At 42.3% G+C, this 60,948-nt stretch overlaps 2 protein-coding genes and 1 non-coding gene across 4 annotated transcripts; all 3 read left to right on the forward strand.

Annotated features, from left to right (window-relative positions):
- Nucleotides 1-15,035: 15,035 nt before the first annotated feature.
- On the forward strand, nt 15,036-24,553 carry plin2 (perilipin 2). 2 transcript variants are annotated; one of them, NM_001292455.1, is given in 8 exon segments: nt 15,036-15,097; nt 15,607-15,651; nt 16,540-16,735; nt 18,772-18,854; nt 19,854-20,151; nt 22,557-22,741; nt 23,093-23,221; nt 23,757-24,553. In NM_001292455.1, coding segments are annotated over 7 exon segments (1,461 nt in total). In that variant the 5' UTR covers nt 15,036-15,097; nt 15,607-15,621; the 3' UTR covers nt 24,297-24,553.
- Nucleotides 24,554-35,761: 11,208 nt separating this feature from the next.
- Nucleotides 35,762-60,694, forward strand: haus6 (HAUS augmin-like complex, subunit 6). The gene is made up of 17 exons (XM_042333016.1): nt 35,762-36,008; nt 39,752-39,847; nt 40,289-40,367; nt 41,965-42,097; nt 46,915-47,062; nt 47,526-47,591; nt 49,302-49,350; nt 50,164-50,337; nt 50,641-50,828; nt 52,242-52,371; nt 52,999-53,101; nt 53,847-53,958; nt 55,478-55,532; nt 55,669-55,857; nt 56,425-56,560; nt 57,111-58,430; nt 60,039-60,694. The coding sequence occupies exons 1-17, from the start codon at nt 35,860-35,862 to the stop codon at nt 60,131-60,133; spliced, it is 3,222 nt and encodes a 1,073-aa protein (XP_042188950.1). The 5' UTR covers nt 35,762-35,859; the 3' UTR covers nt 60,134-60,694.
- LOC121850786 lies at nt 54,741-54,872 on the forward strand. Its single transcript, XR_006085759.1, has one exon.
- Nucleotides 60,695-60,948: the final 254 nt, after the last annotated feature.

Genomic DNA, 60,948 nt, shown 5'->3' on the forward strand with positions numbered 1-60,948 from the left:
ACTGTGTATTTTGAGATGAATGCAGTAGCCAATTTGCTCCCAACAGTTTCCCACAAACTGCCATGAAGTGAATGACCGATTTTATCTGGGGGATCAGTTTGGCCTCATCTTCTGCTGTCACAATGCAGCTAAAAATATTGTTCTGGCGTTTTCTCAATCCCATTTTACAATTTGTATATATCATTATAAGGTCCCCTTTGAGACATTCTTTCAAGACCAATGTATACATTTGTGCGCAAACAACTGTATGTTCGAATTTTCAGCGCACACAAGCTCACCTGGTTCGTCGGAGCATCTGAACAGTCAACAATGTACAACATTCACTATCTCAAAAGGAATGATCTTCAGTCTATTGAGGCACACAAATAGTCTCTGCGAGTTGCAAAACCAATCTGTGATTGAAAGTACATTGGTCACCCACTGGCACAATCAAAACAGCATGTAATATTTGAGGCTGTTGCTGTGTAAACAGCCTTGTGCAGAGCAGATGTCAGCCTTGACTAGTTGGTAACATTCTGGCTACTAAGTTAAGGAGGTTCTGTGTTCATTGCCCATGTTGCAACTTGAGCTTGGTTTTGCTGTGCACAAAATGGTTGCAGTCACAAGTGCCTGAACCAAGGTACAATCCTGCCTGTTCAAGTGACCCTTAAAGATCCCAAAGCACTATTCAAAAAGAAAAGAGCGTTTGTACCGCCACTTTGGCCAACAATCCTTCACGTTAATCAATCATTCACTTCACGGCTGTTTGAAGGATCATGCAGAGGGCAAAACAGCTGCCACATATCCTAATAAACAAAAACAATTACTGTACTTGACAATACATACTGGAAAACACTTTGAGACTTTCAATGTTATAATAATCATAATGATCCTTACATTTGAATCAGCACCTTTCAAAACGCTTCACAAGATTTACTGTAAACCAGTGGTGGCTAAATTTTCTGGTCAGCCAACAAAATAAATGTTCTTGATTTAATATTTCTTGATTTATGGCCTAAATAAAGATCCATGGATTGGCCACCACTGCTGTAAACTGTATCTTGCAGGTGAATGTGACAGCCAAATCACTGAACTAACCATTTCAGAGTTCTTGTATATATATACACCCAAAACATTCCTCCACAATTCTCTTTCAGATGTGATTGACCTGTTGTTAATTTCTCGCAATTACCATTATTATTCTCAGATTTTTATTATTCAGTTTCTTTTAAAAGTTTAATAATCTTCTCTGCAGTGTGACAAACAAGACTTTTATAATTACGGTACTCATGTTCCAAGTTTTTCATTTTATGAAGTCTATATAATTAAATCTATAATACGATTACATTGGATTATCCTTTGGGCTTTTTAATATAATTTCACTAAACTGTTTAATATTGCTATATTAATCTGATCTGCATTAACATCCATGACTGTAAGTAACACACAGGAAAATCACAATTACAATTAATTAATTACAAAGAATTAATGAAACAAAAGTCAGTTGACCAGCAATAAGCTTATCTTTTTTTTAGTTTTATTTCTTATGACTATATATATGAATTGTTCAACACAAATACGCCTAAACCACAGACAATTCCTATTTCTTGACAAGTTGAGACAGTGTTCAGTATCAGGAATTTACTGTAATTGATTTTTGATACAATAAATTTAGTATCCTGCTCCTGTACAGTGCTTGAACTCAGTGCTAAAGTCTTCTTTTTTCATCCCTATTATTTTCTATTCTGAGACTTGGAATATATAACATTCTATATCATTCTTGCATTTGATATAGCACCTTATTCTATCATCCCGGCAGGGCGAAACACTGGGCAAGTTTCGTTACTACACACTCCTCTGTTTACCTAGCAATAAGTAGGAACCCAGTTGTAAGGGGGCAAGGATGGATCCTTGGGGTACTCCGCAGGTGACTGGGTGGAAGCGTGAAGAAAAGCCATTTGTAGAAATGTAGTAAGGTAGGACTCAAACCAAGCGAGTGCAGTCCCGCTGAGGTGGATGATGGAGGACAGGCGGTGGAGGAGTATGGAGTGATCGACTGTGTCAAATGCAAGGATTATTATTATCAGACACGACAAAGCACCATTGGATTTACAATAACAACTTCCATTTATATAGCAGCCGTCATGCAGGACAGCACCTCACAGCATTGTACAGTGGTGGGGTTGGACGACGAGCAAGAGAGTAGGGGACATGGTCATTGGTGCAGTCGAAAAGGTATGTCTTCAGATGAGATTTAAAGATAAAGAAGGGGTGAGGCGGAGGGACTGAGGCAGGGAATTCTAAAGTTTAAAGGCGTAGTGACTGAAGGTACAGCGGGCAGAGGAGTGGGTCAGAGTGGTAGAGAGGTCCTAACATGTGAAAGGAATTTTTATGTGAGGATTTTCAAATTGATTCTTTTGGACCCAGGGAGCCAAGTGAAGATTGGGAGTATGGAGTTTGGCATGTGTGATGATATGGGCACCAGAGTTTTGCATTACTTGGATGCGTGGATGGTGGAACTGGGGAGACCAGTGAGGAATGTGTTTGAGAAAGGCCGAGGTGACCGAGGTACGGATGAGGGCTTCGGCAATGTTTTACTATAGGATGGAGTGCCTGTGTATCTGTAGGTGAACACAGCAGACAGTTTAGCCAATTGCAGCATAGATCCCACAAATCGGCGGCCCTATTTTACCTGAAAATCCCGAGCCCTTTCAGGGAGCCAGTACAACACTGATTCCATTGGAAAAGGGCTCAGATGAGTTATCCAGAGTGGCAAGTTAGTCATATGTATGAAAACATAAACAAATGTCACCTGGATATTGACAGCATGAAGATTTAAGTGGGAGTGACAAGTTAAGCCAGGGTCGAGTTATTAGTTTACTGTACTTGATTTTTGTTATTTTGATACAAAAAATTTAGTATCTTGCTCTAACACAGTAAGCTTCTGCAGAGTGTTGAAATATCTGCTAGTTTGCTTGGGTGACATGTGACCACATTAATCCAGTATAATAAAAATAATTGCATGGTGGGAGTGTTCCCCGAGATTGGAAAAGTGTGGCTGACATTTTCATGTGGAACTATGAAGATGGGTCCATATGTGTCTCTTTCCTTTGAGTTGTTTGATCGTATTATTATTATTGGAGACCTGTAGTGTAGTGGTTAGATCACTCGTCTTGCAAGCGAGAGAACCTAGGTTCGATTCCCTTAAGCAAGTTTCCTTACTCCACATGCCTCAGTTTACCAAGCAGTAAGTTGGAACCCAGTTGTTAGTCGTTTGGCAGATCGGTTTTCTGAGGTTAATAATCCCTTCAAAAATACAATTAAAATGCAAGGGTTATTATTATTATTATTATTATTAAATACAGTGCTAGCAGCAGGAACAAAAATGATTATTTATGACTTAAAATAAAAGAAATACAATTGAACTACTGGATTCCTAAACTCCAGGAATAAAGAGTTGCAGAGAAAGATATGACATTTGGTCATAGACGTAAAAGGACATGGAGCACCCTCTATTGTGTGAAGCTGGAACAACAATCAGCAGTTAACTGCTACATTACTGACAGAAGGGAATTTCTTACAATTTTTCCACAGGTTTTGTGAGGAAATTGCTTCAATTTTCCCTTACAAATTATCTGGAATGATGAAGAAAGTATTTTTACCATCAGAAAAATAGACGTCCGGTCAGAATTCATTCACTGAAAATCACTTCTTTGTCTCCTGGAAGTTTGCCACTTAACCATTACAAATACCTATCTCACTCTACATAGGAGATACAATAACAACAACAAGATTCCATTTATAGAGCGCCTTTCACGTCGGGAGCACGTCCCAAGGCACTGGACAGTTGGGTCAGGACCCGAGCAGGGGGGAAATGGTCAGGGTGAGGGGAGGGAAGGGAGGGAGCGAGGAGGGGGTTGAGAGTCGAGAGGGGAGCTGAAGGCACGGTCAAAGAGAAAGGTCTTGAGACCGGCCCTGAAGGAGGAAAAGGAGGAGGCGGCGAAGGCACTGGGGGATAGAGTTCCAGAGCCTCGGGGCTGAGAGGCTGAAGGCCCGACCACCGATGGTAGGCGGTTAGGGCGGGGGATGTGGAGCAGACCGGAGCCAGAGGAATGGAGGATACGGGCAGGTAGGTAGGGGGATAGTAGGTCGGAGAGGTAGGAGGGAGCGAGGCCGTGAATGGCCTTGTAGGTGAGGATGAGGATCTTGAATTCGATCCTCTGGGGGATGGGGAGCCAGTGGAGGCGAGCGAGGGTGGGAGTGATGTGGTCGCGGTGTCTGGTGCGGGACAGTACACGAGCTGCAGAGTTCTGAATGACCTGCAGCTTGTGGAGGGAGGTGGCGGGAAGGCCGACGAGGAGAGAGTTCCCATAGTCCAGCCTTGAAGTGATAAAGGCGTGGACCAGAGTTTCAGCGGCGTGAGGGGTGAGGTAGTACCGTAGTCTGGCGATATTCCGGAGGTGATGGAAGGCGGTGCCAGTTGTGGTGCGGATATGAGGGAGAAAGGACAGCTCAGGGTCGAACAGAACCCGAGGTTCCTGATTGGCTTTGAGAGGTGGAGAGTGCAGCCTTGGATGCTGATGCTGTCAGCGCCTGTGGTGCGGAGGCGCTGACGTGAGCCAATCAGGAGGGCCTCAGTTTTGCGCACGTTGAGCTGAAGAAAGTGGTCTCTCGTCCAGGACTCGATGTTGGACAGGCAGCTGTCAGGACATCGGTGGTCGTGGAGTTGATGGTAGAGGAGGAAAGGTAGAGTTGGGTGTCATCCGCATACATGTGGAAGTTAACTCCATGTCTGCGGATGATGTCACCGAGGGGGAGCATATAGAGGGTGAAGAGGAGGGGACGGAGGACAAAGCCCTGAGGGACACCGCACGAGATAGTGCGGGGGCTGGAGGAAAAGCCATTTGTGGAAACAAAATGAAGACGGTGCGAGAGGTACGACCTAAACCACTCAAGGACAGGGTCTTGAAGGTTGAGGTTGGAGGACAAGCGGTGGAGGAGGATAGCCAGATTTGTCAGTGGACCTTTAAGCCAGATTTGAGGCAGGTGCATTCAGCGGCCCGCACCTGGCTCTTCAGTGAGCGGAGGTGGGTGGTGAACCAGGGGGAGGAGCGAGAGTAGGAGAGAGTACGGGAGGTGATGGGGGTAAGAGTTTTGAGTGTGGAGGAGAGGGTGTTGTGGAGGAGGGTGAGAGGAGAAGAGGGGTCAGTGAGGGTTGAAGGCCAGAGGGAGAGTTGTTCAGAGGACTCCAAGGCAGCGGTTAGGGATTGTGGGGGTAACTTCTTCCAGGGGTGGTAGAAGACGGTGGTGGGTCTGGTGGAGGTGGGGAGGGAGGTGGAGGTGGTGAAGGAGATGAAGTGGTGATCGGAGACGGCCTTGTCGGTAATGGTGACATCCGAGACACTGAGGCCCCGGGTGATCACCAAATCGAGTGGATAGCCGTGACTGTGAGTGGGGGAGTTGATGTGGAGGGAGAGGTTGAGTGAGGAGAGCAGGGAAGAAAAGTCCGAGGAGATGGAGCAGGAGGGGTTGAAGTGCAGGTTGAAGTCGCCCAGGATGATGAGGCGATCAGAGCAGAGGCAGAGAGATGTAAGTTGTGTAGAAATATCGGAGATGAAGGTGGGAGAGGTTTTAGGGGGCCGGTAGAGGAGGAGGATTTTGAGTGAGAGGAAGGAGGGGTGGGAGAGGGTGAGGTGCTCAAAAGAAGGGAAAGAGCCAGAGGAGTAGGGGGATAGGGCAAGTGGTGTCCTTGAGATAAGGGCTACACCACCGCCACGGCGGTTGGGGCGAGGGATGTGGTGGGAGGTGTAGCCGGGTGGTGTGGCCTCCGTGAGGGGGAAGGTGTCGCCTGGGGTGAGCCAGGTTTCTGTTAAGGTCATGATGTCAACGCTCTCATCAAGGATGAGATCGTTGATGACCAGGGCCTTGTTACAGAGTGAGTGGACATTTTGTTGTCCGATGTGGAGGGAGCGGTTGACAGAAGGGTGTGTGGGAGGGGAGTGGGGTCCAGGCTGTGAGGCAGCGGTGGGGAAATGGGGATGAGGGAGGAGAGGTTGGCTCCCCGGGTCTGTGTCCGGGGTGGCTGGCGAGTGTGGTGGGGAATGGGGCAGTCGGTGTGGCTGCTGCTGGACAGCCAACGCCGAGTGCCACGGTGAGCCCGGCGGAGGATTCCCAGGCTGGAACAGAGGGAGGTTGTGGGAGGGACAAATGGGGATAGAAGGCGAGAGGGACGGAGAGAGAGGAGGAGAGAGGGGGAGAGATGCAGAGGGGGGAGGGTTTGGGGGGAGAAAGGAGGGGGGAGGGAGAGAGGGGTGAGGAGGCTCAGGTCAGAGCGGCAGCCACAGTGCGCACGCGGGGACCGGGAGTGAGCGGTCAGGTGGATGGCATTAGCGCTGGGGCTGGGGCAGTCAACCCAACAGGACCATGGTGGGCCCTGATTCGAGCCCCGGGGGTGTGGGGGGGGGGGGGCGCAGAAGGTTGTTTTTTGCCCGCGCACACTCCTGAAACTAAACTATGACGTAATCGGTTCCCCCGCTCCGACCCCCCCGCTCCGCCCCCCCCCCCCCACACCTCCACACCCCCCTAACTGAACTCCCTGCCGCCTCATGCTTTATACTACCTAAGAAGGTAGGCCAGGCTCCTCCCCGCACTGTCCAGGGATAGACAGAATATCCCTGGTCATCCAGGCTGGCTTGGTTGTCGCACATTTCCCTTTTGTGGGAATATATCTATTTAGACCTTGAGCTATCATATCTTTGAAGATCTCCCATTGCTCATGAGTCATTTTACCTGCTAGTCTTACTTGCCAGTCCACCAACTCAAGGTCCCTTTTTAGCCCATCAAAATTAGCCCTTTTCCAGTCAAGCATTTTCACCCTTGACTGTACTTTGACCCGTATATGCTAATGCCTTCCACTACCTTTGATACCAGTATCTGCTTCTGTGCATTTTATCTATTAAGTGTATTTTATCTATCCAGTGCTCAGAGGTAAGGTAATAGGCTTGTTCCATTTATGCATCCCACGAAAGCAGGCTAGCCTTTGACACTTCCGTACACTATACAGTCAATTCTGTGAAAGGTTTTGAAACATCTTGAAGACGTGATAAGGCGCTATATCAAATGTAGAAGTTCAGAAACTTCTGCTGTACAAGTGATAAACAGACCATAAGCTCACTTTGAATTAATGCGCAACATTGACAATGGTACAGCAAAAAAAAGACCCTGAGAAGGCAAGCGAGGATAGGTGGACCGGGAAGAAACATTTTTTAGGAAAATCGGCAGTCTGAAAACAGCTTCTCCCCCAAATTGTTTATTAATGTGTTAGGAGTAGTCTGGGATGTATTAATGGAAATGCTGGAATCTGAAGAGTAACTTCAGACTTTACTTAAACAAGTTTGGAAAAATTTGGCTGGAAGTATTACTATTTCTATCTTGAGGCTATATTGGACTTTTGGAATAATTTTGAATGTACCCCAACATCCGTTGGCTGATCAACCGGACTTGGCACCTATCTCCAGGATGCTACTTTATTTTGACTGACCTTTGAAGTATAAAGATCCCCGGGAGTCAGATGGTAGTTTCCTGTGGGGAAAACAAATCTTCTAATCTCTGGTCTTGCTTCAGGTTTGTTAATATTTTATTTGCTTTTCCAGTTCTGCAATCACAGACTAAGTTAAACAGCTTGTTTACACTGATAATGTCTGTGGCTCTGCATATTTTAAAATCTGGTTTATGTTTTTTTAATGTTCCTTTCTACAACAAAAGTATTAATTTCTCTGAGTTTCACAACATAAATTATTCCTCTATCATATGTACCTGGCAAATACAAGGTAAGTGAATACCATACATAAAGCCATCTCATATGTGTTAGCCAGGCTTCCCTTACACTTGGCAAATTAATGTATTCCTCCAAGACTGGACAAGTCAGAACGTTTTTTTTCTGGAGGTGAGACAATTGAGAGGAGACACGATAGAGATGTTTAAATTTACGCAAGAGTTTGACAAGGTTGACAGAAATAGGTTGTTTGCGAATCCAAAACAAGAAGGGATAAATGTAAGATAGCCACTAACATATCTAAAGGAAAATTTACGAGGAATTTATTTTCGCAGAGGGTGGAATGTGGAAGTTATTGCCAGAAGCTCCGGTTGAAACATGAACTTAAGAGGAATCTTAATTCACACATGAGGAAGAAGGGAATAGAGGTGTTTGGGAAAAGTATGCAAAGAGTGGATTAGAAGAACGGAAACTCGTGTGGAGTATAAACATTGGCATGGACGAGTTGGTCCAAATGACCTGTTTTGGAGCTACACAGTCTATGAATGCAATTCTGCTCATATAAGATTTGGAGCAGTGCACAAGCACATGACATCTATATGCAGACATGGCAAAATCAGTTTGAGTTTTAAAGAAAGGCTAGTGGAGGGAATCTAGTGAAGTCAGCCGAGTCCCAAACACTTCCTTTTTTAACACTTCACCTTGATAAACACAACAAAATCTCCAAAAAGTAATTGTAAAAGTAAAAGTATATAAATAAAATGAAGTGTGCGGATTGTGTCTATTCAAAATATTGATTAAATTGATGGCAGCAACTGGAAATGTGAATTCTTTGATATCTGTTGCTATAGAAACAGGAACATTTATGTTTTTGAACTTTTATACAGTGCAATGACTCATAGCTGGGTCTGAGATCAGTTAGAAATGAATATCAATGACCTCAGTGCTCTTCGAGCATAATAAGTTTGCTCAAAGTGCTTCACAGAATATGCTGTAAAGTGAATTGACTGTATATGTGTGGGCGAAACGCAGCAGCCAATTGCGCACAGCAGTGTCCCACAAACAGTCGTGGATTGAAAAAGACCAATTTGTTTTGGAGGGATTATTATTAGGCGTGTGGAGTAAGGAAACTTGCCCAAGATTTCGCCCTGCCTGGAATTGAACCCAAGTGTCTCGCTTGCAAGGTGAGTGCTCTAACCACTGAGCTATAGGACTCTACAATAGTACCGCTTTGGGTATAATTTCTTTAAAGATAGTACACACATTTTATCTGATAATGCACAGATCAAATACATGCCCGGAAACGGAATATCGGAATCAAATCATCCCTCTGTGGCGGTCTCGGTAGTGGGGTTCTTGAGGCAGGTGGGTCCGCAGTATTCCAGTGCACTGCTGATGACAGCACAGCCAGCCTGGCTCATTGGCAGGACCTGGGAAGGCAGACCATTCAGCTCTTATTATTATTATTATTATTATTATTAACACTGCAAACCAAAGCCCTGACTGGTAGGTTGGTCCTAGCTGGACAAGCAGCAGGAAAGCTTGGCAAACTATGCCGTTTTAGCTGGTTAGCCTCCAGCAGTTACCCTAATGCACACTCTGGGGTCCCCAAGCCTTGGCTCTGCCAACCTGTGCCTAACCCTTTTGGAATTAGGTAAGCAAGATGCGTCTCTCCAGGGAAAAAGTATGCATTCCATTCCAACAATCTATCTCTGGGATTTCCATGTGTAGGTGGGATCCAAGGAAATCTCAGCTTGGTTTGGATATTCTTTAGCATGGTGATGGGTTTCCTCATGTGTCAGACATCTGACTGACCAAAAGTAAACTGATGTGAAGTTAAAATAATTAATGGGAGGGGGATTATTCTCAAAAGCATCCAAAAACTGATACTCTCCTGCAAAGCATTTGAGTTGTTTCTTCTGTTCTTCTGTTTTCAATCGATAGCATTAATCTATTCAGATAATGCCTCATTGAACGAAAAATAAATAAGCCTTGCATTCAATAAATTGCCTATCATGTCCAGAACAACTCAAAAGTGTTTCACTTATGTTTCTGTAAGGTATAATGGCTGTGAATTTTGTAGGTGAATGCAGCAGCCAAATTGTCCCACAAACAGCCATAAAGTAAATTAACAATTCTCACTGGGGATTGTTGTCTGTTATCAGAAGAAACTCCTTTCACTTTTTGAATTGTGCCACGGGATCTTTAATGATCACTTGAATGGACAGATAGGACTTGCATTTAATGTCTTATCCAAAGGACAACAACTCTAACAGTGGAGAGCTATCGCCAGCGCTGCTTTCTAGAGTTTACCTAGACTATTAATTCAAACAATCCTGTGGGCTTGAACCCACAGTCCTCTGACGCAGACGTGAGCTTGCTACCTAACTGAGCCACATTGACTCATAAATAACATTTGGAATCTCAAAGCTAATTTATGTGAAATCATGTAGAGACAATTTTTTTGCAGCAATTCGCTTGTTGATTAGGTTTGGTGTTTTCTACCATGCCAAATAAACAAATGAACTACAACAACTTGTAACTTTGTGCTGCCTCTCAGATAGAATAATATCTCAGAACATTTTAAAAAGATGGTGTAAAAACCCTACACGGTGGGAAGTCACAAGATCACAAGATTGGCCTGGATGAAGAAGGCCGTTCAGTCTATCCAACCTCCAGAACACCCACTCTACCATGCCCCATCACAACAACAAATTGTATTTATATAGCGCCTTTTGCATCGGGAGGACATCACAATATGGGAGACAGTGAACCCGAGATGGGGGTTGGAATCAAGAGGGTGGAGGACAAAGGGGTGGGAGGATGGCTGAAGACATGGACAAAGAGAACGGTCACAGTATTAGCTGCTTTCTAAGTGTCTTGGCCTCTATCAACTGTCCTGGCAACTGTCATTGGGTGGAGTCGGAGGAATTTGAGAGATGAGTTCCAGAGACTGGAGGCATAGTGATTGAAAACTTGACATCAATAGTGGGTGAAGGAGATAAGGGAAGTTTGCACAAGAGGAATTGTTATTTAAAAAATTAGAATGCAAGACTGGAAAAAGTGATTGCTTTTTACAAAGCAGCAAAGTTCAGTGCTTGATACCTGGACTTTTATGAATTAGTTGAACTCATTCAGTAGAGGAATAAGGATGCTCCAATGCACCAAGCTCTGTGACCCCAACATCCCCACCCTCATCCAGCTCCACTGGCTCCCCATCCCCCAGAGAATAGAGTTCAAAATCTTCGTCCTCGCCTTCAAGACCCACCACAGCCTCACCCTTCCCAAACTCTGCGACCCAATGATCCCATATCAACCTGTCCACACTCTTCACTCAGCAGGCTCTGACCTGCTCCATGTCCTCTGCCGGACCTGCCCCACCATTGGCGGCCAGGACTTCAGCCTTTCTGCCCTAACCCTTTGGAACTCCATCCCACATTCCTCACATTTCGTTCCTCGCTTGCCTCCTTCGAGTCACGTCTCAAAACCGTCCTCTTCAACCGAGCCTTCAACCACCCCACTACCATCACTGCCTTCCACCCTCCCTGATCCCAACCCCTAGCTAGAGTCCAAATCCCTGACTGTCCAGAACCTTGGGACATCCTCCCGATGTGAAAGGCCCTATAAAAATGTAATTTTGTATTGTATTGTACAACTGACCACAACAGGAGTACCTGCTCCTGATCATTGTCCAGTGATCCCGGTTCAAAAGTCCAGTTGTGTGAACATCAGATGACGACAAGTAAGGATGTCAAATGATAACGCTATATAGGAGCATTTGTTATCAAAAAGCATTTGGCATATCTTATTTTGTTTGCTTGCCAAAGGATTGGAATGCAACAATGCAATTCACTTTACTACACTAGTAACTCACTACACACCTGGAACCTCTTGCCACTACCCTTTTGCCTCTACCTCTCTCTATTTGTCTTTAAATCCCACCCTAATACTTACTTTTTTGAACATGCCGATGTCAAATGTGTCCGAGACAACTCTTATAAATCCACATTGTTGATATGTCACCAGGCTCTCCCAGCCTTTGCAGCTCTTTTGAGCTCACTGTTTTGGTTCAAATATTGTAATGTTGCGGCCACAATTTGTCAAGTTCCATAAAGATACTGGAATGAAGTTAGTGGCATTTCTTAACGTCATTCACGTGATAATTATGTAATGGCTCTAACTTTATCCCCCCACCCTGTGTAATATTGTAACTCAATGACATAAAAAGAACATTAGTGTAGCAATTGATGGATGTACACTATGCAATGGGGTGCTATTTATAATGTGAATTGTGAAATTTCAATGTCTGACAATTGACCCACTTACACAATATTACTGATGCGCAGAGTTACATGTTAAATGTATTTTGCCATGTTTCATCAAACAAACCAAAGATCAAAGTACAACAATCATGAACAGCAGTTCAAGAGTTTCATCCTCTTAATCATTAATTGGCTTGTGCTTTACTCAAGATAATGTCAAATTGAAAATATATAGTCTGTGTTTGTTCATCTAAAATCTTTAAATCAAAGGATCAATCTTGGTAGATGGCACAGTGATATAGCACAGGGTACCCTAGTCTCCTGTGCCATAGAGTGGTTCTATGGTTGGAATGTGGCCCAGCCCATAATTGAGCCGGAGTCCATCCAATATTTTAAAAGGGATTTGGGTAAAAGAGAAATATTAAAGGGTATGGGAAACAAGCAGGAGAGTGAGGTTAGATAGGGACACTTGGAAAGAAAAAAACAGAGCAAAATAGGTGGGCTGAATATGCTGCAATATTCTATGATTCATTCGACAATTAGAGTTTGCGTATAGTGACCTTAAAGCGCCTGCCTGGTTCTCTCTGAAGCATTCTCTTTTGAAGTCTTTTATACATAAAACTCAGATGGATTGGATATGGTTGCATGAAAGAGTTTTGTGAGGTACAGTAAAGTTATCTCAACTCAGCGTTACCTGAAGCCATCACAGTACCTTGATACCTTTGAAAATCAAACAGCAAGTGTGGATTTATGTGGACCTTTAGCGATTGGTTTAAGAACGGCATTGGCATGGTTTTGGGAACACCTTGTGTGAATTCTTGGGATGGATAGATTGGAGCCCAAGGAGATGGAAGAAATACCCCATTGTTTAGGGAGAAATGTCTTTAAATGTGCTTAATTGGAACTAAGTTCACAGCTAATAAAAGAATCATAGAATCATAGAATCGTACAGCACAAAAGAGGCCATTCGGCCCATCGAGTCTGTGCCGGCTCTTTGAAAAGAGCAATGTAACGTCAATCCCACTCCCCAGCCCTTTCCCCATAACCCTACAGTCCTGTCCTCCTCAAATACCCATCCACCGTGTTTTTAAAAGTTATTATCGAATCGGCCTCCACCACCCTTTCAGGCAATGTATTCCAGATTCGAACAACTCGCTGCGTGAAGAAATTTCTTCTCACCTCCCCTCTGCTTCTTTTAGAGACTATTTTAAATCTGTGACCTTAAGTCACCGACACACCCACCAGTGGAAACAGTTTTTCCCTTTCTAACCTATCAAATCCCCTCATGATTTTGAAGACCTCTATTAGGTCTCCTCGTAACCTTCTCTGCTCCAATGAGAATAATTCCATCCTCTCTAACCTTTCCTCATAATCAAGGTCCCTCATTCCTGGTACCATTCTTGTAAATCTCCTCTGCATCCTTTCCAATGCCTTAACATCCTTCCTATAGTGTGGTGCCCAGAACTGGGCGCAGTATTCTAACTGAGGCCTAACCAGTGTTTTATAGAGGTTAATCATAACCTCCTGACTCTTGTACTCTATGCCCCTATTTATAAAGCCTAGAATCCCATATGCCCTTTTTACAGTTTTATCTACCTGTCCTGCCACCTTCAAGGATTCAGTTACCTGCACCCCCAGGTCTCTCTGTTCTTTTACCCCCTTAAGATTGTATTACCAGCCTGTATTGCCCCCCTCATTCTTTCTACCAAAAATGCATTACCTCGCATTTCTCCACATTGAAATTCATCTGCCATGTGTCTGCCCATTTTACCATTCTGTCTATGTCTTCCTGCAGTTGGCTATTATCCTTCTCACTGTTCACTACCCTACCTAACTTTGTGTCATCCGCAATCTTGGAAATGGTACTTGCTATACCCAAGTCCAGATAATTTATGTATATTAAGAAGAGCAGTGGTCCTAATACCGATTCCTGAGGGAGGTCACTGTACACTTGCCTCCAGTCAGAAAAGCAGCCGTTTACCACCACTTTCTGCTTTCTGTCTCCCAGCCAGTTCTGGATCCATGCTGCCACTGTCCCTTTTATACCATGGGCTTCTATCTTTCTTACAAGTCTTTCATGTGGCACTTTGTCAAATGCCTTTTGAAAGTCCATATAAACTACATCAACTGCACTACCTTTATCCACCCTCTCCGTTACCTCATTGAAAAATTCTATTGGATTTGTTAGACAAGATTTGCCTTTAACAAATCCATACTGGCTGTCCCTAATTAACCCATATTTTTCTAAATGAAGATTTATTCTGTCCCGGATTATAGTCTCCAGGAATGTCCCCACTATTGATGTTAGGCTGACTGACCTGTAGTTCCCAGGTTTGTCCTTCTGTCTCTTTTTGTACAGGGGAGTAACATTGGCCACTCTCCAGTCCTCTGGCACCACCCCTGTATCCAACGAAGATTGAAAAATTGTAGTCAAAGCTTCCGCTTTTTGTACCCGTGCCTCCCAAGGGTAAAAGAATGGGTTAATGAATTGTCATCATGTTGAATCAAAGTACTATACAACAGTAACTTTGATATTTGTGACTCAAATCTGACATGCGCTTAAGATCAACCTTACAGAATATTTACGTTTTATTAAAATCAAGTAAACATAGCAAATAGATATCTGATGCAATAAATCGGGGTGGGGGTGGGGGGGGGCAGGTTCCCATGGAATAGTCCTGAGTTAGATTGAGGTTCAGCTAATATCCAGAGATGGATATCAATGTGCATTTACTTATACACAAAATCTGGATTTCTCTCCCTCCCATCTCCCATTCAGTTCTGCGGGGGGGATAATCCTCTCCCAAAGAGATCGCCTTATAATGTATTGCTTGCCCGGAATGCTGCCTGGCTTGCTTGCTTGCTGTAAAGCAGCTTTCACTTCTGCAGAGTGTCAGAGAGGTCACTTGGTTTGCAGCCTTGGATTGCAGCTCAATGACGTTATGTGGGAGAGGAGGGGAGGAGGAGAGAAGAGGGAGAGGGAGTGGGTGATAAATACAGGCTGGCGCGTCACTCCCAGCACCGACAGAGCAGAGTGAGAGCAATTGACGAGCAAGCCTCAAACACAGCCCAGAGACAACAGGTTAGTGCTCAACGTGAAACCCATTTGTTTTGTTCCACCAGCTGCATCTGGTGTCCGGTGTGCGCAGCCAGGGAGAAAACTTGAAGCTGCTTTAATCCTCCGCTGAATTCAACCCGACATCTTCCAAATGCTTTTTGGGAGCGTTTCCTCACCAGCTTCTTAACAAAAGGCTTCCTTCCCCCCGTGCTGGACTGCGCTGTACTAGACTGGGAGCTGAGCACTGTAGCTCCTTTATGCACAGTTAAATTAACCTGTTTCAACAGGGGAGGGGGGGGTTAACCAGGTAAGGATTAAAAAAATAATAAAAATTATTTTATTATTATAAAATAGGTAGAATTTTCCAGCCAAATGTAAAACATTGGCACAAGTTTTCTCCCCCCATCCCCATATCCTGGCTACTTCATATTGGGTGGAAGGAACAAGAGGGAGAATAAATGTGAAGAAATGTGTTCTCTTTTGTTTCAAAGTTTCTGTTCATGTAAAATCGTGGTTAACCTTTGTGTTCACAGCTCAGGATACAAGTCATGGGCTCGAAGGCAGCAGAAATGCAGCAGGTAAACTTTATGTAGTGTTGTTCCGACTTTAATCTCTCTGTATTTTTAAATATTTCGAAGTATTTTCATTTTAAAAGTATTTTTACTTCATTGACCCGTTGTGAAGTATTTTATAATCTCACTTTTTTCTTTAGGGGTAGCTTTAGATTTGTGTTGCTTAAAGTGACTTAATAATAATAATAATCCTTGCATTTGATATAGCGCTTTTCACGTGTTCTAGACAAAGCGCTTCACAGAATATACTGTAAAGTGAATTGACTGTATATTTGTGGGCGAAATGCAGCAGCCAAATTGCGCACAGCAGTGTACTACAAGCAGTCGTGGATTGAAATGATCAGTTTATTATTGGTTTATTTTCTTGAGGGATTATTATTTGGCGTGTGGAGTAAGGAAACTTGCCCAAGGTTTCGCCCTGCCTTTTGGAATGAATAATTGTATATATTCTGTACTGTCTGATTCCACTTGTGACCTTGGCTGAAATTTGTACATTCCTCAATGACGCCACCCGCTTGCCTCCTTGGTTGAAGACATTGACTTGTTCAGATATGGTTTTATGCTTGTAGACAAGGTACCCTAATACCTTGGCCAAGTAGCCATTCCTGTGAGATGGGGTGCTTTCTCTGTGGAGAGTATCAGTCGGCTTTTTGACTGTACCCAGGGATGCAAAACCAAGTCTGATTTTGATGTCCACGTATGTGAAAACTTTAATTGAAGTCGCTGTACAGTAATCCATTATTTCATGTTTTGTATGGAAAGATTGGTTATTCTTTATGAATAATAATTATTATCAGTATGATTGCACATATTTATTACTTTAATTATTATTATAATTATTACAGATTATTATAGTATTTATGCATTACTGACTTATTTTTGAACCTGTCGCAGAGTGTGGTTGGCAGAGTTGCTAACTTGCCACTTGTGAGTACCGCCTACAATATGGTAATCTCTGTGTACTGCAACACAAAGGAGAATCATCCCTACTTGAAATCGGTTTGTGAAGTTGCAGAGAAAGGAGTGACGGTCATTACGGCTGTAGCGGTCACCAGTGCCATGCCAATCATCCAGAAGCTGGAGCCACAAAGTAAGTGTGGGGAGCTGGGAATGTGACTACTGTAAAAAAGCTTTCCAACTTCTTGGGACGTACTCCCGACTTGAAAGCCGCTATACAAATGTAATTTTGTTGTTTTATTGTGTTCAAATTTAAATCTAATTCTGTCCAATATAAACTTTTGAACCACAAGATCAGTATGATTGCACATAACAACATGGTAGTTTTTAATACTGCTGCATAGATCTATAATTGGATGCTTCTCTGACTACTTCAAAATGATGGCCTACTGACGGTGAAAAACACTTGTGTTATAATTGTTCATTGTAAACCGGAAATGTACTGTAGCACTGTATAAATCTTAAAGGTGTTAATGGTCTGTTAGCTTAGTTACAACATCTCATTTGCGTCACAGCAATATGTATACAACAACAACAACTTAAGTTTGCACAGAATTACCAGAAAAATCTTCATTTTAAACCTGTTTTTCTACCTTTCATAAAACAAACCCTTACAAGTGGAGACAATTTTATACAATTCTGTGCCACCTTAAATTTTTAAGACCGCATAGTCTTGTGAGCTGTGTTGAAAATGTAATGGTGCTGAACAGTTGCCTAGTTCCAAGATGCAGAGTTGTGCATCCTCTTGCCTTTCACCTAGTTCCAGCTATGCAACAGCTGTGTGGCATTGATAACCTATTCGTACACTCATAGCTGTCTCAACCATGTGCGCATTGAATTTTTGTAGCAGCTGCTTGACATTGGGTGCAACAGAAGGGTTTATCTTCCCTGGAGCTGATTTAGTATATTGATTCTATTTGTTACTGCAGGGCTTTGAAGTATCTGCAAACTCCTGATTGGGGGAGAAGTGAGATTCCTGAACTATTAACCCTTGCCTAATAGCAAATCTACAGAAGCTTCTCCCTTCTCTGGGTTGGATTTGCATGTCGATCCTGAAACACTATTGTTAACTGAACTAAATCTTACCTTTTAACTCTCCATTTTACAAATAAACATTGTTTGCTGCATTTCAAAATTAGTTTTTTTTTCAACTCCTGTTGCTCCTATCACAACTTTTTGGAAGTGGGATTACAAAGTGTTTTTTTTAAATTGGATTAAAAACTTGTTTTACAAGTTCTAATGCCAATGGAAGCATGAAGTTTGACAGCACTGGCATAAGTGCAACAATTTCAATCTTTTGATGTGAAATCATATTAAATTACTATAATAATAGTAATCCTTGCATTTGATACAGTGCCTTATCATGTCTTTGAGATATCTCAAAGTGCTTCACAGAGTATACTGTATAGTGAATTGACTGTATATTTTTTGGGCGAAATGCAGCAGCCAATTGCACACAGCAGTGTCCCATAATTAGTTGTGGATTGAGTGAGCAAATTATTATTTTTTTAAAACATTTTTGGAAGGAATTATTACCCCCGAAAAAGTGATCCGCTAATCAACTAACAACCGAGTTCCTACTTACTGCTAAGTAAACAGAGGCCTGTGGAGTAAGGAAACTTGCCCAACGTTTCGCCCTGCCGGAAATCAAACCCAGGTCTCTTGCTTGTGAGGTGAATGCTCTAATCACTGAGCTACAGGACTCCATGTCCCAAAAGTACCAAAGGAACGTAGGAATGGGAGTAGCCAGTCAGCCTATCGAGCCTGTCCACCATTTCCCAAGATCATGGCCAATCTGCAATTCAATTCCACCTCTCTCCATACCCCTTAATATCCCTGCATATCAAGTATTTATTTGCCTTTTAAATCTTTCGATTGACTCTGGAGCAGTGAATTCCACACTCGCACCACCCGCTGCATGAAAATATATTCCCTTATTTCACTTTTAAACGGTTTAGCCTCAAGTTTAAGACTATAGCCTCTAGTCCTCAATTCTGTCTGCAGAGGAAATAGTTGCTCACTATTCAGCCTGTTAAATCCGTTTATAATTTTATAAACCAAATTAGGTGTCACATTCTAAACAGCAATTTTAACATCTTAGTTTTGAGCCTAAGTGATGTACTACAGACAAACCTCTGTGCAAACTTAACAACCTAATTCTTTTTGCAGTTACATTTGCCAATGATTATGCCTGCAAAGGACTAGACAGGATTGAAGAGACACTGCCTATTCTCCTTCAACCCACTGACAAGGTATTGTAATTATACAATTCAAATAATTGTCTATCACTTTTACAGTGCTGTTTTGGGGCTTTTGAATCTTCCGTAGCCTATTTGTTTATTTGGAGATAAACAAACCAGATTAATTTGGCCTCAATGAGGCTAGTGACATTGTATTAGCAAGGCAGTGTCCTTTTTATAATGTACATCTATTGCCACAAGGACAGAGTTGCTACAGATTGAATGTTTCAAAATAGAAAAATGTTATCAGAATTTAAAAACTATTGTAACGTCTGATCTTATGACCCAGGTCAAGCAGGATTTGACTGATCACTTTTTTTAAGTGGGTGGTGTGGAGTTGCATAGCACTATTGTGTGCCTGTTCCAATATTGTTTAGAGCAGTAAAATTAAAACTCGTATGGGGCTAAGGAGTAAAAACATTTCACAAAGAATTCCCGAATTTAAGAACCGGAAGGGTTAGTCAGCAGGGCACAGTACGAATCCTTGTATCTTTTCTGTACAGAATGAAATGGTGCAGTGGGTGAGATCTTGTGCAGCTCGACTGCAACCTATATTGGGCTGGGAGATTTTGGCCTGACGCCATTACTTGAATAACAACAAAATTACATTTGTATAGTGCCTTTCACGTCGGAAGAACGTCCCAAGGCTCTGGACAGTCAGTGTTTCCGACCCGAGCTGGGGTTTGGGATCAGGGAGGGTGGAGAGCAGGGGGGGAAAGCAGGGTGATTAAAAGCACGGTCGAGGAGGAGGGTCTTGAGATGGGTCTTGAAGGAGGCAAAGGAGGGGCCAAGGCGGAGGGACTGCAGGATGTAGTTCTAAAGGTTACAAATACAGTTGTGCTTCAACAACACCAGCTTCCGGTTTAGCCTCCTTCATCGTAAGTGGCACCATATACACGGAGAACTCATCTTAAGTGCTTAGAAAGTCAGTCCAAGGGCAGAGTGACCTTGCTGCAATATTTTTGAGGTTTTTGCCCATGGAGTGAAACAAGGTTGTGCATGTTTTTGCAGGTTGTTGCTGATGTAAAGGTTATGGTCAATATAAAAGTGATTGGTGCTAAGGATGCTGTAACTCATACTGTGAGTGGTGCAAAGGAGTCTGTTGCCAGCACTATTACTGGAGTATTTGACCGGACCAAGGAAACTGTCCATGGAAGTGTGAAGATGACCAAGGCAATGGTGAATGGCAGTGTTAATACAGTCTTGGGATCGAGTGTGGCTAAAATGTTCAGTAACGGAATGGATTCTGCCTTGAGCACTTCAGAGGCCCTTTTAGATCACTATCTTCCTCTTACTGATGATGAACAAGGTGGGCCATGTGTAATAGTAATTGCTTTTAAGATTGAGCATCCTGTCTGTCTGTCTCTGTCCCTGGAATTTTAAACTCACTACCTTGATCATGATGGTGGGATGGATGGTCATTGATACGGTTTAACAATGCTCCATTTCCAGGCACTGAAGCTGCATAATTCAATCAAACGTCATATCTCTAAACAACAACACAACAATTTTCACTTAGAATGAAAGTCTTAAAGTACTTTGGGGGCGGGGGGGGGGGGGGGGGGGGGGGGGGGGGGGGGGGGATATTAAGGGCCCAACTAGCAAGAATCATGGATCTTGACTAAAATCATGGTTGAAATCCATGTTTTTGAAGGTGGGGAAACAAGGCAATTTTTTTTGTTTAGAATTCCAGAGGATGGATCTTTGTGGTTTTAAGGCTTTGCAACCAACATTGGGACTAAGAGAATGAGTATTAAATAATAGGCCAGAATCAGGAGTAGAAGGTACAGACAGATGAATGGGGTTGGATGAAAATGCATGGATTGGGGGGAGATTGAAGGCATTTGTAAGTTAGAGTGAGAATTGTGAAGTAATTACGCTGTAGTATTGGGAACTAGTGAAGTCTGGTGAGGATGGAAGTAATGGATGTGAGAATTCTGCTTCTGGAGAGAAACACAGGCTGCAGAGTTTTGAATGCACCGGAGAGTGGAACTAAGGCTTGTGGGTAGAGCAGTCTGTACTTAATGTGACTTCAGACATGAATGAGCAAGTGATTTGGGGGGCAGGGAGGAGGCAGTCTACGCCATGGACCAGCTGTCCGTTTTCAAGTTATCAGAGAATCTGTGTGAGGTCAAACTTGATACCAAGATTGTGAACAAAATGTAGCTTGAGGGTTTTGTCTTCCAGAACAGCATCTGCTTTGTGTTTTATAGCAACCTACTGTGCTATAAATAGCATATTCCTACTAAAGTGGAATATGCAGAGGTAACCCCTGCTACCCCTGGCCACAAGGAGCTGAGTATGTTGCGTCCTGTAACAGGATAATAATATGCTGCGTCTTCTTTTCTGAACCGGGTTTGAAACTACCTGAGATAAGCGTATGTATATATGTGTGTGTCAATATATATATATATATATATCTCAACAAATAAATAAATATATATTTTGTAAAAAAAATGACTTTTTCCCTTGCATTAACATCTAAAACAAATTGAATAGTAATGGTGGTGAAGTTGTGTTGCCAGTTGAAGTCCGTACATATGTTTTTCTTTCTCGTCAACATTTCTTTCCTTAAAACAGAAAATGGAGGTGAGGAACTGGAAATGGGAGATGTACTGAAGGTTTTGAGCCCAAGTTCTTTCAATTCCTCAACCTGGTTGTCTAAATATAGTACTTGCTTGATGGTTTACTTTTTTGTTGGATTACAGCTTGAGTGTGAGGCAGGGATGGGTACAAAGGAAGAGAAATATTGAATATTCTGTGCTAGAAGACTCCAGCTTGACTGTTCTTGTAAAATGCCATGCATATATCATGTCTGGGCTAGTTGCATTTGTTTTATCTGTAGCATTTCAAAATTGCCTGTAAGCCGTATTGAGTTATTATCCTACATGCAGCAAGTAGGTAAGCAATGAGCTCCCTGAAAGAATGTTACAAAACTTTAACATGTGAAAAGTTTATCTGGAACCTAATATATAAAACTACTCTTCTTACCTTGTCACATTAGCTTTTTAAAATCTAATTGATTCACTGATGGCCATGGCTGATGAAGTTAAGTCACATGCTTGTTCAAAACTCTGTGGGAGATCAGGTCCATCAAATTTGAGGGACCATCCATCTCCATTATTAACTGCCCAAAGAGCTACGAAAAAAAAACAAGTGGGTGATCCAGGCTTCTAACCCTCTCCTGTGTATATTGCCTCAACAACAAAAAAATACATTTATTAGCACCTTTTACATCAGGAGGACGTCCCAAGGTGCTGGACAATCAGGGATTTGGACCCAAACAGGGTGTTGGGATCCGGAGGGGTGGAAAACAGGGAGGGTAGGGGTAGGAGGGTGACCAAGGTGTGGTCGAAGAGGAGGGTCTTGAGACATGCCTTGAAGCAGGCAAGGGAGGAAGGAGAATGGAATGTGGGATGGAGTTCCAAAGGGTGGGGGCAAAGAGGCTGAAGGCCTGACTACTGATGGTGGGGCGGGCCGGGTCAAACCTCTTTGAATTCCAAGGTTATTTTCCCCAATTTTACTTTTTTTAAAAAAAAAAGTTCCCTTGTTTATAGAATGCTACTGCTACAAATGTGAATTATTATGAATACATTCACACTCTTACAAGATAATAGAATGAAAATAGTTTTACTCAAGGAAACCAGTTGGCTCTGAAACCAACTTCCATCAACTGCCCAGTAGTTGACTTACTGAAGTGTATTTAACTTACAGCTAAAGAAGTCAAAGATATTGAAGGATTTGACATTGGGACTCCAAAACCAAGCTGTTTTGTCAGACTTGGATCCCTTTCTGTCAAAGTCCCTCAGCGAGCTTATCAGCAAGCTTTGGCTAAAATACGCAATGCTAAACAACGTAGTCAGGAAGCAGTATCTCAGCTCCACTCTACGGTTGACCTGGTAAGTTTCCACCATTTAATGCAAATTATTTTTTTCTAAAACTATTGTGTACAGATTGTAGAATTTTTTTTACTTAAACTAAATTATTGTACTGAACTACTTGTTCTGATTCCATTTAATCCTACTAGCAATTCAATTTTCTGTCTTTAGATGGTGAGCTAATCAGGAAAAATGTATTGTATTGCTAGAAGCCTAGATTTGTAGTGGAGTATGTAAATTCAGTGTATTTAATTTCATTATTTCTTAAATTTTCCTAGTTATACACTAGTAGATTGTTTGAGATCAGTCCTGCAAGCGCCCTGGTCAGGTAGTTTTGCCACTGCCAGTTTAATGTTGAATGTGCTGTTCCAGATCGAGAATGCCAAAGAAAATTTGGGCACAGCAAACCAAAAGATCTACAATACCCAGGAAGTACTTTACCAGAAATGGTGTGAATGGAGACGATATCTGGTTGAAAATGACCAGTCTCAAACAGCAGAGGTATGTGTTTTGAACTTTGAATCCACGTAAAGACAGGACCGCTTCACAGGATAAATTATAAAGTTCAGTGACTGTGTTTTGTGGGTGAACACAACAGCCAATTTGCACAGAGCAATGTCCCACAAACAGCTATGAAGTAACCAACTTTTGGATGGGGTGAAGAGGGGGGAATTTTTGGCCCGGACACTGAGAGAAACTCCTTTCTCTTTTTGAGTAGTGCCATAGGGTCTTTAACATCCACCTGAATGGGCAGTCAGTGCCTCAGTTTAATTAATTCAAAGGAATACACCTACAACAAAGCAGTATTGGAGTGTTGCCTTGACTGTCAATGCAAAGTCCTGACATTGGCTTGAACCCACAACCTGATTCAGACCAAGAACCTACCAACTGAGCCAGGCCGACTAATATATATCTTAGACAATGATCTGGGTGTTCTTTTCTGGGAATTTAAATTGGACGCAGATGATGGTCCACTTGGGAAGTCATAAAATTGTACAATTTTAGTCCCAAACTAAATTGGATGTTTTCTTCATAGCAAATTGAATCCCGTACACTTGCTATTGCTTGGAACCTGAGCCAACAGCTGCAGGCCACCTGCCTCACTCTTAAAAGCAGCATCCAAGATTTACCACAGAATATTCAAGTACAGGTCCAGAATATCAATATTTTGGCCAGGGATGTGTACGCTACATTCAAGTCACCTGCTTCCTTCAAAGAACTGACCGAGCAGATCCTCACCACAAGCAAAGAGCAGCTAACCAAAATGAAGGAGACACTGGATGGAGTAATGGATTACTTGGTCAACAACACGGCCCTGAATTGGCTAGTAGGTCCCTTTTACCCACAACTGGGTGAATCCCAGCACCCTGAGCAGGGGGAAGAGCAGACAAAGTCCACAGAAGGGCAAACAAAGTCCACAGAAGAGGAGATGAAGGCTACGGAAAGGGAGCCTGAGGCCATGGAAAGGAAGACTGAGGCTGTAGAAGGGGAGACTAAGTCCACGGAAGTAGAAGCTGAGGCCACAGAAGGGGACACGGACGCCACTAAGGAAGAAAATGAAATTCATCAGTCTTAAGTTTGTGTGATGCCTGATTCTGTTTCATTTTATAACTGTTCACATCATTGCCTTTGCTCTTGTGTTTAATTTTTTTTACTTTGAAAGATGGGAAGAATGACCATTTAGATTGCTGTAATACAGGAATGGTATTACTCGGATTTGATTACTTTCACGGCTAATTTAGTCCCAGTGTGGTATTCCTCTTGCTTTAGACTGCTTTTTAAGTTTGTATTTCATATTCATATGCACTTAATAAATACTTCAAGAGCAATCTGACCATGTGGATGTCTTGATGTTCAAAACTTCAATCTAACTCTTTTAAATGTTTCTTCTACAATCAGGTAATTTGCATTTAAGTAAAGAACTAGATTGTATTGAAGCATCTGAGGCCTGAAATTCTTCTTGGTCTCTAATATTTTCTAAATTAAAATTGCAAATGCACAAATAAAGGAAATGTCTTAACTTTGGGAGCTAGTTCTTTAAAGTACTACATAAACCTGTCCTGAATTAACACGAAATGAAAGAATTTTACAGAATTCTGCACAATCTTTGGTTAAACCACACACTAAAACTAAGTAGCTGTGAGCCTCTGGAGATGTGGCTACACTTGGAAAGAAATTTGCTACAATTTTGGTTCAACTGCTCTTTGACCATTTTACATCAAATGTTGGAGCATCCTACACAACTTGAGAAAGAAACCAAGCTTTAATAAACTGATCCTGTTATGCACAACACCAGGATTATCAATATGATATGAGCTGTTGGATTTATATCACCAACTTCACATGAATCTCACTCTGATCTCACTTTAGCTTGAGCATCTGTGAATGTCTGTGATAGATACTATGCACATTGCAGAGCAATGCTGCACTGAGCCCTGACTGATCTTGTAAGTGAATCTACTCGATTAATTTCCATGATGCTTTCCTCCTGCCATCATGCTCACTTAGGTAGGTGGAATAAACCTCAGGTGGAGGGATCAAGGTGTCCCCCACATTGGAGCTCTCTAGTTCTAATCCCATGTTGCTTCTCTTTCTACATGCCCTTTAACATCAGTTTTCCTCAACTTTTTGTCCCAATATTGTTTTAAAACCTGCTTCATACTCTGCGGAAGACACATCCGTAGTCAGTTATTCTACATTCTAATAACCCTCAAAGAAAATCTAACCTCTATTTTCCTTATGATTGTGGTCTTAATTTATATCCTGTTACACATTTGTTGATCAGTGGAAAGAGTAGAGTGGGAGTAAAGCTCTAGATAAAAAAATCACTCAAAACAGGAGAAAATTACATATGGACACAGGGGTCACGCGTTAGGATGCCTCAAGAATTGGTTGTGAGAGGACTGTTTATAATATATCTAATGTGGGTGAGTGAGTGGGGGGGGGGGGAGATAACAAGAGCAGGTGAGTGAGGGGGTTGAGCCTGGCAGATGAGCCTGACCCCTCCTCCCCATAGCTTAGTGAGGGTGGGAGGGGGGACCTGGTAGCCTGACACACACATACTCCCAGCAGTGAAACACTGCTGTGCGCAACTGACTGCTGTGGTTCTCCCACAAAATACAGTCACTTTACAGTATATCTTGTGAAGGGTTTTGAGACGCTTGGAAGAAGTAATAAAGTGCTGTATCAAATGCAAGGATTATTATTATTAATACAGTACAGAACCCAGCTCTTGTTGCTGCAGGAAGAGCCTTTGCACCTCCGCAGAGGTGGGAGTCTCGAGATGTCCTTTCCTGGAGGTTCTGCTGCCCTTTACTGGTCCCCACTCCGCCATTCTTTATCTACAGGATGGTGAGCCACCGTCTCACTGTTATGATATTTCAAATCCACGCGACTAAGCAGTTGAAGTTGTATTAAGTTTGAAAAAGTACTTTGGTGAAAAATTTGGCAAGGACACCACCTGTTGGCCACAATAAGCAGTAACTAATAGTTATAGGAACATAGGAATTAGGAGCAAGAATAGGCCATTCAACCTTTCAAGCCTGCCCGCCATTCAATAAGATAATGGCTGATCTGCTAACTTAACTCCATCTGCCCGCCTTATCTCCATATTCCTTAATCCCTCTATCCTTGAGAAATCTATCAATCTCAGTCTTGAATATTTCAAGGACTGAGCATCTACAGCCTTCTGGGGTAGAGCATTCCATAAATTCACTACCCTCTGAGTGAAGAAGTGTTTTTTCAACTCTGTCTGAAAGGGCTGACCCTTAATCTTCAGACTGTAACCCCTAGTTATAGATTCTCCTTCCAGGGGAAACAGTCTCACACTGTCTACTCTGTCAAGCCCAATAAGAATCTTATATGTTTCTATAAGATCACTGCTAATTCTTCTATATTCTAGAGAATATAGGCCTAGTTTACTCAACCTATCCTCATAGGTCAACCCCCTCATCCCAAGAACGAACCTAGTGAATCTACACTGCACCCCCTCTAAGGTGAGTATGTTTGTTCTTAAATAAGGAGACCAAAACTGCATACAATATTCTAGGACAAAACACAAAATACTGCAGATGCTGGAATCTGAAACAAAAACAGAGAGCTGGGAAAACTCAGCAGGTCAGGCAGCATCTATGGAGAAAGGAAAGTAAGTCAACGTTTTGGGTCCACGACCCTTCATCAGAACTGGGGCATGTTGGGAGGGAGAGGTTTTTAAGGACAAGTTGAGAGGGGGAGGCAGAACAAGACGACAAAGAATACAAAATAGAAGACAAAGGAGAGAATGTGTTAGTTGATGGGTTAAAGAGGTGATAGTGCCATAAAACAAAACTCTTGTATTCTAACCCTTTTGCAATAAATGCCAACACACCATTAGCCTTCCTAGTTGCTTGCTGTACCTGCATACTAACTTTATGTGACTGGTGTACCAAAATCCCTCTGAACACTAACACTATCTAGTTTCTCCCCTTCTAGAAAATAATCTGATTTTCTACCAAGGTGAATAACTTCACACTTCCCCATATTATATTCCGTCTGCCACCTTCTTGCCCACTCACCTAGCCTATCTATATTCCTTTGCAATCTTTTTGTGTCATCCTCAGAGCTTACTCTCCCACCTAGCTTAGTATCATCTGTGAATTTAGATATTTTAAGTTCCATGTCCTCGTCTAGATCATTGATATAGATTGTAAATAGTTGAGGCCCAAGCACTGATCCTTGTGGCACTCCACTAGTAACATCCTGCCAATGTGAGAAGGACCCGTTTATCCCTACTCTCTGTTTTCTACCCGTTAGCCACTTTTCGATCCATGCTAATATACTGCCTTTAATTCCATGGGCCCTAATCTTGTGTAGCAGCCTTTTATGTGGCACCTTGTCGAATGCCTTCTGAAAATCTAAATATATTACATCTACTGGATTCCCCCCTATCTAACCTACTAGTTACATCCTCAAAAAACTCTAAAAGATTTGTTAAGCATGACTTCCCTTTTGTAAAGCCATGTTGACTCTGCCTAATCATGTTATGGTCTTCTAAGTACCCCACTACGACATCCCTAATTAAGGATTCTGGAATTTTCCCTACCACCGATGACAGACTAACTGGTCTATAGATCTCCATCTTCTCTCTCAAACCCTTCTTAAATAGTGGTGTTACGTTTGCGATCTTCCAATCAATGGGAACCGTTCCAGAATCCAGAGAATTTTGGAAGATCAAATACAAGGCATCCACTATCTCTGCAGCCATCTCTTTTAAAATCCTAGGAAGCAGGCCATCAGGTCCAGGGGATTTGTCATTTTTCATCCCAACAGTTTTACTAGTACTAATTCTTTACTTATGTTAATTTCCCTAGGTTGCTCACTAACATTGGCTTCTTGGTTCCCCCTCTATATTTGGTAAGTTTTCAGTCTTCTAACTTGAAGACAGAAGCTAAGTATTTATTTAATGATTCTGCCATGTCTTTATCCCCCATTATAATTCCTCCTGTCTCTGCCTGTAATGGACCCACATTCACTTTTGCTAGTCTTCCTCTTTATGTAATTGTAAAAACTCTTACAGGCTGTCTTTATGTACCTAGCTAATTTGGCCTCATAATCCATTTTCTCCGTCCTAATCAGTTTCTTAGATTTTCTTTGTTAGTCTCTGAAGCCCTCCCAATCCTCGGATTTACTGCTCTTTTTGGCAGTATTATAGGTCTCTTCGTTTAATTTTATACTTTCCCTAACTGCTCTAGTTAGCCATGTTTGAACCATGGTATTTTTATTCCTCAAGGAAATATGTGACTTCCCCAGTCTATTTTAGCTAAATCCTCTCTCATACCCGCAAAGTTGGCTTTATTTAAATTTAAGACACTGGCTTCGGACTTAACTACATCACTCTCTAACTTAATGCTAAATTCTATCAGGTTATGGTCACTCTGCCCAAGAGGAACCTTAACTTCCAGATTGCTGATTAGCCATATTTCATTACATAAAACAAGATCTAGGATAGCCTGTTCCCTGGTTGGTTCCTCAGCAAACTGATCTAGAAAATTATCTCTAATGCATTCTATAAACTCCTCCTCTAACTTACTTTTGCCAATTCAGTTTTCCCAATCTATATGAAGATTAAAATCACCCACAATTAGTGTATTTCCTTTGCTACATGCTCCTTTCATTTCCTGGTTAAAACTCTGTGCAATACTGTGACTGCTGTTTGGGGGTCTATAAATTACTCCCACTAATGTTTTCTGCTCCTTGTTATTTCGTAATTCCACCCCTACTGGCTCTACATCTTGATTTTTTGATTTAAAATCCTTCCTCTCTACTGTTTTTATCCCATCCTTTATTAGCGGGGCTACGCCCCACCTCATTTTCCATGTTGCCTATCTTTCCTATATGCCGAATACCCCGGAATATTTAGCTCCCACCCTTTTTACTCCTGCTCCTACATGTTATGTTATAGGGATTAAGGGATATGGGGATAAGGCAAGGTTAGGTTATTAGCTGGAGTTAGATTAGAAGATCAACCATGATTGAATGGCGGGCCAGGCTCGAAGGGCCGAATGGCCTACTCCTGCTCCTACATGTTATGTTATGTTATGTTATGTTATGTTATGTTATGTTATGTTATGTTATGTTATGTTATGTTATGTTATGTTATGTTATGTTATGTTATGTTTGATCTCCCAGTAACCATGTCTCAGTAATGGCTACTAGATCATACCTGTTTGTTTCTATTTGTACCATTAATTTGTCTATCTTATTACGAATGCTTCTTGCATTCAGATATAGCACCTTTAATTTTGACTTCTTGCTATTTCCCCTACTCGCTAATGCTCTACTTTCTTTTCTGAACTTCTTGTCCCTCCTTGATACCCTCTCCCTCACTAATCTGCTCTACCACCTTCATCGTTCTTAGTTGTACTAACTGTAACTGTAGCCTTCCCTCTCCCCCCCCCCCCCTTAGTAGTTTAAAGCTCTGTCTACCTCCCTATTTATTCGTTTTGCCAGGACATTGGTCCCAGCCTGGTTTAGATGGAATATGGAATCTCTATGGAATAACTCCCTCTTAGCCCAATACTGGTACCAGTGGCCCATAAAATGAAACCCCTGCCCTCTGCACCACTCTTTCATCCACTCATTTAATTCTTTAATTTGTTTGTGCCTGTACCAATTTGCACATGGCTCAGGCAATAATCCCAATATTATTACCTTGGAAGTTCTACTTTTTCATTTCATTCCCAATTCCTTAAACTCACTCCTCAAGTCGTCCCTATTATTCCTACCAATATCGTTGATACCTATGTGAATTACCACAATTGGATCCTCCCACTCCTGCCACAAATTCTTCTCCAGCCCTGAAAAGACGTCCTCCACCCTGGCCCCAGGAAGGCAACAGAGCCTTTGGGTCTGCAAAGAAGTTTGTCTGTCCTCCTGACTGTCTTGTTCCCAATTACAACTAAATTCCATCTATATCCCCCCACTTGTGTGGCCTCCTATATAGATGTGTTGGAGTCAGTTTGCCCATTCTCCTCACAGGCTTCCTTGTCCACATAAGTTGCAAGTATCTCGTATCTGTTGGACAAGATTGAAGCCTGGGGCTTCTCCGCCATTCTCCCTGGGGTCCCCGTACTTGCTTGATTGTCAGTCACCCTGTCCTGTCCCTGACTAGTAACGTAATCTATATGTTCCCTAAGCCTCAGGGAAGTGACTGGCTCCAGGATGAAACTATCCAGGAAGCTCTCACTTTCCCGAATACTGCGCAATGCCTGCACCTCAGATTCCAGCTCAGCTACTTTGAACTGGAGCTTCCTCAGTTGCAGACATTTGCTGCAGATGAAGTCACCCGTGCTCAGGTTGCCCTCCACCAACTCCCACATACTGAATTTTTTTAAAAAAATTGAATTTTTTTTTGTTTTTTTGTTAATTTTTAATTACTGTTTTTTGACATGTAACTCTGATAAATTGAATCCCTCCTACCAAAATTTGAGGTTTATTGAGGTTTTGTGCAGAGAAAGCATTGGTTGAATATTGACTCTCTAGGGTTTTGTGGCGAGGGTGTTTAGTCCTCAAACCATTCCAATTGTTCACCTCGAGGTAAGGTATTTGAACAGAGACAAAATGCATTAAACTAGATATTATTTATTGTTAACCAAAACGATGGTTATACTAGGTATAAAACACATAAAACTGCGGAAGATGATTCAGGGCGCGGTTTACTTAAGATTCTTACCCTGGGAGACCTTTTCTTGTCCACTGGTTCATTTCCCACCCCTCTAAAAACAGCCGTCATCACGGCTTCACTCAATCTTCGCAGACCTGCCTTGTCTGGTTTGATTTCTATCTCTCTCACCGTTTCCACTTTGTTGCCTCTAACGGTTTCTCCTCCAGTCCCCGCACTGTCACGTCTGGCGTCCCCCAGGGCTCTGTCCTTGGCGCTCTCCTCTTATATGCTCTATATATGCTCCCTCTTGGTGACATCATCCGCAGACATGGGGTCAACTTCCACATGTATGCGGATAACACCCAACTCTATCTTTCTGCCTCGACCCTCAACTCCAGGGCCACTGCTGTCCTGACAGACTGCCTGTTGGACATCAAGTCCTGGATGAGGGCAAATTTCCTACAGTTGAATGTGAACAAGACTGAGGCTCTCCTGATTGGCTCACGCCAGCGCCTCTGCACCTCAGGCTCTGGCAACATCAACCTACATGGTTGCTCACTACAACTCACCAAACCAGTCAGGAACCTCGGTGTCTTGTTTGACCCTCAACTGTCTTTTCTCCCCCACATTCAAGCCATGACCCGGTCGACCTTCCTTCACCTCCGTAACATCGCCCAACTCCGCCACTACCTCACCCCTCAGGCCGCTGAAACTCTTGTTCATGACTTCATCACCTCCAGGTTCGACTATGCAAATGCCCTGCTTGTCAGCCTTCCCAACTCCTCCCTCCACAGGCTGCAGATAATCCAGAACTCTGCAGCCCGCGTCCTCTCCCGCACAAAACTCCGTGACCCCATCTCCCCCACTCTCGCCTGATTCCATTGGCTCCCTAACCTTCAGAGGATTCAGTTCAAGATCCTGGTCCTCACATACAAAGCCCTCCATGGCCTCGCCCCACCCTACCTCTGCAACCTCCTAACCCCCTACCAACCCGCCCGCTCCCTCTGCTCAACCGGCTCTGGCTTGTTCCATGTCCCCCGACCCACCCGCCCCACCATTGGCGGGAGAGCCTTCAGCCACTCTACCCCCAACCTCTGGAAATCCAATCCCCAATCACTCCACCTCGCCCCCTCCTTAGCCTCCTTCAAGTCCCACCTCAAGACCCTCCTCTTCGATCATGCTATTGGCCACCCCCCTTCCCTTCCTCTCCCTTCTCCCCACCCTGACCCCAGCTCAGTTCTGAAATGCTGTACACTGTCCTCCTTGGGACATCCTCCTGACGTGAAAGGCGTTATACAAATGTAATCTTATTGTTGTTGTTGTAGTTCTTAGCTTAGGCATGTCGCTCCTCTTCCACAGCCACGATCTCTGCCTTGCCGTTGCTCACTCAAGCCTTTTTAACCCCTTTTTTCCATCCTACGCTGATTATTTGTGAGTCTTTCATTAACCATATAAGAACTTGTTTTTTCTGCCCAGTTTCAGCCAGTTCATTGTGTTTAATCCAGTTAACACCTTGCCTTTTGTTATGGCAAGTTGACGTTAAACATTGCCTTTGCAAATTGGTGTATGCATGTCTGAGTCATTTGATTTGATGGTTTTCCATTTTGGGGCTTCGGCAGTTTACAAGTCTATGTGACATAATTAAGATGATCAAAAATCTGTATTCTACTCTAAATATATATATAGATATCGATATCGGCCAAATTGTGCCTGTTTAAATTCATAATAGGGTTTAGAAGTAAAACAGGGGAATTCTACCCTATTTTGGACATTGACACCATTCAGATTAGACCTATAGACCTGCTTCTGGGAGTTTTAATACTGAATACGTTTTGCCAATTTTTTTCTTAGAGTTCATCTTGAATATGAAATGTGATTGGCCACAAATGTGCCTCTTTTAAAAATGTTTCTTGTGCACAACACTGCAAATTACATTATGCTGCCATCGAAATGTGGGCAACAGTAATGACAATCAGTAAATTAGAAACATTGCCTTTCTCTTGGCTGGGAGAACTTACACTGAGTGCCACAGAATGAGAGAATGTAGGTCCAGGTTCCCAACACTGCTCAGTTTTGTATCCGAGACGCGACAAATGTGAGACACATTGAGTGGAAGCTGCAGTGGCTCTCAGCATGGGGAGAGAAAGTTAGAGGGAAGTCTAGCCTGAGCAGCAGCAACCAGACAGATTGAGGTTTAGGAAATCATAGGAGATGTTTGTGTAGGTGCACTGCGGAGAATGGGCATTGTGCGCTTAGTGGAGAGGGGCAATAATTGATATTAAACTAGAAAGCATTGTCTTTCACTTATCTTTCTCTTACCTTTCCCCACAAGGTTATCTAAAAAAGGTATGATAGAGGTTGATGATAACTATATCACTAGTAGGATTTGCTTTGCAGCAAGGATAAAATAACAAGGCTTGATTTTTATTCTATTAAACTTTTCATTCCAATGCGACTTTTAGGAACTAGTGAAAAGAAGTCTGGTTCAGTTTAAATGTGCATGTTTTCACCTGTCAAAAAAAGCTTGGCAAAAGTGAACCATCCTGGTTAATAGATCATCTACCCCACATCTGTGCCATGAACTGCTCTGCCTTCCTCCACCTCTGCAACATCGCCCAGCTCTGCCCAGCTCTGCAAATGTCTCACACCACAGGCCGCCGAAAACCTCATACATGCTTTCATTACATCGAGGCTTGACTATGCAAACTCCCTGCTTGTCGGCCTCCCCAACTCCTCCCTCCACAGGCTGCAGATCATCCAGAACTCCGCAGCCCGTATCCTCTCCCGCACTAGGCTCCGTGACTTGTCACCCCCATCCTTGCCCAACTTCACTGGCTTCCCATCACACACAGGATAGAGTTCAAGATCCTGGTCCTCATCTTCAAAGGCCTTGCTACCACCTACCTCAGCGACCTCCTAACCCCCTACCATCCTGTTTGCTCCCTCTGCTCAGAGGGCTCTGGCCTGCTTGATGTCCCCCACCTCACCCCACTATTGTCGGGTGGGCCTTCTTCCACTCTGCCCCCACCCTCTGGAACTCCATTCCGTAGTCCCTCCGCCTCACCCCCTCCCTTGTCTCCTTCAAGACCCATCTCAAGATAATCCTTTTTGACCGTGCTTTTGATCACCCTCCTTCCCCCCCCCATCCTCCACCCTCCCTGACCCCGACCCCCAGCTCGAGAAACACTGACTGTCCAGCGCCTTGGGACGTCTTCCCGACGTGAAAAGCCCTATACAAATTTAATTTTGTTGTTGTAATATTTTAAGAGAATATTGATATATCGACACTTCTTGTCCTTTTGGTTAATATCAAGTTCTTATCAGTTACTGTGCATTTCCTGGTAGTGAGCACTTGGTGATCACCTTCGAGGTCTCAGATAATTATGGCCATCCTCATTCTGAGCCTTGTAATCCAGGATTGAAGAAGAGAGCTTGCGTTTTTTATAGTGACTGATCACATTGAATGCCTCACTGTGCTAATGCAAGTAACTGTTGACATTTTTTGTGTGTGGACATATCAAGTAGGTTACTGGGAAGGGAAGTATCTTATAGGTCATGGGCTTCTTCAAGAAACAACCGCTGGGAATATTGCAGATTGGGCACATGGAAGAAAAAGACAAGATTTTTTTTCCTTTTTTTGTGCAAAAGTGTTTGCAATTGCTTTTCTAATATTAATAATACTAATAGTCTGCTAGTGTTTTACTTCACGCTGGGGGACAGTGCATGAGCATTAATAATAATAATAATCCTTGTATTTGATATAGCGCTTTTCACGTCGGGAGGACGTCCCAAAGAGCTTCACAGAATATACTGTAAAGTGAATTGACTGTATATTTGTGGGCGAACGCGGCAGCCAATTGCGCACAGCAATGTCCCACAAACAGTCGTGGATTGAAAATGACCAATTTATTATTGTTTTTGGTTTTGGAGGGATTATTATTAGGCTCTGTGTGGAGTAAGGAAACTTGCCCAAGGTTTCGCCCTCTGCCTGGAATTGAACTCAGGTCTCTCACTTGCAAAGCGAATGCTCTAACCACTGAGCTACAGGACTCCATTGTATTTTGATGGTGGGGGGTGGGGGCGTTGTAATCATAATAATAATAAATTATAATTATAATAATCCACGACTGTTTGCGGGACATTGCTGTGTGCAATTGGCTGCCGCGTTCGCCCACAAATATACGGTCAATTCACTTTACAGTCTATTCTGTGAAGCGCTTTGAGACGTCTTGAATATGTGATAAGGCGCTGCATCAAATGGAAGTATTATTAATCAAATGCATTATTTTTCCCTCCATTAGGATCTGCCTTCCTGCCCGGGCGTTTATTTATCTCACAGCCAATCAGAAGTAAGAATAACGGCAGCCAACGAGAGGATCAGGGCCATCAGCCAATCACAGACCAATACTCCCCAGCAGCGATGAACCAATCAGAGAGAGAGAGAGAGGGGAGGGGGGAGTCACGCTATCCAATCAGAGAGCGGAGACCGCGGTGGCAGGACTGTCAGCCAATGGGGTGTGGGAGGGAAATCAGGTTGACAGCCAATGGGAGGTGCTGGCGGTGGAGAGGCGAGGTGGGGTGGGGAGTGCGAGGGGTGGGAGCGAGAGAGCAGCCAATGGGTGGAGTTGGCGGGGATCGGCGCGCGCTGCAGTTTAAAACGGCGCGGAGGTCGGGCGCGCGGGGTGGCGGTTGGTAGTGTTTTTTTTCCCCCATAGAAAAGAAAGTGAAATGGCGGCGGCGGACGGCACGAACTGATGTCAGTGGAGGATAAACTTTAGTGCGGATTTCTGTAGATATATATATATATATTAAAAAAAAGGGAGCAACGGCCTGGGTCGGCCTCACCTCACCCTCACACCCCCTCACCCTCACACACACACACACACACACACACGCGCGCAGTGAGAGGAGGAGAGCAGCGGCTTCACCGTTTTAGTTTCGTTAAAATCCAGCCTCGGGGACCGTCGTCTCTGAGGCAACAACGAAACCGACGGCGCAAATGGAGGCGGCGGCGACGAGCGGCGCGAAGGAGCGGCTGTGGAGCGCGCTGCTGGCCCTGGGCTTCAGCGCCCCGGAGGAGGCGGGCAGACTGCCGGCGGTGCCCAGGGGCGGCGTGTGGAGGGGCAGCTCCCGGACCGTGTTCGGCAAGTGAGTCCCCGGGAGTTGGAGCAGTTACTTTTGCATCTCTCTCTCTCTCTCTCTCTCTCTCAGGGGAGGGGGAGGGGGAGGGGGGGCGGAGGGGGAGAAGCATTATTTCCGCCTTTGTTCAAAACAAACTTTTAACTTTAAGTTTAATATCGACTGAAGAGGTTCACCCCCCACACCCCCCCCACACACTCACCCCACACACTCACACACACACTCACCACACACACACACACACTCACCCCCACACACACTCACCCCCCCACACACTCCCCCCCACACACACCCCACACACACACACCCACACACACACACCCCCCCCACACACACTCACCCCCACACACACTCACCCACACACACCCACACACACACACCCCCCCCACACACCCACACACACACACACACCCACACACTCACCCACACACACACACACACTCACCCCCACACACACTCACCCACACACTCACACACTCACACCACACACACACCCCCACACACTCACCCCCCACACACACACACCCCCCACACTCACCCCCCCACACACACTCACCCCCACACACTCACCCCCCCACACACACTCACACCCCACACACTCACCCCCCCCCCCACACACACACCCCCACACACTCACCCCCCCCACACTCACACACACACACCCACACACTCACCCCCCCCACACACACACACCCCCCACACACTCACCCCCCCCACACACACACACCCCCACACACTCACCCCCCCACACACACTCACCCCCCACACACTCACCCCCCCCACACACACACACCCCCACACACTCACCCCCACACACACCCCCACACCCTCACCACACACTCACCCTCACCACACACTCACACACACTCACCCCCACACACTCACACCCACACACTCACCCCCACACACTCACCCTCACCACACACTCACCCTCACACACTCACACACACTCACCCCCACACACTCACACCCACACACTCACCCTCACCACACCCTCACCACACACTCACACACACTCACCCCCACACACACACACTCACCCTCACCACACACTCACCCTCACCACACACTCACCCTCACCACACACTCACACACACTCACCCCCACACACACACACCCCACACCCCCCCACCCCCACACACACTCACCCCCTCCCCCACACACACTCACCCCCCCCCCCACACACACCCCCACGGCGCGATTCTTCTGGATTTGTACGCAACTCTGTTGTGTTTGTTTGTTTGTTTGGATGACTTGTGCTGTTAACTCCCCAGTATTTCTTTTAATGTTTTTTATTATTCTAGAAAAAATGGCTTCCATTTCCTCCTCCCTCCAGACACACACACACCCCCCCCCCCCCCCACAAACAAATACACACTCATCTCCCAAATTTGTTTGTGAAGGAGAACTCCTTCTCTTGACTGGTGTTTCAGAGACAGATGACCCCGGCCCCCCGCCATGTTATATGTGCTGCAACGCTGGACAGCTTCTTCTGAAATGCTGTGCTCTTATGTCCAGCGCCTCCGGACAGAGAAAGGCACTATTAGAAATGTAATGTTGTTGTTCTGTAGTGGCAATTTGGCCAAAAGCAAAACCCTTACGCCTGCGCTCGCTGTAAGAAACACGTTTAATAATAATCCTTGCGTTTGGTATCATGGCTTCGAGACGTCTCAAAGCGCTTCACAGTATACGCTGTAAAGTGTAGTGACTTGTGTGTTTTGTGGGTGAAACGTGGCAGCCAATTGCACACAGCAGTGTCCCACAGTCGGTCGTGGGTTGAGTGACCGAAGTATTATTATGGAGTGATTGTTACCCAATGGACCAACGAGTGGGTTCCTACTTACTTGTTGGTAAACCGGAGTGTGTGTGTGTTCCTGCCCGGGAATCGAACCCAGGTCCTTTCATTTACAAGGCGAACAATAACGTGTTCCTATTTGATAAAGCGCCTTATCAAGTCATCGAGACATCTCAAAACACTTCACTGGATGTGATTGGCTGTATATTTTTGTGGGTCACACTTAAGGATCAGTGAAAAGCACAAATTGTTTACCAAGACCCTTCCCCCCCTCAACTCTTACGAATGGTTACTTAATACAAAACCATTGCACTGAAAGAAAAGCTGTCGCTGCGCTGAGTGCCCAGCTAGAGTACAACTGGTTAAAGGACGATTTGGAGGGCACGTTAGTTTCCCACCCTGAATTGCTTTTTCCCTCTTTACTGTTGTTTTCTGCTGCTTTACCAAATAGCTGTGTTTAATGTTTGACTGTGAATGTCAATAATTCGGCTGTAAATTGTGCCTTTGCCGACCATTCATACAAGTGTTCAGGAACCTTAATTAATTTTTTACCCACAGTAGTGTTGGAGCTGTCCAACAATCAGAAGTGTTGGACTCCTGTCTCTACCCACCCCACTCCCATTGAATTTTATGCTGATCTGGGAGTACTGTAGCTCAGTGGTTAGAGCAGTCGCCTCACAAGCGAAAGACCTGCATTTGATTCCAGGCAGTGCGAAATGTTGGGCAAGTTTCCTTACTCCACATGCCTCTGTTTACCTCGCAGTAAGTAGGAACCTGGTTGTTAGTCGACTGACTGATCGCTTTCCGGGGTAATAATTAATTCAAAAAATAATAATAATAAATTTGTCACTTCAACCCACGACTGTCTGTGGGACACTGCTGTGCACAATTCACTGCCATGTTTCGCCCATAAAATATACTGTCAATTCACTTTACAATATATGCGGTGAAGCTCTTCGAGACGTCTCAAAGACGAGATAAAGTGCGATATCAAATGCAAGGATTATTATTATTATTGCATTGGAAGCACTTGCCTATGTTGGTAGCAAACTTACCTCACTTGTACTAATCAGAAGCCCCATTTCAGAATTTTGAACTTGCCGAGGCTGACTCTCCAATACAGTCCTACAAAGGTCGACATTGTTGGTGGTCTGTCCTTCAAACGAGACAAACTGCAACAGTAACAACTTGCACTTGTATAGCACTCTCCACGCAGGGTAGCGCCTCAGAGCGATTGACAATGGTGAAGCCTGACTCTGAGCCGGGGGAGTGGGGAGGTGGCCGTAAGCGCGGTCGAAGAGGAAAGTTTTCAGGCGAAATTTGAAAGAGGGTTTCTGCAACAGAAACGTCTGGACAACAGACAAGATCCTGTCTTTTGTTCAGGTTGATGTTAAAGATCCCATGACACAGGTCAAAGAGAAAGAAATTTCTCCTGGTGTTCTGGCCTATGGTACCCTAGATAAAGCTTCATTTGCTTCATGGCTGTTTGTGGGACATTCTAGTGCACATTGTGTTTGCCTACGAATGGAGTCACATCCTTTTGAAGTAAAATCCTGTGCAACACTTTGGATGATTCAATATATAGAATACAAGCCTTATTACATATCTGACTATGGATGTACCAATTGACTTGCTTCTTTGTGACCCAGCACAAGGCTCTACATTAGAAGAACAGTATTCTGGAAATTGATGAAAACAATGCACTGTTTTCTGAGCCTTGTGACATACTTCACTTATGTAGAAGCATAATTTTCTGATGTTAAATATTGTGTTTCCCGGTATCAGTAATTTGGAAATTGTGACAAATAAAAGCAGGACTTTTCAATGATGGTCTAATACAGGGACTGCACACTTGCGACCTGCGGACTGCATTACGCACGAGTAGAATAGTCACGCAAGTTGGCTTCCTGGTCTAGAACACAGCCTGTGATAAATATCTTCATCTTTCTTCAATCAGGAATATGTTTGACAAGCCAAACATGGATGCATTTCAAACTGTGGCACATTACTTATTTGTGATGTTGGATCAAACCCGTTCCAATTCTCTATTCAGGTAAGCATGAGTGATTTTCACCTGTTTAATATCTACTTCTCACCCCACCCTGATTCCTCTGGATTTGTACTCAACTGTGTTATACTTTTGTCAATACACCAATATTTCTTTAATGTTGTGAAAGACCCATGTCTCCCATACGATAGGGTGGGTGTACGGATTAGAGAGCAGGGTAGAATGAAAGCTTGTCCACTGATGGAGGAAGTGACACAGAGGATTGCAGTGCAAGGCTGTCGAGGGGTTTGAAAGTGATGATGTCAATCTAGAATTTGATGCACTTCAATTAGTGGAGTGCTGCATCTTTCATTTTGATGGTCTTTGAACTGCTTTTACTTTTGCTTTATCCTTTTCAACCTTGATGTATCACATTTATATTAAAAAAAGCTGCATAGTATTTGACATTTAAGAGAAACATTTTAATTTTGTTCCCCTCCATTCTAGGGATTGCTGGCCTATTTATGATAAGAAAATGGCAGTTGTCTTTAGAAAAGCGTGTTATGAGTGGCTGAAGAAAATTGCGGTAAGTGGGACATTCCTGTCCAATTTCCAATAGTGTAGATTTATCAACAAGAAGAAGATTACATTTGTATAGCACCTTTCACGTTGGGAGGACGTTCCAAGGCACTGGACAGATTGCAGCATTTCAGACCCGAGCTGGGGTCAGGGAGGGAGAAAGGAGGGGAAGGGGGGTGACCGATGGCATGGTTGAAGAGGAGGGTTTTGAGGCGGGACTTGAAGGAAAACTAATTAAGAACTGAAATGGCAGCTTGTCAACTGATCTTCACTTTTTTTCATAATTTCTAGTTCATGAAACAATATTCCCTGAATAGACCTTTAATTTTTTATTTGTATTAAATTGTAGAACATTGTCTTTTGGTTCCCTAGCTGATAAATTGCATTATGTGAAACTATTGGAGTAGTATGCCAAAGCTGGTGGCAAACAAGCTTGACAATTCATTTCCATTACTGTATTTCAAGTTGTCATTTAAAAAAAATTGAACTTATCAGAAATAATAGTTTACTGAGTCGTTAAGGTGAACAAGTCTTGTTTATTATTTGCTCTTTGTGGGGCATTTTGATTTGGTTTTACACAGGCTGTTTTGTAGCTTACTAACTGTCTCAAGTGTGGTATTTGTTTGCCACTTTCTCTCCACTCTTGCCACCCCCCCCCCCCCCCCCCCCGCCTATCTATAATCAAAAGCTATACCTGAAGGTAATACAAAACATTGTTGTGTTGTCGTAATGGAAGGAATTCCATTTGCTATTGCTTGATGCTGGTGAAAGTTTGGGGTGGCCGAAGGCATGGTCAAAGAGGAAGGGCTTTAGACAGGACTTGAATGAGACAAGAGAGTCGGCGAGGTAGAGGGATTACGGGATAGAGTTCTAACGTGTGGGGGCCAGAGATACTGAATGCCTGACCACCAATGGTGGGGTGGGAAGTGCGGGGGACTTGAGGGAGCGCTCAGACTGATATGGGGTTTGGAGGTTGGAGAGGTAAGGGAGAGCAAGATCATGGAGAGCTTTGAAGGTGAGAATGAGGATTTTGAACTTGATTCTCTTGAGGGATGGGTAACCAGTGAAGCCGGGCAAGAATGGGTTGGTCTGTTCGCAGAGCCTGGTGCAGGAGAGGGCATGAGCTGCAGAGTTCTGAATAATCTGCAGCTTGTGGAGGGAAGAATTAGCAAGTCCAGCGAGCAGGCAGTTGGCGTAGTCCAGCTGGGACATGATGAAGGCGTGGATGATATCTCTAACTTGCTCGGCCCACCATCGGCATCTGTGCTTTTATCCCACTGCACCTCAAACTTCTGGAACTCCTTGCCCCCAAGGAGCAGGAGTAACCCATTCAGCCCCTCAAGCCTATTAGATCATGACTGATCTGTACCTTAAACTCCATTTACATGCCTTTGCTCCATATCCCTTGATACCCATACCTAACACAAATCCATCGATTTGAGTGTTGAACATTTGAATTGATCCACCAAGAATAACCTTTTTGTGGAGTTGAGATGCATTCATAGAAATGAGACCCATACCTATTGGTTATTGTATACTATTATTATGTTATAAAATTGTCAAATGATTTCATGTACTTGACTCACGGCTTTTTTCCCTTACAGGATAAAGTTGGAAGCACTTTTCCTCAAGTTGTGGCTTCTTTGTTTCTTTCTCCTGGAGGTCCTAAGTTTATTAATCTCATGTACCATTTTTCAAAATATGTGCTTATTCAAAAATATAATGAGAAAGCTGCAAGTAAGTAAACTTTTGTAAAACAATCTAATACAAGAGTATTGTTATATTTAATAATAATCCTTGCATTTGATATAGTGCTTTATCAAGTGCTGAGATGTCTTAAAGTGAATTGACATTGTATAAATGGAGACCATCTTGGTGAAAATTTACACCAAGGTGGCCTCCATTTATGTAATGTAGGTGTTTTATTTGAAAGTTTTGGATAAATATTTGCTCACATTCCAAAATAAAATTGTCAGGCTGACTCCTTTGAAAATGGTGGCAGTGAAATGTCAAATACCCTGTTGCTCATTTATTTTAGAAACAGGTTGGAATTGAATTAAAATCCTAACTGGGGCAATAATGGCTATTGGCCATTTTGGCTCCCCGCACGCTAATTTGTTTTTCACAGAGAGACTTCCCACTGTAAATGATCTCAAGGTGCAGCACCCACCCAATACAATACAAAATTAAATTTGTATAGCGCCTATCATGTCGGGAGGACATTCCAAGGTGCTGGACAGCCAGGGAGTTGAGATCAGGGAGAGTAGGAGGATGGCCAGAGGCGTGACTGAAGGGGAGGGTCTTGAGATGTGCCTTCAAGGAGGCAAGGGAGGCAATGAGGCAAAGGGAATGTGGGATGGAGTTTCAAAGGGTGAGGGGTCAGAGAGGCTAAAGGCCTGACCGCTGATGGTGGGGTGGGCTGAGAAAGGGACGTGGAGCAAGCTGCAGCCTGCTGAGTGGACAGGTTGATATGGGCGTAACAGGTTACAGAGGTAGGAAGGAGCAAAGCTGTGAAGGGCCTTGAAGATGAGGATTTTAAACTATCCTCTGGGGCATGGGGAGCCAGTGGAGTTGGGGGAGGTTGGGGGTAATATGGTCATGGAGCCTGGTGTGGGCGAGGACATGAGCTGCAGAGTTCTGGATGATCTAAAGCTTGTGGAGGGAAGAGTTGGGAAGGCCGACAATCAGGGAGTTGGCGTAGTTGAACCTAGATATGATGAATGCGTGGATGAGGGTTTTGGCGGCCTGAGAGGTGAGGCAATGGCGGAGCCAGATGATGTTGTGTAGGTGGGGGGAGGCAGAGCAGATCATGGCTGTGCTAGAAAGGACAATTGAGGGTCAAACACGATGCCAAGGTTCCAGACTGGTTTAGTGAGGTGGAGTGTGCATTCATGGAAGGTGATGCTGTCAGCGCCTGAGATATGGAGTCGCTGATGGGAGCCAATCAGGAGGGCCTCAGTCTTGTTGATGTTTAACTGTAGAAAGTTAGCTTTCATCCAGGACTTGATGTCTAACTGACATTCTGTCAGGACAACCGTGGTCTGGAGAGAGATAGTTGAGTGAACCTGCCCCCGTGTCTGCAGATAATAACTTATCCTATCACCCCCATCTTTGCCCAACTCCACTGGCTTTCCATCACACAGAGGATACAGTTCAAGATCCTGGTCCTCACCTTCAAAGCCCTCCACGGTCTTGCTCCCTCTGACCTCCTAACGCCCTACCACCCTGTTCGCTCCCTCTGCTCAGCGGCTTCTGGCCTGCTTCACGTCCTCCACCTTGCTCACCTCACTATCAGCGGGTAGGCCTTCCGCCACTGGACGCACCCTCTGGAACTCTATCCCGCAGTCCCTCCGTCTCACCCTCTCCCTCGCCACCTTCAAGACCCTCCTCTTTGACCGTGCTTTCGATCTTCCTGCTTCCCCTCCATCCACCCCGACCCTCAGCTCAGGTCCGCAACTCTGTCTGTCCAGCTCCTTGGAATGTCCTCCCGACGTGAAAGGGGCTATACAAATATAATTTTGTTGTAGAAGTAGGCAATTTTTTAGAAGCTAAAATGGATGACTTCTAGACCCATCAGTTCATTGCATAGTCACACCTGTGTAAGAAGCCTTCAAACAATTTGAAGTGAGTTGGTTAGGGAAGTGACTTGCTCCCGTTGATGAGACTCTGGCTTAACTTGTCATTCCCATCCTGGCAAAATCTCAGCCACTTCCCATGTAAAATGTTAATAAGGGACTAATCACATTCTTTAAGTACATACCTCGGACATCTTGTCCTATAAAATGGAGTCTTGTATTCTGTGACTGGTGTGGGCGCCTGGCGAAAGTGCATGCTCGGTTGGATGCATCGCAGAGGCCTCTGGTCTATTGGAGGGTTGGGTTGTGGCTTCCTGTCCTCCATCCACTTGCTCTGTACCAATATGCATACCTTGCAATGCTGTGGAGCAGTGAAATCTTTGTGGCCTTTTTAAAAATAGTTTTAGTCTGTGGTTTTGTGAAATGGATATTCGTGTTGCTTAGCACTTGTTAATCTTTTTCATACTCTTGTAAACTCCAGATAATTCTTTGCTTAGCCCTTTTCCCTCAGAGTGATGAGTTTTCTGGAGTGGAGAGTTGGGCAAAGGTCCTTCTGACCACAAGAGGGCGCAGTGAGCACGCAAATTGCACTTGGTATCCATTTAGTAGATAAAGGCGAATTGTTTACCATTCTTAAAGCCAGTTATCCGTTTATCCTAATTAACTATACTTTTTGGATCCTGCTTACCACATGTATCTCAATCTTCCCTGTCTACACAATGTAATTTAATTAATGTTCTACAGTCAGACAGTACTTCTTGCAGAGTAAGCAATACAATTCAAAGTGTTTATTTATTGTAGGATACTATATAAATGCAAGTCATTGTTACTAACTATTTCATATCAGTAAAAATAGCAAATGTCTTTTCCCCTTTACCCTATTGATGGATCAATTACATTTTGAGAGTGTTCCAGAAGCTGAATGGTATTTTGTTGTGAATACTAATTCCAAAAACCAATTCAGTTCCAAACCAAAGAATCCTGCAGTTCTGTAACTGTGAAACCTAGAAACACATTGTTTGAATATAGTAGCCAAACATTTGAGAGACCATTCCAATTGCTTCAGCCAGTAACATTGCTCAGCTTTGTAAGGGTTGCACAGAGAAATTTGGTTAATTGAACAACAGATTATTGAATAGAATTTAGAAATCCCAAACCATGTGCATGCCTAATCTAAGAATATAGATGGCTAATTGAATGCCCGCTGTATGAATAATTTAGTTTATTAAAACAATCTTCCCTGTGATCATTTGTATATAAAAAAATGATCTGAGTCCCATATCACTACCTTGTACAGTGAATGTCATTGTTGTCCTCTCCTCCTTCCTCCTCCCCTTGCTTCACTCCCCAGAGATGTTGCTGTCGATTGGTTAGTTGGTTAGTTTTAAGTGCTCTGAGACGCTAACCCATGTGAAGGGTGCTGTATAAATGCAAGTTTATATTAAAAAAAACACAACTCATTTTGACTAAATCATTTTTAACTTATTTTGAAGTTTAACTAAACACAACTTATTTTGCCTTTCGAATTAAAGGCACTCTGGACTCGGATGTGCATATATAAGATTTTTGAATATATTCATCATTTATTTCTGCTTTGTTTCCTTTTCTTTAAAAAAATCCAAGCATTGCATATAGATGTGCAAGTTGGGCCATCTGTGAGGAAGCAGTTTAAAACTGCCAAATCTCTTCCAAAATCCTGTGTGAATATCTGGTTGCCTGAGAGGGTGTAGAGTCTGTAACCTTGGCGCTTTTTTCTCTTTATCCTGATTTTAATATATAATTTCGAAACCTGGTTGTTGTCGATTGGCAGATCGCTTTTCCGCAGAAAATAATCCCTTTAAACGAATAATTAATTTGTGCCGCATTTCACCCACAAAACATACAGTGAATTCACTTTGCAGTATATTCTGTGAAGTGCTTTGAGACGCCTTGAAGACGGGATGAGGCACTATCCTGTAGCCTCGCTGGTGTCCCCCTCCCCCCACCTCCAAAATAACACCTAGTTTATGTTAAAGAAGTAATTCATTTTTTTTGCAACAATCTAATATGTGTTATTTCCTTATGTTTAGTTTTTATCAGCTAATGTAGGTTGGTAATAAAATGTTTCTCAACAGCGCCAATCAACTCCACGCAATTTTCCGCAAAATGAGTAAAACTCCCTACAATTTTAGTAATATTTCTGCACATTTCTATTGGCTTAGGTGATAACTAAAGTATGCTTGTTTCTAATTTTGACATGTGTGCTTGTCAATCAGGTTTTACCCAAGGAGAGAAACTGAAGTGGGGTGGGAAATGTCGGACATCAACGTATGCATTATGTTACTAGTTTGTTGGTGGGCGTTACGTTGTATTTGGAGGCATACGGGCGTGGAGTCCTGTAGCTCAGTCATTAGAGCACACGCCTCGCAAGCAAGAGATCTGGGTTCAATTCCCAACAGGGCAAAATGTTGGGCAAGTTTCCTTGATCCACATGCCTCAGTTTACCTAGTAGTAAGTAGGAACTCGGTTGTTAGTCGATTGGTGAATCGCTTTTCCAGGGGTAATAATTCCTTCAAAAAAAAAATGGGTCACTTCAATCAACGACTGTTTGTGGGACACTACTGTGTGCAATTGGCTGCGTTTCACCCACACTTAACAGTATATTCTGTGAACTGCTTTGAGACGTCTTGGAAGACATGATAAGGCGTTATATCAAATGCAAGGATTATTATTCTTCAATGTTGGAGAGCTGTTTTTCCGGTTGGTAATGTGGAGATTGCATGAATGCAAAATTGTGTGTATACACAAAAATCTGCATGGAAAATTGATTGGCACATGTGTGTATGCTGTAGGTGAGTTTATTTACAAACCAAGACTTGTAGATTAAAGTTTCGCTGTTGAAACATGCCAGTTGATTGGTCCATGTTGCGCATGATAATTTAGCGAGATAACTTGATTGACAGATCTTGTAGGTTGCTAACTTTCTTCTTAAACAAAAAGGAAAGAATTCCTGGCTACCCATTGAAATGAGCGGAAAGCAACAAAATCTCCATTTGGCAGCAATGAAAAGTTGCATTGCAAGCAACCGTTTTTTAGAAGGAATTCAGAAGGAAGCTTTTGTTGTTGGGGAGTATCAAAAAAAGGAAGAGTAAGTATGTTGTATTTAAATCCTTTTACCATTGGCAGGAGAGCCTTCAGCCACTCGATTCCCAATCTCTGGAATTCCATCCGCCAGTCACTCCACCTCGCACCCTCCTTAGCCTCCTTCAAGTCCCGCCTCAAGACCCTCCTCTTCGACCATGCCATCGGTCACCCCCCCTTCCCCTCCCCTCCCTTACCCCCCCCACCCCAACCCCGGCTCGGGCCTGAAATGCTGTCCAGCGACTTTGGACGTCCTCCTGACGTGAAAGGTGCTATACAAATGTAATCTTGTTGTTGTATCCCAGAATTCTATTTATTGGTAATAACGTCGCTTTCATGTGAACTAAGTTATAGTAGAATATAAAGGTATGCTTTCTTTGTTGCACTTGTATTGAAGCAAGAAAAAATACAAGACAATGTTACCTTTGTTTAAATGAATTTTTAATAGATTTGTTTGGATTTGTTTCTAGATTATTGGTGAAGGAAAATAAAATTTTAAGGAAACCGAGTTCTGAACAGAAACATTGTCTGGAAAAGTAAGATTTCTACTTTTTCATAAGCACTATTTTGGGATTACTCATTGCTGGACCTCACTTAAATGTTTTCTCTTTGACCGTGCCTTCAGCTCCCCTCTCGACTCTCTTCCCCCTCCTCGCTCCCTCCCTTCCCTCCCCCTGACCATTTCCCCCCTCCTCGCTCCCTCCCTTCCCTCACCCTGACCATTTCCCCCTCCTCGCTCCCTCCCTTCCCTCCCCCTGACCATTTCCCCCCTGCTCGGGTCATGACCCAACTGTGGAGCGCTTTGGGACGTCCTCCTGACGTGAAAGGTGCTTTATAAATGGAATCTTGTTGTTGTTGTTGAAGCATGTAGATGAGGTACTTCAAATGCAAAGGTTTTTTTTTGGTCAGATGTATCCCACCTACACATGTAGATTCCAGAGGCATTTGTTGGAATGCAATACACACTGTTTCCCTGGAAGGATGCATCCTATTTACTAATTTCAGAAAGTATTTGGTCCAAGTTAGCAAGAGCCAAGGCTTGGGCACCCCAGAGTGTGTGTTTGGGTACCGCTGTAGTCTTTAACTAACTAAAACCACATAGCCTGCGATTTGAGAGCACTGCCTGGCAAGCTTTCCTGATGCTTGTGCAGGTAGGACCACCCTACTTGTTAAAGCATTGGCTGCCAGGGTTAACGAGAGCTGAGTGCAAAGAGTCCCTGCTCCTGGTGCTTGGTCTGCCCTTCCAAGTCCTGCTGGTGAGCCAAACTAGTTGTTGCTGTCATCAGCAGTGCCCTAGAGCAGCTACAAATGTAAGTGAACCTTACGACAGACAATTTGCCCATAATACAATGATGATTGAACCTAAGTGAGCTTGTTTTTATTTCTAATTGTGCAATACGAATTGTCCACAGGAAGCATTTTTGTTTCCCCACCCACCTGTCCCTTACTTATTGCTTTTAAGTTACTAGTTTGTGTCTGCTTCCATTTGAAAAGACCAGCTCCTTTTAACACTTGAACAGAATTTGATTAGGTGCGTTTAGCTTCAGATGAAATCACAATTGAATTATTTGCCCTAAATCAACTTTAAATGTTGCGGAGTAATTAATCAAATTAACATTAAAAGTAATTTCTGCCACATGGATGGTGAAAGTTCCTTTCTCATCAATAGAAAGTCAACTTAGCTCCATTGATAACAACGGCTATGGGTTCAAGTTCCGGTTTGAGGACTTTGAGCTCCATGGTCCAGTCTGAACTCGAGTGTAGTGTTGGGAGAGCACTGCAGTGTGAGAGTGTTGAAGAATGTTTGACTCCATTGGTAAAAGGAAGGGATTTTTCTCCTGGAATTGATTTAAAACGTCCTCAGATAAAGTTAATTGCTGTTAGTGGACCATTGCTGTGCACAAATAGGCTGTCATGTTTGCTTATAAATAAATACATTCACTTATACTTCACAGTAACTGCTGTGATGCACATTAAGGCATTTACACTGAATCAATTGCAAGAAAGCTTACTGGAAGACTGATCCAAGTGCATCAGTTGCCTTTTATTTCTCCTATGTGGCAAATGCTCACGGTGGCTATTTGAATATGGGAGAAATGATACCGGGGCCTGTTCTGATTGGCTGACATTATGGATGAGATCAGTTGACTTAGCAAAACCTGAGGTTTGCCCACAAGGTCATTGGATATTCTTTAAAAATCTGTTTTGTGTTTCCAAGATTGTTTTACTTTTTTTATTTCTGTTAGGAGTTCCTGTGGAAATGCTCAAGAACAACTTATTCAGAAACAGAAAGAGGTTTGTTCAAACTTGTGTATTTGTGCATAATTGTATTTACTCCAGAAATATTTTTGAACAAATTGTGCTGACTACTTATGACAGATCCATTGTCCGAACATGTTAAGAATCATTGGTATATAATTTATGTTTCTAAATCTTTATTTTGAACTGGCAGGCCAAGAATAATTAGAAAAAAGTTCCCTTTCCTAGTTTAAATTTTGTTTCAATCGATATAATGTTTGAATGCATGTTATAATGTACATTATGTGGTTTATCTAGTCTTTTGACAGCAGGGAATGGGGAGGTTTCTTTGTTATAGAGACCAACAGATGCGCTGAAATTCAGTTAAAAAGCAAATCTGTTTTTATTGAGCTATTATTGAAAATAAGGAATATAAACACGGGGCAATTCTGCTATACTCCTTGGTAAAGTGGAGCCACTTAGCACAGGTTTTTTTTGTGAAGCCATGGTCACTGAAAGTGTGGTATACTTCTGCTTTCCTGTGTTTTTTAAAAAAAAAACAGCTGGCTTCTGGTTATTCAGAATTGCTGCTTCACCTGAGCTTGAAGTGCTCATGATATCAGTGTGTAGAAATGATGGCAGCAGCTTCCAGTGCTCAGCAAGAGGTCAGCTTTTTTCCCCTTTTAACAAGACATCTGAGATATTGAATCAGGACAAATAAATGGGTTTTGTCCTTTACTATGCGGGAGTCTGCCCTAATATTTTTTTGCCCAGTTAGTGGTTGGTAATTTTTTATTTGGGCAGTATTTCTAGATATTTTTCAATGCATCTTGTTTTCAGTTAAATTTAAGGTTTGTCTCTTCCTCCCAGCTACAAGCGATGTGGAATGTGGTAATGGATACACTGTCTCAGTTGGAAAGAGAAACAGACGCTATAGAGTCTATAGTGAAAGGGAATGCAAACCGATATACGCTTGATGGTACCAATGCCGCAATAAAAGTACCAAGACGATTGCTTCTTAAGGCTGAAGATGAAATGGATCAGGTGAGTAGTTTAGTCTCCTACGGCTGACCTGTTTAATCAAAATATGTTTATTGAATACAAGTTGCTATGCTGAACAATGGGGTGGATTATTTGACATTTGTGTTGGATGGGCTGCTTTGATAGATATTGAAAATGTCTTTATGAATGCATTTAAGGGCATGTGAAGTATTTTTGTGCCAATCACAAATGTAAATCTGTTACAAGTGAATAATTCCAATTTTGTAGCAAGTTACTGAGTGAATTCCTTCTGTAAAACATGTCCTTTTTGTAGCACTTTTATCTCAAATGTTTTTCTGTTTACAGATTGGCAACCTGTATGAGGCTGGTAAACTAAGCATGAGAGCAATAATCCAGCTATGTAATTCGTCCCTCAAACTTTGTGAAAAGGAGTATCATCAAATTGGTACTGTAAAATTGGGAGCACATCATGATTACTTGAAAAGGGCGACAAAAATTCTGAAATGCGAACTTTCTGAAATGGAAGATAAAAGGTATGTGCCCTACCCTGGTATGGATATTTAGAATTGCAATTCTAATTCTCTGTCATGCTAATATGAACTATTTGCAAAGAGTTTCATCTTCATGTCACATTGAACATTTCAGCAAATATTTGGAGGTTTGGGGCATGGGGTGGGAAAGCAATGCCTGGTCTGAAGTATAAATGCTAAAACTAAGTATGAAGGCAAGGTCTCCAGGGAAATGTTAATGGTAAGCTTCAATAATGTTATTATTTACTGCGTTTATTTACTGTTTATTTATTTACTGTGGTAAATTGCTTGAAACTTTTGCTACTTAATATACAAATGTAGGTTACATTTTCTCAACCATGTACTCCCTTGCACCTTCAAGACCCATCTCAAGACCCTCCTCTTCGATCGTGCTTTTGATCTCCCTGCTTCCACCCCTGCCCTCCACCCTCCCCTCGTTGTTGTTTAATATTAATTTAATATCATTCCTACTCTGTTCTATATGCGGACCTACCGGATAGGAGAGCTGTAGCTCAGTGGTTAGAGGACTCACCTCGCAAGCGAGACCTGAGTTCGATTCCCGAAGGGTGAAACCTTGGGCAAATTTCCTTACTTCACAAACCTGATAATAATCCCTCAAGAAATAAAAAAAAACAATTTGGTCACTTCAATTCATGACTAGTTGTGGGACACTGCTGTGCGCAATTGGCTGCAGCATTTCACCCACAAATAGTCAATTCACTACAGTATATTCTGCAAAGCACTTTGAGATATCTAGAAGATGTGAAAAGCATAATATCGAATGCAAGGATTATTATTTCTGCCACAGTGTTGAAGTACTCACGCAGTTTAATAGCACAAGCTCAATAATTGCAGTTACAGCTTTTCACCAATCACTGAGGCAGAAAGCTAAGAAGACTATCGTATACCAAGTTGGGTTCAGCAAATCGGAATTCTGGTTATGTGTAATTACAATGCCTGGTACTGGCATTTTTCAGCGCCGTCTTATTTTAGTGCCGGTAACGACATTGTAATAGTTTGAATTCCCATATAGGCAATTTCTGCTCACAAAATTTAAACTCATTCAAAGTCTATCCCTGGTCACTGAAGGCCAAAAAGGACTGTGAGGCAGAGGCGTGCGCTGGGAGAGTGGGCTGGCAAGAGTACACAAGGACCGCAGAAAATTATTGTAATTTTTCAATTTTGGGCCTGATCCGGAAGGATTGAATTCTGGATGTTTGGAGTCCAGTAAGCCAGGGTTTACTGTATGGCTAAAACCTTGATGAGTAGTGTCGTGATCAGCAGCTAATTAATTCTGAATAGGTTTGCAATTAAACTAATTGGATATAAACACCCCGCAACGTTACTGATCAAATATAGCTGATCACTGGAAATAAGCACATGAACTGATCTTTACACTAAATATTCTTGTAACAGCCAGAAGATAACAGAAATCGTTGTCCCTTCTATAAAACTCTCAATTACCAAGATGGAAAATGCCTGGGATAAAAAATGGGAGCAGTATCTGAGCAGAACTGGCTTTTCTCCTGTGAAGAAAAAGTATCCTGTAAGTAATAACATCTTACTAATTTTGTGGGGAAAGGGGATTATTTGTGCACTTAGACAAAACTATTTTCTGCCAATATATTGCTATTCTAATGTGTATAATAATGACTGTTATAGTTAATTTGTTCTGACGAAGGGTCGTGGACCCGAAATGTTGATTCACTTTCCTTTCTCCATAGATGCTGCCTGACCTGCTGAGTGTTCCCAGTGACTTCTGTTTTTGTTTCAGATTTCCAGCATCTGCAGTGTTTTGCGTTTTGTTTATAGTTAACTTCAGTGTTTGAAATAGCTACTTTTTTTTAGCTCTCCAAATGGTTTGTTGTGAAGAATGCTAGCTTATTAACCATAATGTTACTAATTGATGTGTGCTTAGTCAGGTTAAACATAGGTGGAAAATGGCATGTTGAAGGCTTGTTTCGGGGCAGGTGGAGCCATACAACTTAAATTCATGAACAATAGCCTTTGAGACAAATGGCTGATGACTTGCAGTTGTGCTAAAGTTACAGTACTTCAAAAGTTTCAGTACTTTATGCTTTTGACCATTGATCAAGAAGATGATTTAGATGAGGTAAGATATGGGAATTCTGAACACATCTGGCCATTTAATTAAACATGTAATCTTTTATAGGTTCTTGATCTTCTTCCGGTCATGCCAGCATGGTCTTTTGAAGCAGCTTCAGAAGAAGTTTACAAAAACAGCGTGTTTTGTTCCTATCCTGCATTGCTTCCTGGTAAGTTGTGACTACAAAATTAATTGTGCAACGTGTAGCAATTCCAAACACTTTGTTTTCCTTCAAGAATTAGGTTTTGAGATCCAGTTTGCATCTAGAACAGGGATGGTGATCTTTAGTTCCATTTTTATTGGATCAATTCCAAAAATTGGTACATTTTAATGATGTTGGCCCTCAAATCTGGCATATTCAATCCTTGCCTTTTCTACTCCCTTACTAATTTCTGAGATGCTCAACTTTTTAAGGTTTTAACATTAGCTTTAGGACTACTTTAATGAAATTGTAATCAATTGTAAGATTTAATATTTGTTTTATTTTTCACAGTGGGAGGTTAAATGCTACTTGACAGTGCGATGGGTTGGGAAGTGATTGATTTTATTGTTAGCATTGCATGGTTGAGTTTTTTTAAACAAGAAATCATCATTCATATTCATTCATACTGTGGATCTTTAAAGCGATAGTATGATCTATTTGCCCTGATCACTTCTTGTGCTCATTGTTTGCCATTCTCTTTTCTGACTTTCCCTATTTGTTGAAATATTACTTTTAAGTTGTAATTTTTTGTATGTATCGAGAATGTAGAGGAAATTGGACTAAATACAATACAACCTTTTGAAAGACGTAATTCAAACTTGTGTTATTTAGAGAATGACTTGTATTTTCTAAACAGTGTGGTTAAATTTAAGTTACTAACATTGAAAATATCTTATTCAAACCTGCATCATTTTGGACATTCTTTTGACAGTTTCTCCTGAAAAAACGAGAGCAAGAGATTCAAAAAAAGATGACTATTGTATAACTAGCCTTTCACAGAGGTTTAGTCATCAAAACTCATTAAAATCACTCTTCTCTCAAAGGTATGTTGTCTTGTATCCCAGCATTGTTTTTAAGAACAAATTTATTTGTGTCAGCAAACTGCTAAAACCATCCCTGTTTGCTTAAAGAATTGAGAAGTTTGATTTTTTTTCTTTCAAGACGTTTTTCCTTTTGAGCTTAGAATGTTCAAAGTTTATACCCATTCAGTATGTCCATTTGCACAAAGCTATAGCTTACAGGATCTGAAATCCAGCCGCAACTGCTTAAGGATGCTGGCTCAATCGCCTATTCACTGTTTTGCATGAAACTAAACCTAGATCCTGAATATTCCAGAGATGTGTCCTGTGTTTAATTGGTTAACCATTGGCAGATGGGCCTTCAACCACTCTGCCCCCACCCTTTGGAACTCCATGCTGCAGTCCCTTTGCCTCTCCCCCTTCCTTTCCTCCTTCAAGACTCGTCTCAAGACCCTCTTCTTCGACCGTACCTTTGGTCACCCACCTTCCCCCACTGCCCTCCATATTCCCCGATCCTGACCCCCAGTTCAGGTCTGAAACACTGACTGTCCAGCGACTGTGCAATCCTTCTGACTTGAAAGGCCCTATACAAATGTAATTTTGCTGTTGTAACCTCAAAGCAGGGCAAGGTTTGCAGTTCCTTAAGATGTATATTAGAAACTACGGTAACTTTATTAGTGTATTGATTCTCTTTGCTCAGATCTTACAAAATCCAGTCACTAGACTTTACAGTAAAATTGATTTGAGGCGTCTTAAAGTGCTATGGTGATATAATCAAATGCAAAGATTATTTATTATTCTTGTATTGGGAGGCTGATACGCAATTGGAGCCAAGTCTACTCCAGTTGTCGCTTATTTCTCCCTAGAGTAAAATGAGCCTTCTGATGACCGAGTCGAATTGAGAGAAATTGGAGCGGACAGATACGAGGCTAACATTATTATTTAATAGAAGTGTTGTGCTAACGCAGAAATCTGATGTTATTCTAAAAAAAGCTATTGCAGTAGCTCAAATATTTGTTGCATTAGAAAAGTTAGTTAAGCAAAGCTTATTTTGTGCAAATTCTCTTTGGACTGATCTCTTCCAAAGGAGTATCAATGCTGAGGACTTGATTTCTGTATAACTTTTTTCTTGCATAGACCGAGGCAGTCACTCTTTGTTATTGGTGATTTTATGTACCACCCGCATCTTCAGTTATGCAGCAGGTTTTATTCTTCTTGGAAATAATAAATTCATGTTGAATTACACTTTGTTAATGTACCAAATAGTGCAGGTCTGCTAATATCCTTGCATTTGCTATTGCTTCACACCATCTCACGGGGTTTCACAGTAATTACTCACAGTACTAAATGTATTTGTGGATTAAGGCAGCAGCTATTTTGTGCAGAGTAGTGATCCACAAACAGACAGGGTCTATCAATTTAATTAGAGAATTCTTGGGCAGCATACTGGGGAAAAAAATCACTTTTCTATTTGAATAATGTTCTTCCTTTTATGTATTCTTCAACTGTTGTAATTTCTTATTCCAAGCTTTTAATCTTGCAGGTTGATTGCACATCCTGTAGATCCAACAGAAGAGCGTTTTCAATGTCTTATGGAGGTAAGCAACGCATCCTCCACACTACTTTGATTTTTAATGGTTTAAAAACAGTTGCATAACATATTGATTGTGTGGTATCAATGAACCCATCTATGCAATGATCTATATTAATCCTGATGTAAAAATTAATTCTTAGAACATCACTGAAATGCCAGTTACAAGTTCGCAGCTTCATGGATATGAACCTCTGACTCCGTATTTGAAAGAGATGGAAATAGAACAGAAGGATGAAACTCCACATTCAGTGTGCTTGAAGAAAACTAAAGACGCTCTTAAGAAAAGAGATGATCTGTTTCAGAAGGCGAGTGATCAATTGGCAGAGGAGGTTAGTAAGCTTATTGTTCTTTGTACGCAAATGAAACAAAATCGCTTCCTCAGTCCTATTGTGACCACCATTCCTGATAATTCTAGATTAAATAGCTTAACACAATGGAAAGTACAACGTTTTGTGCACATAATGCTGCAGACAGTCTTAAGTTTTTGATTGGCTGGGGAGACTAGCAAGGAAGGCAAATCCTAAATGCAATGAAAAGAGCTATGTCAATTTGGATCTGGCATCACTGAAAATCTGCATAAATTATACGCAGAAATGTCTCATAAATAGCCATGAAGTTAGTGATCAATTTTCCTGAGGGATTGTTGACCAGCACACTTGGAGAAACTCCCTTTTCTTTTCAAGTTGTGCCAAGGGATATTTATCATTCACCTCAACAGGCAGATGTGACCTTGTTGTAATATGTATCTGAGTAGTGAGGATAAACAATTTTTTCTCTTGATGCTAGGTGTAACTTCATTATTTGGTTAGACTATTTTAATTCCATTGGTTCTTGTGCCTCTATGAATCGGTTTCAAGATTGAAGTACTCATCACTGAATGAATTTTTATTCTACAGGTCGCCAATGCAATTGCTGCTGATTCACCTCAGTCATCTGAGCCAAAAGGTATGGCGCTGGACAAAATATTTGAGTCTATATTGACGGACCCCTTTGTGACACGAGCAGAGCTACCGAGAACACCAGAAAATTTGAGTAAGTTCAAGGGACATTCTTGTTGAATGTTTTACTGACACTTGGGACTTGTTAAGTTACCTTTTTGTAATACTGAGAAACTAGCCAAATGTTCCCATTAATTTAATGGTATTTCTTTGAACCGTTTTGCCATCAGAAGAATCATTGAAACTTGCGGCACAGAAGGCCATTTGATGCACTGAGTCTGCACTCTTACTCAGAGCAAGCTGTTCATTCAGTTTCACTGCTCTGCACTCAAGCCTTTAGCTTTCATATCTATCTACTTGCCTCTTGAAACCCACAATGGACTCTGCCTCTACCACCTTTCTTGGCATCCCAGCAATTCTCCGTTTGTAATTTCTGCTTAGTACACAGTACAAGAAATCATGGTAGGAACTTGAAGCCAATTGGAAATTGTAATTAAACGCAATGAAGACTTGGAATCATCCAAGAAAAAAATTCTATTGCTTATTACTGATCCTTTTTCAAAGCTATACTGATGTTTTATTGTAATCGTGTTTTCTGTTTTTACTCATTTTAAATGCTTACNTTTTTTGTGTTGCGGCCCTAGTTACAGACATCAAGATGTCCTGGAGATGTGCAGTTCAGGAGACTGAGCGTGAACAAGAGAAACTCCTAAATGAGATGCCATCTTCACCTACAACACCTGATGATTGTGGCGAAATTCCTATTTTGTTGCCAGAAGAGTCTCCAACTCCCACATCAAAAAATGTTTCCGATTGGCCTACAAATGAAGGAAACATTTCCCTGAATTCTGCTGAAATTCTGGATACGAAGCAAAGTTGTTATAATTCACCGGATAGAAAAAAGGTGCCATCGGTGTGGTCAAGTTACTGTCTTTTGGATGAGAACACCTCATCTTTTGAAAAAGAAGTGATTAATTTAGGATATCTCTTGCCCAAAACAAATGAGAATGGGAATAGGAACGTGTTTCCCAAAGCAGATGTTGAATGGAGGAGCAAAGCAGTGGGTTCTTTAGATAACAGCAAAGGATCAAACATCTGTTGCTCGGGCCTTGGATCAGAAGATATATTTGATTATTTCTCTTCTGGCAGTACATGTAACTATGCAGATCATGAGTTGAGTAAAGAACCCACCATGGCTTTCAAACCTCAAATGTCAGATTCTGGGGAAGATTATGCCTGCAAATTGCTTAAAAATAATCTTGCTAGAAGTTTAATTTCAGGAAATGAGGCAAATCCTGACCAGTGTTTTTCATTTTTGAACCTTACAAAATCAAATCTGAACTCTCCCATTAAGAAGGAGAAACTGTCAAAATGTGTTGCAGTGGAAATCTACAAGAAGTTTGCAGCTTTTGAGAACTCTGGATCCTCTTCGTCTCTTGGTACAGAATCTGACTTGCAGGATACATTGCCATGGAATGAATCTCAAAGGCTTTCTGGTGATGGTGAAGATGGTGGAATTTTACAAGAGACCATTCCAGATGAGCATGGAAATGAAAGTTGGAACAGTCCTATAAATGTGAATACTGATCAAGTCAATACTTGTGGGACATTCAAATCAGACCTACAAGCTCTACAGAGTAGATATAATCGGCTGCGGAAGACTTGTTTGGGTACAAATACTATATATGGTGCAAACCAGGAGCAATGTTTAACTGAAAATGCTGAAGCAGTTCAATTTGATAGTAAAGATGAAAGTGAATTAGGGCTTGATGATGTAGACTATTATGATAATTTGGGGTCAATAGATAAACGTGATTCTGTGGATAAATGCTTCTTCCTGGATCAGAATTTCTTGAGGACTCCTTCACCAGTATCTTCACAACATCAAATTCCATCTCTTGGTTTATTTCTATTGAATGACTCTGTTCCTGAAGATGAATTTTATAAGATCCAGCTATTAGAGAGTAAGTATAGGGATTTGCTTTTAATATACAATTAGCACTGTTCAGCAATAAATCATTTAATGTTATTGAAGGTAAGTGGAACTTTATTTTGGGGTAAGCTGTCAAATCCTATTTAGAAGGAAAAGGTTCAAACTGCTGCTGGTTGGGTTATTCTCTGAATGATGGGTACATCGATCAAAGGAATCCTTATCAGCGCATTTGATATAGTGTTTGTCTGGCAAGGAAGTAAGCTTTAAATTCTTGAAATGCAGGGAGGCAAGTAATTAGGAGTTTTTTCTCTCTTGACTTCAAATGGTTGATGTACATGAAAGCATGTTTTTATGTGTGGAGAGAATATGGTTTGACTCACTAAAGTGCAATTCTAGTGTAATCCTTTTTCTATTTTCTGTAACACAGTAATGGTTAAGGGCTAGAAATGTTGCATATAGTTTTAACTGATCAACTGAACCACTTGATGTCTTCCAGTCCCAGATTCCAATCCGCCATATTGTAAGAGTGCTAAGTACACTTGGTCTGGTCATTCAGAATATCAACTTTATTTAGTGTCTAGTATGTCACAGACCAGGAGTAAATGGACAATGCATTAAATGTGTTTGGGAATCAATTTCACATTCACTTTGGGGCATTTAATTTTATACTAATACCCCTTAGCTATACCCTCGCGCACCGAGTCAAATAGCCTGCTTACATCTAATAATGCGTTTCTCATTTTAAGACTTTGTCGTGCCTTCTCAGTCATTTGTTTTCTGAAGAGATGTGAATGAGCTGAGTATTCTATACAACTTGCATTTATATGTGGAGTCCTGTAGCTTAGTGGCTAGAGCGCTCGCTTCGCAAGCAAGAAACCTGAGTTCTATTCCTGACAGGGCGAAATGTTGGGAAGTTTTCTTATTCCATATGCCTATTTACCTAGGGGTAAGGAGGACCCTGGTTTTCAGTCAATTGGCGGATCATTTTTCTGGGGGTAATCCTTCAAAAAAAAGCATAATAATTTGGTCACTCAATCCACAACTGTTTGTTCATGCCTAGGGTTACCTAGTAGTAAGTAGAAACCTGGTTATTAGTTGATTGGTGGATCATGTTTTCGGGGTTAATAATCTCTATAAGAAAAAAGGTTTGGTTACTCAATCCATGACTGTTTACGGGACAATGCTGTGTGTCTAATTGACTCTCAAAATTCGGCCACAAAATATACAGTATAATCTGAAATGCTTTGAGAAGTCTTGACATGAAGAGGTGCTGTACTTCCCAGTACTACATTGGGATGTCAACATAGACTATGATCTCAATGTCCCAGGGGTTGCCTGAACTCACAAACGTCTGACTTGGAGGTGAAAGTACTATCAGACTTCTATAGGAGACTTTCATATAAGAAAACATCAAAGTGCTTCACAGAAATTGAGTGGGAGCCCCAGCTGGATGGGTGAATGATGGGGTGAGAGGGTGGTGACTGAGTGCAGTGTTTTCTTTCCCGAAGTCTTAACATTCAAGAAAGTAAACCATTTTCAGCCATTAGAATGCTTACTTATTACAAGATATGGGTGATATTGCACGTATGCTATTGTGTCAGTACAGTAATTCTAATCATTTTTGTATAATTTATTTCAGAAAAAGAACCACAAAGGAAGTGTACTTCCAGCTGTGAAAATTCTGTATATGAAGATACTCTTCCAGATGGAGTGGAACAGTTAATAAACTTTTGATGCACTTAATTTGTACATATTGTACATTCTAATTTACATAAGGTAGTGACTAATCACAGTATTAAGAACATTCCAATACCTTTAAATCTTATGAACTTCATCTTTGAGGACCTTTTCACTTCTCTGGTTCAAATCAGCCAAGATGGATGAGTACTTTACAAATTCCTTATCCGGATTACCAAGGGCCTAAATAAAATCGTTTGTGACTTATTCTGTTCACTGCATGGTCCTCTAAGGCACTGATCTGCCCATAAATTAGAGATAATTGTTTTTTTGAGAAATAAGAGAATCAGTGGGGTACAGTGGAGGCTGTTTGGATTAAGGCATGCATCTAGGGCAGACTGTTTTACCTAATTTGATGCTGTATTCTGGCACTATCTAGAGCAAGTGGAAATGTTCTTTCTATTCCTTGATGTTGACATTATTTGCCTTAAGCAACAGATTTGTTCCAAAATTAACAGTCTTCTGGTTAGCCTCTAATTCACTCTTGAATTGCTAAACTATTGTTTTTATCTAATTGTACGTATCATTATGCTGTTTGTAATAAAGTAATGTAATATGGAAAATGACTCTTTATATGCAAAGAAGAATTACTGCATTCTAACCTCCTTTTTGTATATCTGAATACTCTGGCTTCTTGTCCCACTAAGTTTTATTTATAATTGTTAAGAATCCATTGCTCAAGTGTTTTGGGTGAAGTGTATTTTGGTTGCAATGGATGATGCAAACCGATACAAAATGTAATTACAAAATACATTCTCACTAGACAGAAATCTGTTCCTAATTAGTTCAACTTCAATTGGTCTTGAGTGTGA

The sequence above is a fragment of the Callorhinchus milii genome, unplaced genomic scaffold, assembly GCF_018977255.1.
Source record: "Callorhinchus milii isolate IMCB2004 unplaced genomic scaffold, IMCB_Cmil_1.0 Scaffold1, whole genome shotgun sequence".
In the NCBI taxonomy this organism is placed as follows: domain Eukaryota; kingdom Metazoa; phylum Chordata; class Chondrichthyes; order Chimaeriformes; family Callorhinchidae; genus Callorhinchus; species Callorhinchus milii.

Coding starts and splice junctions, on each gene's coding strand:
- plin2 (XM_007892599.2), top strand. CDS start 15,622: ATGGGCTCGAAGGCAGCAGAAATGCAGCAG. Junction 15,652..16,539: donor AGGCAGCAGAAATGCAGCAG/GTAAACTTTATG, acceptor AACCTGTCGCAG/AGTGTGGTTGGCAGAGTTGC. Junction 23,222..23,756: donor ACCAGTCTCAAACAGCAGAG/GTATGTGTTTTG, acceptor TTTTCTTCATAG/CAAATTGAATCCCGTACACT.
- haus6 (XM_042333016.1), top strand. CDS start 35,860: ATGGAGGCGGCGGCGACGAGCGGCGCGAAGGAGCGGCTGTGGAGCGCG. Junction 42,098..46,914: donor ATATAATGAGAAAGCTGCAA/GTAAGTAAACTT, acceptor TTAAACAAAAAG/GAAAGAATTCCTGGCTACCC. Junction 55,858..56,424: donor GTGATCAATTGGCAGAGGAG/GTTAGTAAGCTT, acceptor TTTATTCTACAG/GTCGCCAATGCAATTGCTGC.